Consider the following 72,089-nt stretch of genomic DNA (forward strand, 5'->3'; position numbering starts at 1 on the left):
AACTGTATAAAAGAGGTGCAAACCAGATTATTTGATTATGCGTACCAAATGCTGCTCAACAATGCATATTATCACAATGCCATGACTCACCATATGGTGGACACTTTGGAGGGCATCGCACTACAACCAAAGTTTTTCAAAGTGGATTCTTTTGGCCCACATTATTCAAGGATGCTGCTGACTACGCAATGAAATGTGATTAGTGTCAATGCACAGGCAACATTTCATGGAAAAATGCAATGCCAATGAACACTATCTCGGAGCTGGAATTATTTGACGTATGGGGGATTGATTTCATAAGACCATTTCCTCCTTCGCATGGCAAACATTACATTTTATTGGCCATCGATTATGTCTCCAAGTGGATAGCAATAGCATGCGTCGCAAGTGATGCGGCGGTAGTCTCCCAGTTCCTGAAGAAAAATATTTTCACTCGTTTTGGCACTCCTCGTGCCATCATAAGTGATGAAGGATCACACTTTGTCAATCATAATATCAAGGAGCTGCTGCGCAAGTACAACATCCTCCATAAAGTGGCCACCGCATATCATCCACAAACGAATGGTCAGGCTGAAGTGTCCAATCGTGAAATTAAGTTAATACTTGAGAAGGTAGTAAAGCCTTCACGGAAATATTGGGCAACGAAACTTGACGATGCGTTGTGGGCATACCGGACCGCACTTAAAAACCAATAGGTATGTCCCCTTATGCGTTGGTGGCAAGGCGTGTCATTTGCCTTTGGAGTTGGAGTATAAAGCACTGTGGGCGGTCAAGAAGCTGAATTTTGATTTGAAGAAAGCAGGAGACGCGCGGAAAATGCAGCTGTCAAGCTAGAAGAATAGAGGATCAACGCATATGAGAATGCGAAAATTTATAAGGAGCGGCACCGTTGGCATGACAAACGCATATACGGTAAAAACCTCCAAGTCGGGCAAAAGGTTTTACTCTTCAATTCAAGATTGCGGCTCTTCCCAAGAAAATTAAAATCACGTTGGTCCGATCCCTTCATCATTAAAGAAATATTTCCACATGGTGCAGTAGAGCTGGTCACTGAGGATGGCAGCTGGACATTTAAGGTTAATGGACAACAAGTTAAAGCATATTGCGAAGATGATTTTCAGCCAGAAAAAGTCTCCGTGAAGCTTAAAGACCCAGACTACCCCCCTACATGATTCTTGAACTCTTATTTCTTCATCTCTTTTATTAGTACTTAGCTATCTAAATCTTATTGAATTTTACTTCTTTTTCTAAAAAAAAAAAAAAAAAAACTTGTTGTTTTGTTTTAAATCATTTGACCCTCTCTTTGTCTGTTTACAATGATTAAGGCACAGGATTGCAGAGATGTTACAAGAAGAAGCAAATGATCTCAATCCATCACTGCAATCCACATAAGATAGATCTTCGCAAGGAAGGATGCGTCAATACACAATGCGAGCACATCGCAAAATTTAGGGGTGTACTCTTCCCTATCTTTATTTCAAATTTTGCGCTAACACATCACATGTTAATTTTAAAAGTCTTATCACCACATACTCTTTAATTACCGCAATCATTTGACATAGATAAATTTAGTAGTTTACCGCATTCTGTTCTTTGCCAAGTATGATTTCAATGATGACAAATGTGCTTCTATTTCTTTCGTATATACTCGAGTCAACTTAGTCTTAAGATAGTCACCTTATGAAATATTTCTCGAAGTTAGGGGTTTGCTAGCTTTCTTTTCAAACTCTCTTTACAACGCATTATTTGACCATCGCATGACTTATTTTAATCTTTTGGCAATAAGAACATTGCCGCATTTTAAATTTAGGGGTGAGGTATTTATTTTCGACCTTGCTATTTTCTCTAAATATATATATATATATATACTTTGAGAATAACAACTCCACTGTTAACGCAATGGGAAACCCATGTTGATAAGAGTTAAGTTGTGAACGGCACTTACCCATAGTTGGATGTCCACATGACACATGTGGGGGCAAGCCAAAACGAAAGTAAGTCACCAGGATCAACGCATAAATCAATGACCGCAACTTCACTGCCAAATCGGTATGAGTTTAGTCTGAGAAAGAGTGCATTGATCGTAGTTGGATGTCCATATGACACACATGGGGGCAAGCCAAACGAAGACAAGGCACTTAGATCAGCACAAGGTCAGATAAAAATAGCAATGAAGAATTTTTTTTGTGCAAGGATAAAATAATTTGACACCCCGAAAGAAAATTTTCTTTTTGAAATAAATCATGCGATGTTCTGGAATTTAGTAAAGTTCTTTTGAAAGGTAAGCTTGCAATCCCTAGGTCTTAGAAATATTTTAAGAAAAGACTTGAATAAGACTTAAGGAAATTTAGGTATATAGGATTTAAATGAAGTATTCTTGAGAAATCTAGGAAAAGAACTTTGCGGTTGACTTGCTAAAGGAATCTTTAGCTTATACTTGAGGATGAACATTGTTTAAATTTGGGAGTGTGATAACGGGCAGAAATGCATGTTATCATAGTGCTAAGTCCTTGAACAATGTTGGATTGCATTGATGAAATATGTTAATTTGCATCCATTAAGCATCAGTTTCTTAGTATTGTGGTCGCATGCGTCCAACGCATTAGAACAATTGATCTTTGTATTTTTGTGTCACACCCCACTCCAGATTACCCTTTTAACCTGGATGGAATGGTGACTGCAGTAGTTACCAACCCTTTTGCTGGCACTTACTACCTAACTAACCTGTTAACTTTTACTCAAACCCTGAATAGATACACATCATCAATATACCAACATATTAACTCAGAACTTAACACATTTACATTACAGGGTTTCGCAACATTGTTTATATATGAATATTACAACTTAGTGAGCCCATCTAGTATACTAGTCACTAGACAGACACATGTGTACTAACTAATACAGGTTTTCAATTACACTTCCTTCAACTTGTTTCTTTGAGTGGCAGAGCAGCAGCGGAAAAGTCTTTTGGGAACTAAATGCTACCTGAAAAGGAAAACATTTGAAAACGTGAGCTAGAAGCCCAGTGAGTGACTTAATAAAGACATAAATCCCATGCTTAAACTGAAAGCTCGAAAACATAATATTGGAACTAAAATGTACCAAGCAAACGTGTACACAAAACCATTAAACATCATTATTCCTTAGTTGACAACGAGCATACATCACTCTAGCTCCCAACGTCTGTTACCGGCCAAGAGACCCATACTTCGGCCTCCCTTTGCTGGTATATAACCTAGGAGACCCATACTAGATCTAACCCTCAACATCAACCTTAGTCGGGGAGAACCCTTTTGCTTAATCCCTCACACTTTCAACCTCGGGGAGAACCCTTTTGTTCAATCCCTCACCATCAACCTTAATCGGAGAGAACCCTTTTGCTCAATCCCTCGACGTCGTATTACCAACGTGCACTTGGTGTTTTCTATGTACCGTCAACACCTTCGATACATTTATTCAGATACCGTCCTTACCTTCAGTATCTAGCTCACTTAAGCTATCAAGTTCTCGAAGAGCATTAAAAGAATAGTTTTCAAATATAGCATAGAAAACTTCTTAGGATACCTTCCTTACCTTCAGTATCCCTTTTCATTTTGTTTAGGAATACCAACGCATGTACTTTGACAACCTTAGGTATTTAAAACATAGTACATCAAGCTTCATTCAACCTTAGCTTTAACCCTAACGCATGCTTCATACTTTGTAAAATAAGTTGGCTTAAAACATATTGAACCAACTTGTAAAAACCACTAGCATGCGTTAGTCATGGAAAACATACTTGGAAAACCCATACACTAGTAAATATCATGAAAATGGAGTTACTAAAACATGCTGAAAGATTTGGACAAGATAACATATTTAAATCGTGTCAATTTTCGTGGAAAACATGCTTTACTTAACATGAGAAATAGCTTCACACATATGTTGCTTGGCACTTCATTTGAACACTTAGCATGAGAAATATCTTCTAAGAAATCATAGTTTCTAAATCATTAAAACATTAAATCATCACATAGTCACTCACAGCTCGTGGCCTCTTAACGGATTATATGCCTCTCCTAGCTCTTCTTGGCCTGAAAGGACATAATTCCCGGTTAACTACTTAGAATTCTTAACAAAATACCTCAAATAGTTCATTTACTAATGGAACTTCCATCATCAAAGACAGCTTTACTAGCGAGATACTCATCATGAGTGCATTCTTCTCATGAGCGAGATCCTCCTCATGAGCGAGATCCTCCATCCTAACGATACTCACCTTTTCGGCGAGATTCAATCCAATTTCTAGTGAGATTTCCTTCTAGAACGAGATCCTCATCACAAAATTAGCGGGATTTCCTTCATTAGCGAGTTCCTCAACACAAAATTAGCAAGATTTCCTTCATAAGTGAGATCTTCATTCTCCATATGAGTTGTTTGCTTGTTCTTCCCAAGCAGTTGTGTGCTTATGCACAACTTCTCTGTTTCAACTTCAAAAATTCATAACTCAAAATCCAGACCTCTTTTGAAGGAACTTCCTTCTACAAACTTGTTTAGAATTGATTATTTTCTTACTTTAAAATTTCAGCCAAAAATTCCTTATAGTTTGGCTTGGAGCTTCCAATCTTCACCTCGAGCCCTGATTAATTCGAAATTCTACCTCTTCTGCAAATTCTCCACTTTTGTTCTTCTTCTCTTACAATCTTTCTCCGACAAGACAACCTCGAAAACTAGATTCTCCCAGCTTTCAAATGGCACCACTTTCACTAAATTTGCTTTTATCAATTTCCGAAACCATGCTTTTGAATTTCCTTTTCCCTTTTAATCTTCCTGCCGCCTCCCAAATTCAAGGATTAACCGCCACATGCCAAACCAATAAGTGAGTTTTCTTATTTAATATTTTTTCCCTTTCCTTTCTCAACAACTCCTATAAATAACATGGATTTTCACTTATTAGATATTTAATATATCATTCCTTTGGCTAAACATGCTTGTTTAGGAAACTTAGAATTCGGGGTTTGCACTTAGCTACACAAGAACTTATTTCTTCTTGCTTCCATCCTCTATCCCTCCTAAACCATGGCTTCATTTAACTCACTAGAAGACATCACATTACTTACTCTTACTTAAAGTAATTAGGGTTCGGGTTTTACATTTTTGTGCAAAATATACGTTAACGCAATGCAAAGATTGCGATCATAGGAATTTGTTGGTCGAGCGCAACTTCACCGCAAGGCTTTGCGTTGATCGTGCTCGCAAACATTCGCCCGAGAAGGATCGCCACAACTTGGTCAGTGCAACATGGTGGGCGCATCTGGATGAAAGGATAATTAAGAGCGATGGGACAAAAAGCTAATGACAGTCGAATCCAAATTAAGTTGACAGCCGATAACGGTCACAAAGTACATTCAGCTTTATCGGTAACAATTATCCGGTGCATCAGTCAGGAATTAAAGCTGTCCCATCTGTACAACTAGGAGAGAGAAGCCGCCTTTCACCATGGATGCTCTATAAATACCAAGGGCATTCTTCAGAAGAAGGGGTTGACGAGTTAACCAGTTGATTAGTTCGCACGTCTTTATTCTTAGTTTTCTTTCATTTAAGGCGGAGCGCGAGGGAGAAAGTTGTGTCGGTAGATCGTTCGGTAAGCTTGGGAGAGCGCCAGAATTTTCAAGGACAAGAGAGGGCTGACGGCTTTGCAGAAAGCGAAATACTTTAGATCAGAATAGAGATTTCAGTGTAAAAAGCCTCAGTCAGCAAGGAATTGCTACCAGGCTCTCTACCTTTACTTTCCATTGTGATTTTGTACTCAACTCATTTATGAAAATGGAATTTCCTTCTCTATATTTGTTCACTCTCTTTATTCACGCATGAGTAGCTAAATCAGTTGAATGGGCTGAGAATTATTTAGCTAGCACAACTAGGGAATCTTCATTCTTTGCGATTATCTTGTTTATGTATGCTTCATTCGTCCATTAGAGATACTCGGGAGGGTAGTCTAAGGACAGGATCTAGACTTGGGAAGGTCAGGTTAGATTCTAGACTCAGAAGAGCCAGATTAGAACGCATAAACAAGAGATAGGCGCTTAGGAATGAGCACTATTTGTTATCAACGCATCGCAGGCATCCTAGAGATAGGATATGATTGTATGCGGTCACTTTGCTTTCATGCATTTTGCATCATCGCATAGGACAAGAGTAGAGACTTAGGGATGAGCTCTATGGACATTTTGCATTCAACACATGCGTCCTAGATTTAGGAGCATCGCATTTACATTGGAAAATGACTTGTTGTGCATGGTTGTAACATGATCGCATAGTCTGACGCATTCCCTAGTAACGCTAGCTAAAGATCTTCTCAACCCGTTCATCGCATACTCATTGCATCTATCAACACAACTGTCTTTTCTCAACTCCGCCACATTTGTTTATTTCTTTTTCATCAACGCAAACAACAAACCCAACACTTATTTATTTACTTGGTTACCGAAAAGTTGTCATAAAAATTACCAACGCAATCTGTTTTTACAAGTCCATGTGTTCGACCCTAGACTTACCAGGAAACTAAGAGGAATTTACACTTGAATTCCGCTGGGGAAACTTGAGTGCACAACGCAATTCCATCAACGCATATCATCTATATTTCCACATCATAAATATGAGCATCAACTATGGATAAGAGTATTCTAATAGACTTTATCATGGCAATCGGAGAGAAAGTTTTTTCATAGTCCACTCCTTCTCTTTGGGTAAATCTTTTTGCCACAAGCCTAGCATTTTAGGTCTGTACCTTTCCAGCTTGGTCTCGTTTTCTCTTATAGATCTACTTACAACTGATGGGTTTTACCCCTTCTGGGTTATCTACAAGATCCCATACTGAATTGAAGTACATTGACTTAATTTCATGATGGATGACTTTAACCCACTGTTGTTTATCCACATCTTCCATTGCTTGTTTGAAAGTTAATGGATCCTCTAAGCCATCATCAGGTATGATGACTTAAGTTTTAATTAAACCCATTTATTGGTCAGGCTATTGCACAACCCTCCCACTACGTCAAGGCACTCTTAACTTTTGAGAAGCATGTGGAGTACCAGTTTCATCAATAACTCTTGTTAATGGACCTGCGCGATCTACGACTCTTGTTGATGCATTTGTCGTTTTTCTAGTCATTTCATCTATTACTAGCCTATTGGGAGGTAGGTGATTCTTGATATGGTCTTCCTCTAGGAAAGTTGCATTTGTCGATACAAATACTTTATCTTCCTAAGGATCATAAAAATAACCACCTTTTGTCTTTTTAGGGTAGCCTATAAATAGGCATACTTTTGAATGGCGTTCCAGTTTCTTAAGATTTTGCAGCAACATGTGTGCTGGGTATCCCCAGATCCTGAAGTGATGTAAACTACTTTTACGTTCTCTTTAGAGCTTGCAAGGTGTTTCAGAAACACTTTTCGAGAGAACCATGTTCAATATATATATTGCACTTTCAACTATATGTCCCCAAAAAGAATGTGGCAACTGGCCATAACTCATCATAGAACGAACCATGTCTAACAAGGTTCTATTTCTCATTTCTACCACACCATTTTGTTGTGGTGTGCCAGGTGCTGTGAGTTGTGACTAGATTCGATATTCTATCAAATAGTCTTGGAATTTCAAGTCCATATACTCACTACCTCGGTTTGATCGAAGTGTTTTAAGCTTTTTACCTAATTGGTTCTCAACCTCTGCCTTATATTCCTTGAACTTTTCAAGTGTATCAGACTTATGATGTATTAAGTAAATGTAGCCATACCTTGAATAATCATTGACGAAGTTGATGAAATATTCATAGCCCCCTATAGCTTTAACATTCATCGAACCACAAAGGTCCAAATATACTAGCTTCAAGGGTTCTTTGGCTCTAAGACCTTTTCTAGAAAAAGATCTTTTAGTCATTTTACCCTCAAGACAAGATTCACATGGAAGTAGTGAACTATCTTCTAACTAATTTAACTGAAGTCTCAAGTGCCAAAGATATGCATTTGGAGAAACTTTCCTTTTCTTTTTTGAGTTTCAGTTGTTTTAAACACCTCTATGTTGAAAACGGCTTTTACCTCAGTTGGTTTTAACATGTACAAGTTATTTCTAATTTTGCAGAAGCTTGTTTTATCCATAAATGGATCTATTAAGCTTGCAAATCTTTTGCTCTTAACCCTGCTGTATAAACCCTTCTGGTTGAGACATATAGATACTTTCTTCAAGATAGCCATTCAGAAAAGCTATCTTCACATCCATTTTCCATATTTCATAATCATAAAATTTGGCTATGGACAAGAATATTCTAACAGACTTTATCATGGCAACTAGAGAGAAGGTTTCTTCAAAATCTACCCCTCTCTTTAGGTAAACCCTTTTGCCACAAGTCTAGCTTTGTAGGTCTATACCTTACCAGCTTGGTCTCGTTTTCTCTTGTAGTCCCATTTGCAACCGATGGGTTTTACCCCTTCAGGTTGATCTACAAGATCCCAGACAGAATTGAAATACATAGATTTCGTTTCAAGGTCCATGGCTTTAATCCATTGGTCTTTGTCCACATCGTTCATTGCTTGGTTAAAAGACAATGGATCCTCTAAACCATCATCTAGTATGATGAATTGAGTTTCAGTTAAACCCATGTACCGGTCAGGCTGTTGCACAACCCTCCCACTACGACGAGGTATTCTCAACTCTTGAGAAGGATGTGAAGTCTCAGTTTCATCACAAACTCTTGTTGACGAACTTGCTCTATCAACAACTCTTGTTGATACATTTTTCGTTTCCTTGGACATTTCTTCTATTACTAGCTTACTGCAAGGTTGATGATTCTTTATATAGTCTTCCTCTAGGAAAATTTCATTTATCAACAAAAATATCTTATCTTCTTGACGATCATAAAAGAAACCACCTTTTGTTTCTTTTGGGTAGCCTACAAATAGGCATAATTTTGAACTGTGTTCCAACTTTTTAGGATTTTGCACCAACACATGTGTTGGACAACCTCAAATCCTAAAGTGATATGTATTTCCTTTACGTCCTCTCCAGAGCTCGTAAGGTGTTTTAGAAACACTTTTCGAGGGAACCATGTTTAAAATATACAATGCAGTCCTAACTACGTGTCCCCAAAAAGAATTTGGTGACTGAATGTAACTCATCATGGAATGAACCATGTCCAACAAGGTTCTATTTCTCCTTTCTGCCACACCGTTCTATTGAGGTGTGCCAGGGGCGGTGAGTTGAGACTGAATTCCATGTTCTATCAAATAGTTCTGGAATTCCGTGTCCATATACTCACCACCTCGATCTGATCGAAGGATTTTACCTAATTGGTTCTCAACTTCAGCCTTATACTCTTTGAACTTTTCAAAAGTTTCAGACTTTTGGTGCATTAGGTAAACATGCTCATACCTAGAATAATCATCTATAAAACTGATGAAATATTCATACCCTTCTCTTGCTCTAACATTTAGAGGCCTACAAAGGTTTGCGTGAATCAGTTCTAGGGGTTCTTTGGCTCCACGACCTTTTCCAGAAAAAGATTTTTTTTTATCATTTTACCCTTAAGACAAGACTCACATGGTGGTAATGAACTGTCTTCCAACTTATTTAGAAGATCACTTTTAACCAAGTCTCAACTGCTAAAGATAGGCATTTGGAGAAATCTTCCTTTTCTTATGAGTCCCAACAGTTTTAAACATCTCTATGTTCAAAACAGCTTTGGCCTTAGTTGGTTTTAACATGTACAAGTTATTTTCTAATTTTGCAGAGCAAATATGTTTATTTGCCTTATTGATGAACACTTCATCATTTTCAAAATAAACTTTATAATTTGTTCTAGCAAAAAGAGACAGATATTAGATTCCTTTTCATAGAAGGAATATAATATACATTTTTCAAATAAATGTACTTATCTCCTATAAATAACTTCATATCTCCCACTGCTTTGGCTGAAACAATCTCCCCGACCCCTACCTTAAAGATTGTTTCCCTTCTGTCAACTGTCTCCAAGAACATGTTTCCTGTGAGATAGTACATATATGATTTGTGGTACCTAAATCAATTATCCAGATTTTATCGTTTTCCACTAAACATGCTTTGTTAACAAGTAAATCATATTTATCTTGTTGTTCGAATTATGCACTCTCATCTACATAATTCATAATTTCAGATGAGTTGGGAGATAGAGGATAATCCTTTGTTAAAATTCTTTTTGGTATATTCAACTGCTAGTAATTTGTTTGTTGATTTGATTTTACTGTTATCGAGTATTCTAGAGGAATTCGACATGCTCATAAAATTCAAACAAATTCTAATTAGCAAATTGTAACTAAATCCAAAATCAAGTTTTAGCAAAAAGTAATAATGTACCCATAACCATTATTTATTTGCAACGATACTTTAGTGAGTCAGAATATGTGCTACCGAGGGGCAGTCATATACTTTTTCACTAAAACAAACAGTTTTGACCAAACACTATCCCTGGAATAACTTTTATTCCTATTGTCTTCGGAATAACTCTTATTCCTATAGTCGTTTAGTTATCGTTTTCGGTCAAGATCTTTACTAACATCTTAGTAATTCTTGTAAGTGTGACCCGCCATTTTCAGATCTTATAGAACGATATGAACTTGCCTCTGAAGTAGAAGACAAAATCCAAGACGGAACTATAAAACCCTATTCATTTTACTGAAGCGTGGGTTGTTTCGAATCCTATGTTACAACCCTTCACTAAACGACAAGCAAAGGGCCGCCTAAAGCAAACCAGCAAGCGCAACATAGGAATCTTACGGTTCAAACTAATGGAAGAGACCGTAGGATATATTGACACATATTCTTCACCCACTTACTATGAACTACTTCCTCCGTTTATCTTGATATTGACTCATACAAAACACTTTCCGAATGGAGGCCACTTCCAGGTTGAACGAAGCGTCATATGAATCTCATGGTGTAAACTATGTGGAGACATGATAGTTAAAATCTCTATTTTAAATAATAGACTTATGTTTGAACAACTTCCTCTCATTAACCGAAATCTAGATTTAAGCTAAAAAATACTTTCCGAATGGAGGCCACTTCCAGGGTGACACGAAGTACTACTTAAATCTGGATTGTGAACTCTTAGAGACGTGAGAGCTAAAAATAACATATCGTATATGTTATTAATCTCCCACTGAAGTTTTCTAAAAACACTATCATATAGAAGTTATTAACATGCCACTGAAGTGTTCTATTTGGGTAGATTTATACTTAGAATCTTTTTGGCTAATAAAACAACCCCAAGTCTATGTGGTTTATCTAAGTATAACTCTTATAATTGGATTTTAACCTATGATGTCTAGGTGATAAACCATTTTATTACCTCATATCATTCACATATGCTCATAAAACCAGTTACCAACACTCAATAATTCAGCCATAATCCCCAGGTAGGAGGTGTTCCATAAACCGTCAACTTAAATACCCCCAGCCTTAGATAGGATTATATACTGGTTGAGTTTGTAATCTAGGTTTTATAAGTTTTAACAATTAACACGGGTGGTCAACCTACGTGAGCATGCAGCTGTTGTTTATGAATTTTAAATGTCTAACCTAATTTTATAACAACTTATAAAACTTTAGACATGCTAAACATCCATAACATACATAAGACATAAAATATTTAATATCACGCTTATATTAAATACAAGAAACCCTAACATGCATACTATATATTATAATAATTATAACATACTTTCAATGCATGTAACATGCTTTCTATGGTAGGATTTTAAATCTAAATGGCATATTGTATGCACATATAAGATTTATTTAATTATAACATACATCAAATGCATAAATAATTAAACACAGACTGATATGGTTTTAGTTTTGGCATAAATAAGCAAACAGAAGCCTACCTATTACAATCAGCTTCAAAATCGTCTTTGAACCGCTCGAATCGCTCCAAACCGAACCCAAGCATCTTGAACCGAACTGGTTGAGTCTGAACTGGACCAGCCAAAAACACTTTGAGGCTAAACTGGATTGAACCTTGAGAAAACCGGTCGAGCTGGCTGCTCTCGATCTAACCTCAAAGTCTTGCTAAGGTTGATCGTGTAGCGCTGAAGGCAATCGTCTAGCTCCATCACCTTGTATTGTGAAGGGGTACATGATCGATTAGTGTTTACCTCAAATAAACAATCGCTTAGCTTTATCGCATAGAACTACACGATCGCTTAGTGTCTACCGAAGTTAAACGATCACTTAGCTCTATCGTATAGAACTAAATGATCGTTTAATACCATCGCCTAGCGCTTCATCTCATCATTTAGTATTCGTTGTAGCTAAATGATCGCTTAGCTCTATTGTATAGAACAACATCCCGTCGCTTAGCTTTTCGTCTACACGATCGCTTAGCACTAGCACGTAGCATTTCATTGCATAGTTTAGTGCTCAGCTAACGAGTGTGTAGTACCATCGTATAGTAAATTCAACGTATCGTTTAGTTCCTATGCCAAAGCTAAATGACCGATTAGTGCTATCATATAGCAAATTGAACGCATCGTTTATCTTCTGTAGGTACACGATCGCTTAGTGTTCAACATCACAAGGACCAGCGCCTATTGCTATACGGTCGTCTAGCTTTTCTTCATATCGTGTAGCATTTGGAGCTAGATGATCACTTAGCAACTGAATCTCGACAACGATTTTGAGCAGAAGCTGAAAAACTAGAACAGCAGCTCGACCTTCTTCACTTGTTTCATCAATTACATCTTAATTTCAACTCTAATGACTATAAATAAATTACAGACTCTTGCTAACACATAAAAGCTCATCAAACAAGAGCCAATTACAAATTTAAATGAGAAATTAAAGAGAACTAAAATGCCAAAACTTAGAAAAATCATATTAGTGCATCAGTTTCATATATCTCATATAAAACACCCACCAAACCAAAATTAAACCAAATTGAATACTTATTTGATGCTCTGATACCAATTGTAGGATTGTATCGGCAACAACGGAAGCATAAGGATCATCTAAGCACTCTAATTCACTAATTTTGGCAAAATATAAAGCATGCTCTTGCAAAAACAAGTGAGTTTCAAGACATACCTCTAGTAAAACTTCTTTAGAGCTCCTTCTCTAGCTGCTATTTTCTCCAAATATTGTTGCAGACCACCACAAGATCTTCCCCACTATTCTCTTGGTACTCTAGATTGAGTTGTGGGACTCAAAACAAGCTTGAATCAAGGGATGAAGGAGAGATGCTCACTACAGTAATCTTGTTGAAGAATTCTTTCTTCAACTCAAATTTTCTCTAAAATTCTCTATAGATTGCATGCCCGAATTTCACTCCAATCTCTTCATTATATTGTAAATCAACATACAAAGGAGAGAGTTGCATGAGTTGCAGCTCATGCTTGGAGAAGACAAGGCAAAGATAAAAGCTTTTGTGTGAGTAAGTTGAATGATGGATAATGGAAAATCAACTTTTTCCATTTTGTGTTTTATTTTTCACTTTTTCAATTTTATCTTAAAAATCAAAAGTTGATTTCTTAAAATCTATTTTGATTTAAAAAACTGAATTTTTTTTAATTAATTCATAAATTAATTTTTTTAAAAATAAAACTTAATTAATTTAATATTAAATATTAAATTAATTTTAACACACATCCATCTTAATATATTTAAATCATATTTAAATATAAATTCTCCTATTCCGTTTAATTCTCAAATTAAACACGTAATTTTATCTTATATAATTACTAATTCCTTTAATTATCCATGGCATCACCGGCAGCCTTGACACACATCTGATGGAAGCAAGAGATTGCCTACATCTAGCACCCAACCTCTCTTCTCACCTCTGTATTGTATTACATTTTGGTTTAAGACATTAATACATTTTGTAATCAATACATCTCTTTAGTTCCTTCACCACCTTTTCCATCATCTTCTTCTACTTTATCATCTTCTGTTTTTATCGCAATGAGTTAAGTGTAGATTGCAAGAGTTATCACATATTCAATCATGTGGCATAGAGATATGACGCTTGTAGCACACCACCAAGAGGTGTGCTTTGTGTGAGTATAGTGAGCCAATCCTCTTTGCTTAGTGCAAGGCTATTGCAATGCTTGTCTATGAGCTGAGTAGCTATAACCAACTGCCCAAGAAGGTAAGAAGTGGAACTTGCTAAGCAAAGTGAACGGTGTCCCTAGAGATAGGAATAATCTTATGCTCAATGCAACCATGCATTATAGAGATATAAGCATGTGGCTGACCAGTGAGAGGTGTGCGATGTGTTAGTGTGGCAAGTTGGAATTACCCTTGTGACCAAACTTAATGACTTAGTGAAATTTCCCCTCAACTCTACTTCTCCATGCATCTCATTACGCATTAACAATTGTCGCATCTCTAATTGTCAAACTCCAATTGCTTAGTCTGTTTAGCCAGGAGTAGGAGTAGCACATAGCTAGTTAACTTTTTTTTCTTTTTATTTTTATTCACCGCCTCAAACGCATTACTTTACAAGCATCTATTAGTTTCAAGTCCTTGTGTTCGACCTCGGATCATCCCGAGAAACTTGTGTTCATGTTATACTTGGCAAGAGAGTAAGAAAACTTGTGGCATGAACGCATGGTCATTGCATAAATGATTAACACAAGTAAGAAAACTTGTTCCAGGGTCTTTATGAACGCATGGTCATCGCATATCGTGTGACAACTTCTTTATGATGCCTCAACAGTAGGGGTTTTATGGACAAAACTTACACTGAAGCAAAAGTGATATTAGATCGCATTTCACGAAACACAAACGATTGGGTTGATGATGGTTATAGGGGTAGAAACACTGAAAAGAGAAAGATGGAGAGAGCGATTATTTTAGTCGACACAGTGACCTCATTGGCTGCACAAATGGTCGCAATCACCTCTCTCCTTCAGACTATGGCAATAAAATAAGGAGCACTGAATCAAAATGTCGCGCAGGCCAATACACTAACGTAAGTCGTTGCAATCAGTTGTGTCCAATGTGGCGATGCCCATTCAGTTGATGTATGCCCAGCTACCCAACAATCCGTATTCTCCATTCACAACAACCCATTCAGTAATACATAAAACCCTGGCTGGAAAACCACCCCAACTTTGGATGGGGAGGTAACACAGATCAGGTAAGACAAAAGAATATGCATTAGAACCACTAGGGACATAAAGGGAACCCTTTTGGATTCATCAAGTGTCGTAGGGCCACCAACACCATCAAAATAGACAATTGTACAATCATAGCCAACCATCTAACTCAAACACTTCAACTTTTCTAGAATCTCTAGTGAAAGAGTATATTAAAAAAAATGACGCATTAATACAATAGCAAGCTTCATCAATTAGAAGTCTGGAAGTGCAAGTAGGATAGCTAGCGAGCGAATTAAAAAAGCAGACTACCAGGAACCCTATCGAGTAATTCAGAGGTTCCGCGAGGAAACAGGAAGGAGCAATGTCAACCTGTGACATTGTGTAGCAGAAAAATGGCTACTCATGTGTCAACAACCCATAAAGAAGACAAAAGAACAGACGAAGCAACTACCACTGAACACATACCAACTATTGCTAATGCTCCCATCAACATTGCAAAAGAAAACACCATTACGACCAACACACCCACATTATCTCTCCAACGTCAGAACCACGTATCGAAAAAGTATCAACGCAACACGTCTCCCAAAACATCGTTCCAACACCAACATCGCAAGCAGCCAAGAATGTTGAAGAGTAGACACCTACTCAAGAAATGAGGCAGGATCCTTCGTCGTTTCCTAGCAGGTTGAGGAAAAAAGATGACAGAAAATAGTTCAAACGATTCTTGGACGTCTTAAAGTAGATTCACATCAATATACTTCTTGTAGAGGCACTTGAACAAATGCCTAGTTATGTGAAGTTTCTTAAGGATATTCTTGCAAACAAAAGGAAACTTGGGGAGTACGAAATAGTTGCATTAATGCATGAATGCAGTGCGTTATTTCAAAATAATCTCCCCAAGAAACTGAAGGACCCTGGAAGCTTCACACTGCCTTGCTCTATTGGGAGAAAAGAAGTTGGCGCGTTATGTGACCTGGGAGCTAGTATTAACCTAATGCCACTTTCCATTTTTAGAAAGTTGGGTATTGGTGAGGCAAGACCCACCATTGTAACCCTGCAGCTAGTGCATAGGCCAATAACGCATTCTGAAAGGAAGATTGAAGATGTGCTCGTACAAGTTGATAAGTTCATATTACCCACCGACTTCATTATCCTGGACTATGAAGCAGACACAGAGGTCCCCATCATCCTAGGTCGCCCATTTTTTGCTATAGGGGGTGCATTAATCGATGTACAGAAAGGGGAGTTGACAATTCGAGTCGACAATTAGATAGTTAAATTCAACATATTCAATGCGTTGAAGTACCGCGACGATATGGAGACCTATCAGCACATGGATGATCTGAGAATTGAGCATTGGGATGCAATACAGAAGAAGCTTGAAGAGGAGGAAGTTGAAAACAATGCATTCATGGAAGAAGTCCGTGTGTTTTTAAAAATAGATCTTAGTTTTGAGTCAAATTTATCTAAACGTACTTTGCAAAAGATTAAGCCATCCTTAGAGGAGCCGCCTACATTGGAGCTCAAAGCGGTGCCAGCTCATCTCAAATACGCTTATCTAGGAGACAATAACACTTTGCCCATCATTATTTCTGTTGCATTAAACGAAGAAGATGAGAAAACGCTATTGAGCGTGCTAAAAATATATACCAAAGCAATTGGATGGACATTGGTAGATATTAGAGGAATGTGTTCTAAAGAAGGGAGGGACGACTGTCATAACTAACAACAAGAACGAGTTAATTCCTACAAGAACTGTAACTGGATGGCGTATCTGCATAGATTATCGCAAGTTGAATCAAGCTACAAAGAAGGATACTTTTCGCTACCTTTCATTGGTCAAATGCTTGACAAACTTGCTGGTAGCAATTTTTTTGCTTTTTAGATGGATATTCAGGCTACAATCAAATGGCCATAGCACCAGAAGATCAAGAAAAGACTACATTTACATGCATGTTTGGCACTTTTGCCTTCCGTCACATGTCGTTTGGCCTTTGCAATGCACTAGGCACCTTTCAGAGGTGCATGATGGCGATCTTTTCTGAATTTTTGGAAGACTCGGTTGAGGTGTTCATGGATGATTTTTTCCTTCTTTGGAAATACATACGGAGTATGTCTCAGAGAATGTGTTGAAAAAGTACGAAGAGACTAATCTTGTTCTGAATTGGGAGAAGTGCCCTTTTATGGTATCTGAAGGTATTATGTTGGGACACAAAGTGTCCAAGGCAGGAATCAAAGTGGATCATGCAAAAGTTGATGCGATAGCCAAGCTGCAGTGAACGTCAAAAAATTCAAAAGATTCTTGGGTCATGCAGACTTCTACCAAAGATTTATTTGAAGCTTTTCCTAGATTGTCAGACCACTTAGTGCACTCCTAGAGGCTGACCGAGTGTTTGAATTCGATGACGCATGCATGAAGGCATTCTACACTCTGAGGGATGCACTCATATCAGCACCTATTCTGGTTGCTTCTGATTAGTCGCAACCCTTTGTTGTAATTGTGCGACACTAGTAACTATGTAGTGGGAGTTGTATTGGGCCAAAGACAAAATAAAATTATTCATCCTGTCTATTATGCCAATAAGACTCTAAATGATTTGCAGGAAAATTATACCACCATAGAAAAGGAAATGCTTACAGTGGTGTTTGCACTTGACAAATTCTGCCAATACCTGATTTGGTCGAACGTGTTGGTATACACTAATCACTCTATGATCAAACATTTGATGGGAAAGAAGGATGCTAAGGCCCAGGCTGATCCGGTGGGTCTTGCTTCTACAGGAATTTGATTTGGAAATCCGGGATTGAAAGGCATTGAGAACCAAGTAGCAGATCCCTTGTCAAGGTTAGAGAATCTGGAAACACAAAGGAAGGAAAAAGATATTGAGGACTGCTTCTTAGACGAGAAGCTTATGGAAATACGCGACAACAAACCTTGGTATGTGAATATCGTAAACTTCTTAGTTTGTGGCCAAACACAAGAAGAATACTCTTCCCAGCAAAAGAATAAGTTAAGGCATGACGCAAAATTCTACTTTGGGATGACCTCTTCTTGTACAAACAAGGGCCAGACCACATCATGTTAAGATGCATCCCTGAACACGAAATTCATTGCGTCCTAGAGCAATGTCATGAGTCCCCCCTATGAAGGACATTTTGGGGGGCAGAAGACTACTGCTAAATTCCTTCAAAGTGGTATTTCTGGCCAACATTATTCAAAGATGCCTGGGCCCATGTGATACAATGTGATAGGTGCCAGAGATTGGGAAACATGACTAGAAAAGATGAAATGCCGCTAACTTCTTGTTGGGGTTTGTGCCCTAAAGTCTCGTGTCCTGTAGTTTGTAAACAATTTTGTACGAACGCTTGTGATGTATAATATATATGACATTTATTTCACTTATTGACTTTGCACATTTGATGTTTTTTATTTTACCACGAACCAATAAACTTAATATCCCTGGTTTTCTTTATGTAACTTAAGCATGTATGTAGTGACATACAAGTGGATCATATCTCAAGTGACAACCAAAAATGGTCTGTAGTATATGGATATAGGAGGGAAACCTTATCCTGGTAACACTATGGACGCAGCCCGCTTTGTGGAATAGTTACAAGTGTTGTGACTTGTCACAGATGGTCTGATCCTGATCATTCGTGTAGGGGACATCAGAGCGGGGGCGTCCTATACAAAGAGTTTGTAAAAGACATGCCCTCAAAGTGTTAACGTCTCGTCATATAACTCCGTTCATGACAAAGACTTCACTTCACTAGGATGACCATAGGTAACATGACTTCAATCCTGAGTGAGTTGGGAACTCCTACCATTGAGGGCGGTTCTTTGATTTGCATGGGTGTGAGTGGCCAGTACACCGACTCAAACCTACCACTTTGGGGATTCGTCTGATTTAGGAGCTGGGAACTCAGCTTCACAAGATGGAGTTCACTCCTTCCTCGAAGTAGAGGTAAGTAGATAGATAGCTCCTTTAAGGGCTGATCCTGGGGCTTGAACGATGTGGTGCCACACACTTTCTCATGGCCCGAGAGGTGTTCACACTAGTAGGACTATGTTGTATTGTTCATTAGAGGGATCAGTGGTACTTAAGGAGTAAGTTCTAACTATAGGGACAAAAAGGGTAAATTGGCCCAACTATACTTACGAGTATCTATGAAGGGTCATCGTAGTGATAATTGGCTATATCCAATGGACATAGAAATATATCTGTGGTAATAAGAGTTCATTTGTCGGCCTTTAGTAGAATGCCTGGCAGTTAACGGATGGTGGATATAGTGGCTAAAGAGTTTAGTCAGTTATTCATGTAACGTTCGAGCTTCGAGCCATAAGTCCATAAGGTCTTCTTAGTAGCTTGGATAAAAGTTGAGAATCAGTTTTTGGGTCAGTTTGAAATGTTCTAATTGACGAGAGGGAGTTCGATTATATATGATATAATTGAATTAGTTAATTATATATAATATAATTAATTTTATAAGATACATTAATTTGGTGGAATTTGGATATAAATATGATTTATATCTAGTGGAGGAAAAATACTATGGTTAGTATATGATATTAATCCATAGGTTATGAATATAATGTGATTATATTTATTGTCTATTAATTAGACGGTTAAGGGATAATTGGTCGGCGTCTCTTCTGTTTTCATAACAGATGAGTAAGATGAAGAATCGCTTTGAGACACTTAAATAGCTCACGGTGTGTTAAGCATTGGATGTGTGACATAGTGTTGAAGTGTGTCATCACTTAGTAAAAGTCACAGCCTATACGATAGTGCTGAACGATCGCTTACCTATATGATAGTGTTGCGCCACCGCTTAACGATTACACTAGCGCGCTATTTACTTAACGATCGCTTACCTTTTTCTAAGTGATTGTTTAGCGCTTGATATTTACTAAACGATCGTATAGATGATCACTTAGCTTTTCCTACACGATCGTTTAGACGATTGCTTACCTTTTCCTACACAATCGTATACTTCACCTAAACAATCAAGCATTTTGTCTATACGATAGATGAGCCTTTCTCCCACTTGCTTGATCGTTGTATGCAATCTCCCTTCCTCCTCCCCTCTACCAAATTCGAACAAAGCTTACCCTTTGGATTCTCACTCTGAGAATACTGAGGGCTCTGAGTGGTGGTGTTCCTCGTTTCCTTCTATTCATGGAGAGACTGTTTCAAGGTAGCCGATTGGGATTTTCTGAACGAAAGCTTATCGTTCCAGCGAAAGCGAGATTTGCTGTGAAGAAAAAGTTTTCAACTGGTATGATCTCTCGGTCTCTTTTTTGTTGTTCCTTTGAGCACCAGTAATTTAGCATTATGAATGCATATGTGGAAATTCTGTCACGATGAATTAGAAAAATCTGCTTCCGCTCGTAGGTACTTTTGAATAAGAGTTCCTTCACTTTTATTTTGGAAGTGGAGCTTTTTTATGTCTGGGGCATAGACTTCATGGGGCCTTTTTCCAGCATCCAAAGGCCATCAGTATATTCTAGTTGCTGTTAATCATGTCTCCAAATGGGTGGAGGATATTTCTTGTGCCAAAATCGATGCGATCACGGTGACAAAGTTCTAAAAAAGAACATGTTTACGAGATTTGGCACGCCCCCTACATTGATAAGCGACGAAGGTACGCAATTTATTAATTGCATCATTACTAACTTGCTAATAAAGTTTAATGTCAGCCACAGGGTCACAACAACCTATCACTCATAAACAAATGGCCAAGCAGAGGTCTCTAACAGAGAGATCGAGTCCATCTTAGAGAAGGTTGTGAGCACCTCAAGAAAGGAATGGGCACAGTGGCTGGATGAAGCTTTATGTGCATACCAGACAACTTATAAACACCTATCAGGATGGGTATGAGCTAGTTTTTGGAAAAGCCTGCCATCTGCCGCTGGAATTGGAACATAAAGTGCAATGGGTTCTCAAAAAGTTAAACTTTGAATTAACCAGCACAGGGGAGGCTAGGAAGCTACAGCTGAATGAATTGGCCGAATGGCACATAACCATTTATGAAAATGCAAAAATTTATAAAGAACAAATAAAAAATGGCATGATGAAAGAATCAGTGATCAGAAATGGAGGTCACTCCCAGGGTGACATGAAGCGTTACATGAATCTCGATTGTGAACCCTCAGGGACATGAGAGCTAAAAATAACATATTGCATATGTTATTAATCTCCCACTGAAGCATTCTTAAATTCCCACTGAAGTGTTCTAATAACATCTCATATATGCTATTAAACTCCCACTGAAGTATCCTAACATTTCTTTTGGGCATGTATTTACTTAGGAATGCCTCGGCTAATTAAACAACCTAAGTCTTGGTGTTTATCCAAGTATAACGTTTATATTTGGATTTTAACCTACGATGTCTAGGAGATAAACTAGTTTTAAAACCTCATATCTCTCATGAATTGCTCATAAAATTGGTTAACAACGCTAAATTATTCGGTCATAATCCCCAGGTAGGAGGTGTTTTGTAGACTGTCAACTTAAATACCTCCAACCTTAGACAGGATTATATATCGGTTGAGTTTGTAACTGTATTTTACTAGATGTCGATCTATTTTAACTATTAAAAAGTGTTTAACCTACGTGAGTATGCAGCTTATCTTTGTTATGAATTTTAAATGTCTTACCCAATTTTATAACAACTTACAAAATTTTAGACATGCTAACCAACCATAACATATATAAAAGGCATTCAACATTTAATATAACATTTATATCAAAACATTTGAAACCCCATACATGCATACTATATATTATAACATTTTATAACATACTTTCAATGCATGTAATATGCTTCCTATGGTGGGATTTTAAATCTATATGGCATGCTTTTATGCACATACAAGATTTATTAATTATAACATACATCACATGCATAAATAATTAAACACAAACTGATATGGTTTTAGTTTTGGCATTTTCAAGAAAATTACAAAATTCAGCAAAAATCGGCTCTAAAACACTTATGGATTGCTCAAACCGCCTTGAATCGAACTCGAACCTCCCGAATCGAACCTCCAATGCTCAGAATTGGGCTAAACCAGGCAAAAACCATCGAGTACCATCGAGTATGGCTTCATGCATCGAGTAATTCACAAAATACCATCAAGTATGGCATCATGCATCGAGTATTTCACAAAATACCACGAGTTGAGGCATCAAGCATCGAGTATTGGGCAGTGGCTAAAAATCCAGTTCCTGCTACTCGACCTTCTTCACTTCTTTCTTCAATTAAATCCTAATTGCAACTCTAATGACTCCAATCGAATTACAGACACTTAATCACACATTAAGACCCATCAATCAAGAGCCAATTACAAAAATTACAACACAATTGAAGAGAAAACAATGCCCAAAACTCATTAAAAAAAAATCATATAAGTTCATCATTTTCATACAACTTATGAACAACACCCACCAAATAAAAATTAAACCGAATTGAATGTTTAAGTGATGCTCTAGTACCAGTTGTTGGAATACATAAACAAGTAGTGGAAGAAACCAGGATCATTAAGCATTCCAATTCATTTATTTTGGCTTCAAATTCAACATGCTCATAAACTAAAAAGAAGGCTTCAACACTAACCTTTTAAGATACTTTTGAATCATGAATTCTAGCTGCACATCTCCCTTCCTTCGGATGTAAACCACCACAAGGTCTTCCCTACTATTCTCTTGATGCCTTAAATTGAGTTGTGAGACTCAAAATAAGCTTGAATTAGGGAATGGAGGAGAAAGGTTTTCTGGTTATCAGCATAATGAAGACTTTCTTCAAACAGGCTTTTCAACAAAAAATCTCTTCAATGCATGCATATACCACTCAGAATTTGAGCTATATACTGCATGACTGTCATGCAATCAAGAAAGCATGTATGAATTACAGTTCCACCTTGAGAATTTGGGCTAGAAATGCAATGGAATTGTGATTAACCTGCTAGGTGAAGAAGTGGGAAATTTCCACTTTTCCACTTTCTAATTTTTCTAATTTTTATTTCAATTTTGAAACTTTTACAAAAATTTAAAAAATTAAATTTTCAATTTTAATTCCTTAATTAAAGTTGAATTTTTATTAATTTTGCAAAAATTAATTCAGTAATTAGTTTTTCTAATAAAATTAATAATTAATAATTAATTAAACAATTTAACTAATTCTATTAATTTAATATCAAATATCAAATTAATTAATCACCAATTCCACTATCATAAATTCCTTGAATTTAATATTTAAATCATATTTAAATATTAATCGATTCTCTCATTTTTTTAATTCCAAAATTAAACGTGTAATTATATCACATATAATTACTCATTCTCTTAATTCTAATTTGAACGTTTCAAATCAACTTATCATGCTACTCTAAAGCTTAATCCATTTGTGAGCTAGTAGGGGACCTAGTGGACCTATAGATCATGTTCTCCAACGATCCAAAATTAATTGGCTAAACTCTTTACACGAAAATAATCCCCATTCGTTAACTACTGGGTCACTCCACTAAAGCCCAAAGTTGCACTCCCCTCACTGTAGATATATTTGTGTCCACTTGATTTAACCATAATCAGTAAGTCGACCCTTCATTGGTTGTTTGTAATAACGATTGGGTCAAATGTTGTTTTAACCCCAAAATTACGTCTTGCTTCTTAAGTTCCACTGATCCTCTAATGAACAATTGGTTTATGATCCAATCATTAAAGCGGATTCCTCTCGGGCCAATGAGAGGGTGGGACCCTTTTTCAAGACCTAGATTCAGTACTCAAGAGAATAACCTTCCTCCTATCCCTAAATCGGGCAAGCGTGTGTTGAGTTTTATGTCCTAAAAACTCGCAGTTTGTAAAATGATAAACATTTTCTATTATCAATATACTTGTTATTGATCTCATAAATTGTATGAAAGTCTAAATCCAATAAACTAAGACCCATGACTATTGTATGAGTACTTGAACTTTATGTTGAGACATAAGAGTGGATCAGGTTCAAGTAAATAGTCAAAATGATTTATGGAACATGAATGAGGTTGGGTACCTTATTCTGGTAACACCATTGGATGCGGCTTACTCTGTAGTTGTTACAAAGAGTTGTAAAGTGCTACATATGATGTGATCCTAATTCGTACATGTTATGACATGAGGAGTGGGGGCGTTCTATGCAATGAGTTTGCATAAGATTAGGACCAAGAAATAAGTCACTCTTACTTTATAATGTTGTTTACTGTTTAAGACTGACCATTTTACCTAGATAACCTAGGTAACTCGATCTTATTCCTGAGCTAACTATGAACTCTTGTTTATTTGGGATTGCCCTTAGATTTGCATAGTTGAGGGTTGACTCAATAGCGCTGGCTTAATAAGACTCCCATTTCAAGGGTAAGACCGGATAGATAGCTGGGGACATAGGGTGCAAGACGGAGTTCACACCTACCCAATTTAGAGAAAGAAGAAAGGTCGTTCTCTCAAGTACTGAATCCAGGTCTTGAACAAGGGGCCTCACCCTTTCACTGGGCTGAGAGAGTTTGGTTTAGTGATTGGATCACAAACCAGTTGTTCATTAGAGAATCAGTAGAGACTTGAGGAATAAGACGTAATCTCGGGGGTAAAATAGATATTTGACCCAGTCATTATTACGAACAACCTATGAAGGGTTGACTTGCTGATTATGGTTAAATCATGTGGACATAATATATCTACAGTGAGGGGAGTGTAACTATGGGCTTTAGTGGAATGACCCATTAATTAACAAATGGGGATTAATTTGGTCTAATGAGTTTAGCCAATTAATCTCGGATCATTGGAGCCCATGATCTGTAAGCCTGCGAGGTCCTCCTACTAGCTCGTAACGGACTAGCTCTAGAATAGCGTGATAAGTTAATTTGAAATGTTCAAATTAGAATTAAGGGAATTAATAATTATATGAAATATAATTATGTTTAATTTTAGAATTAAACGAAATAGGAGAATTTATATAGTTAAATATGATTTAACTATATAAAGATGGATATGTGTTAAAATTAATTTAATATTTCATATTAAATTAATTAAGTTTTATTTTATAATTAATTTATGAAATTAATTAAATTTTCATTTTTAAAATCAAAATGATTTACAAAATCAAATATTGATTTTGAGATAAAATTGAAAAAGGAAAAACAAACAAAACACAAAATGGAAAAAAAAGATTTTTCCATTATCCATCTTTTGAAGTAGCTCACACATATTGCATCTTCTTGCCTTTGTCTTCTCCAAGCATGAGCTGCAACTCTTGCATCTCTTCTCTTTGCATGTTGATCTGCAATATAATGAAGAGATTGGAGTGAGAATCGAGCATGTAATCTATAGAGTTTTAAGAGAAAAACTGGTTTGAAGAAAGGTTCTTCAACAAGGTTGCAACAGTGAGCTTTTCTCCTTCATCCCTTGATTCAAGCTTGTTTTGAGTCCCACAACTCAATCTAGAGTACCAAGAGAATAGTGTGGAAGATCTTGAGGTGATCTACAACAAGATATGGAGAAGATAACAGCTGGAGATGGAACTTTGAAGAAGTTCTACAAGAGGTATGTCTTGAAACTCATTTTTTTAACAAAAGAATGCTTTATATTTTGCCAAAATTAGTGAATTTGAATGCTTAGATGATCCTTGTGCTTCCGCTGCTGTTGATACAATCCTATAGCGTGAACTCCGTCTTGTACCCTATGTCCCTAACTATTTACCCGGTCTTACCCCTGAAATGGGAGGCTTATTGAGTCGATATTGTTGAGCCAACCCTCACTTATGAAAATCTAAGGATACTTCTGAATAAATAGGAGTTCATAGTTAGCTCAGGATTAAGATCAAGTTACCTAGGACATCTAAGCGAAACAATCAATCTTAAATAGTAAACAATGTTATGAAGTAAGAGTCACTTATTTCTTGGTCCGATCTTACGCAAACTAATTGTATAGGACGCCCTCACTTCTCATGTCAATACATGAACAAATCAGGATCACTTCGTATGTAGCACCTTACAAAAAATTGTAACAACTACAGAGTGGGCCGCATCCGATAGTTTTACCAGAATAAGGCACCTGACCTTATTCGTATACTATAGATCATTTTAACTATTTACTCAAACCTGATCCACTTTTACATCTCCACATAAAGTTCAAGTATTCATATAATAGCCATGGATCTTAGTTTATTAGATTTAGTCTTTACAAGTGCATTTTACAAATTCAGTAACAACTTTATTGAAGAAATATTGAATAACATCTTTATTGATAATAGAGAATGTTTAACTTTACAAACTGCGAGTTTTAGGACATACAACCTAACAGTTTTAACTGAAGGAAGACTGCCTTGAGTAACCTATGTAAAAAGAGACACAAGATTAAAGACTTGAGTTCTAAGCTCAATTACCTCTTTAGATTGAGAAATGTTGTGGTCGAGAGTCCTTGATTCAAAATTCTGAGAATTTTCTGCCATAGTGGATATGAGTTGACTAGCGTTAGTGGGCGTCTTGTCAACTAGAGCCCTTCCGACAGCAGCATCAATATTGCTCCTCTCTGATGGAAGCAAACATGAATAGAAATATTGGATAAGATATTGTTCAAAATTTTGATGATGAGGAAATGAAGCACAAAGTTGTTTATATCTTTCCCAATATTCATAAAGTGACTCTCCTACAACTTGCTTAATGCCACAATTTCATTTCTAATATTATTTGCCTCAGATGCAGGGAAAAATTTTTCTAAGAACTTATCTTTCAAACCATTCCATGTAGTGATAGGTCCCACTGGTAAGTAGTACAACTAATATTTGGCCACATCCTTCAAAGAGAAAGGAAAGACCCTAAGATTAAGTTGTTCTTGGGTTATCCCATGCAAGCACATTCCATCACATACTAGATGAAACTCTTTCACGTGTTTGTGCAGATCCTCATCTGGTTGTCGTCTAAATGTAGGCAAGAGATGCACAAGTCCCGATTTAAGTTCGAAAGGAACGGTAGTCTCTGGGTACACTATGCAATGGTTGCTAGTTGTAATCCGGCTCCACAAGCTCATGCAAGGTTTGTTCCCTTTCTTCTCCCATAATGCTTGATTGTGTTGGTTCCTCTTCTCAATCCTCAAAAGCTTGTTCTTCAAATTCTTTTTATTCTCCTCTTGTTCTTTCCCTTCGAAGTCGCCTTTCCTCGCGGTCAATGTCTACAATCAAATTACAAAGTACACTCTGAGAAGAGTAGGTCATGCACAAAAGGAAATTTAATCACACTAACTATTTTTGGGTTTATTATTTCTCTTATTTATTTATTTATTTAAAAAAAGAATTCAAAATTCAAGTAATTTCACAATTCTCCGGCAATGCCGCCAATTTGTTCGAGCTAAAAATGATCTCATTAGTTCAACTTAACCCAAAACAAATAGAATTTGTAAAACACGCACAACTATTATTACTAACATGTAGTAATAGTGGAAGCATGAGATCGAGTCACAAAGAACCTCTATTAATTGGCATAGTTGAGTTTTGAAATCCAAATTGGGGGGAGGGGGTTTTTTGGTTTTAAGAAATCAAGTAAAAGTAAAACAAGAATTGATATGAAATTTTGGTAATGAAATTAATGAGAGAGAGTATGAAAGAAATTATGCGAGAATTTCAAGGGAAAAAGGATCTTGGGGATTTTATATAGATTAACCTAATTCTATCATAGATTTAATTGATTTTAAGTAATTCAATTGTTCCATAATTCTTAAGGCTAAGCCCTAATGCCCTAATTAGTCAATTAACCTAAATTGGTCAATTAATCCTAATTTAATTCATAATTGCTTCCTAAAGACATTCCACATTTAGTTTCTAAATTGCATGAATTCTTGGGTTTTCTTAACTATGACATTTTTTAGATTAAGAAGACTAAAATCAAGATTGATTAATTTGAATGTTTTAAATTAGCAAATATTTTCAAGAAAATAGGAAAAAGTCCAAATTCTAATTCAAGATTACTAGTTCTTGCAACTTAAGTACAAATTTGCTATAGAGCTGTGTAATTTTACATACAAAAACCTATAAAAATTAAGTTGTCAATTCAATCTTTAAAAGATTTTACTCAAATTTCAGCAAGAACATTCAAGAATAATAAACTGTAAGAATAAATTAAAAGAAAATCCTCAAAAATTGATTAATCAAACATAATCCCTAAGATAAAAGAACTTACCTACTCATGAAGTGGTAAAATCTTCAAGAAATCCATTGAGTCTTACAAGAATGTGTACAGAGATTGAAGAAAATTACGAAAATCTCTCTAAAAAATATAGAGAAAAGCTCTCAAAATTGTAAAAAAAAGGGTCTCTTTCCTGTAAAAATGGCTGAAAAAACTGCTTTTACACAGATGTCGCAGTGTTGTAGCATTGGCAAGAAGCATTGCAACGCTCCATTACGTAGGCGTGCACATTTTTTTATCTTTCTGTCAAAACTCGTAGCATTACAACGCTGCTCTGTATATCAGCATTCTGCCTTGACCTTTTAATGACAGACAAACAATGACAAACAACAAAAATCTACTTTTAATGATGCACAAATGTCGTTGGCAAAAAATCTACACATCCTCATATTTTCTTCCTTCTTTTCTTCTCTTCCTTTGATCCATTGATCGATTTTGGCTTCTTTGGCTATATATTTTTTCTTTTTTGCTCCAATTTCATCCAATTTTTTTGTAATGACTCTAAAATGCTCTCAGGACTATTTTACCTATAAAATGACATATTAAGCAAATTAATAGTATAAAATTGAAGGAGTTAACATGTAAAATATAGTTCTTTTCAAGACCTATCACAGTGTTAGGACCATTTTCATCAAGTTTGTTAAAGACAAACTACTCAAATACTGAGCTATAAAGATTTCATCATTATCCATTAAATCCATATCAGGACCACCCAAAGAAAGGGTTATGGATCATTAAAAAGTTTAAGTATTATCCGTCAAGTCCATCTTAGGACCACTCATATAACGGACTATGGACCATCAAGTTTATTGCAATAGACCACCCAAATAAAGAGCTATGGACCATTGAGTCTATCACAATAGACCACCCAGACAAAGGACTATAGATTCTTATAAGGGTTTAAGCCCCATGTTTATTGATGATTCTAATATTATTTTCCTTGTTAGGCCTTTGGTCAAAAGATTGGCCAAATTTTCTCAGACTTCATAAATTCCAAGGAAATAATTCCTCCCTTTAGCAATTGTTTCATGACTCTATATCTAAGACGTATATGTCTCCTTTTGCCATTATATACACTATTTATGGCAATACCCATGGCAGCCTGTGAATCACAGTGCACAGAGACTGGTACTTATGCCCCCCACAATTGTACATCCCTTAGTAGGCTTCTAAGCCATTCAGCCTCCTATCCTGCTAAATCTAGAGCAATAAATTTAGATTCCATAATGGACCTAGCTATGCAAGTCTATTTTGCAGACTTCCATGATATTGCTCCTCCTCCGAGTAAGAATACATATCCACTTGTAGAACTGACCTCGTCATTATTATCTACTCAATTTGTATCACAATAACCTTTTACTACAATGGATCTAGCTATGCAAGTCCATTTCTTAAGACTTATTGATAGCTGGTAGAAATACAAGTTATTGCAACCTTTATATAGAATTATGAGGGCTAACAAGTAGAATATGCGATGATTATACTAAGAATTCATGTGAAAAGTGAGCTTGCGTCGATCAGCATGGGAAATCTCTACTAACCCGATATTATGCATTATTCTACGTCAAAATGTCTATTCTTATAGCTATCACAGGAATCAATCGCATGCGATGAATCCTATACCATCGCAAGGGTGATCACATACGTTCATCGCATGGAGGTTGCAGCTACAGAGTAATAACCATGATAGAAGGGTGATCGCAAGGTTAGTGGAATGCGATGGTACTTCGGAAACAAAGCATGAATGCATACCTTGGGAGTATAAAAAAGATGATGTTGACATTTCACCTACTACACCGTTAGTGGTAGAGATTCAGAGTAAGACCATCGGGTCGTTAGGGGTAGAGATTCAGAGTAGGACCATCAATGCTATCGGCGATTGAGCTCTATAAATAGAGCCTTAGAGCCCAAATTCAAGGGATCCGAGCTTCTGCCTTAAGAAAGATCCTTGTGATCACAGATGAGAGCTCATTCTTTGTGAGTTCTTCATTCTTTCAACCCATTCCGAGTGACGACCGGAGCTTTGCAGGAGATAGATCTCGAAAGAGACTACTCCACCGCCTATCCATGGCACCACCGGTAGCCTTGACATACATTTGATGGAAGCAAGAGATTGCCTACATCTAGCCCTCCACCTCTCTTCTTATCTCTGTATTGTATTATATTTTGGCTTAAGACATTAATACATTTTGTAATAAATGCATCTTTTTAGTTTCTTCAACTCCATCTTTATTAACTTCTTCTTTATCATTCCTTACTTTCGTTGCAACGAACTAAGTAAGATTGCAAGAGTTATTGCATACTCAATCATGCGGCATAGACATATGAAGCATGTAGCAAACCACCGAGAGGTGTGCATTGCGTGAGTATAGTGAGTTAATCCTCTTTGCTTAGTGTGAGGTTGTAGTAACGCTTGTTTATGAGCTGATCAGCGGTAATTAACTGCCCGAGAGGGTAAGTAGTGGAACTCACTAAGCAAAGTAAGCAGTGTTCCTAGAGATAGGAATAATCTTATGTTCAATACAACCATGTTTTATGTGATCATCTTGTCTTATGTATGCATCATTCACCCTTTGGATGTACTCGAGAGAGTAGTCTAAAGATAGAATCTAGGCTTGAGAAATTCGGATTAGAATCTAGGCTTATGAGAGTCGGATTAGATCACATAAGCAATAATAGAAACTTAGACATAAGTTCTATATGCTATTTACACATCGCATGCACCCTAGAAATAGGAATGGTGGCATGTGGTCATCTTTTCTTATGTACGCATAAGCAAGAATAGAAACTTAGAAATAATTTCTATCGATGGTTTTCGCATATGCATCGCATGCGTATATTTGTGTATAACATGATCGCATAACTTGTCCTAGCTAGGGTTACCCTTGCGATCAAGCTTAATAATGCAGTGAATTTATCCCCTCCACCATTTTATCTATTTTTCCATGCATCTCATTACGTGCCAATAGTTGCCGCGACTCTACCAATTCTCATAGTCATACTTCCATTGCTCAATCTGTTTAGTTAGGAGTAGGAGTAGCACATAGTTTTTTTAACTCCCTTATTCTTTTATTTATCCCCGCAAACGCATTGCTTCGCAACATTTAGTTACAAGTCCCTAAGTTCGACCTCGGATCACCCCGAGAAATTTGTGGTCTCATTATACTTGGCGAGAGAGCAAGAAAACTTGTGGCAGGAACACATGATCATCACATATATTCTTAAACGCATGTTGCATATTTCTTAGTCCAACGCATGATCATCAATGCATGGAGACCAACACATATCATAAGATGCATGCATATTTACTCTCCATTTTTCACGCAACACTTATACTAGCATCATATGGAGTTCTTGTAGGAGGATCATCAAAACAGTCAAAATTCTTTAGTAATTTTTCAATGTAGTGTGATTGACAAAGAGAAAAACCATTTTCAGTTTTTCTTATCTTAACATCAAGTATTACATCAGTTTCACCTAAATCTTTCATTTCGAAATGTGACGATAATAACAATTTGGTATTATGTGTCATCTTTATGTTTGTTCCAAACACGAGCATATCATCTATATACAAACATATAATTACACATTCAGCTCCAAACAACTTTGAATAAACACATGTATTTGAGGAGTTTACCTTAAACCCATTGTTTATCAAAGTATTATTGAATTTTTCATACCATTATTTGGGAGCTTGTTTAAGACCATAAAGAGATTTTTTTCAGTTTACATACTTTGTTTTCCTGACCAATAGCTGTAAAGCGTTCATGTTGTACTATATAGATTTATTCTTCTAAATCACCATTAGGGAATGTTATTTTTACATCCATTTGGTGAATTAGAAGTCTGTAGATAGCAGCTAGTGCAATCAAAGATCTAATCATAGCTATTTTTGTTATAGGGGAATACGTGTCAAAGTAGTCAATACCTTGTTTTTGTGTATACCCTACTACTACCAATCTAGCCTTGTACCTTTCAACTAAACCATCAGGCCTCATTTTCCTTTTGAAGATCCACTTACACTTAATAGGTTTACTTTTGTTTGGAAGATCTACTAAGTTCCAAGTTTGATTCATGATTAGAGAATCCAGTCCACTCTTAATGGCTTCCTTCTATAAACTAGAGTCTAGAACTTAAGGCTTCTTGGTAAGTTTTAGGATCCTCATCTATTAAAAACATATGCAAACTGATAATCAAAATATCATTTGGCCTCTCAACTAAAAAAGTAGTTAAAAAACCAGGACCAAAATTTTTCTCAGTTCTCCATCTCTTACTTCTTCTAGATTCTATTTATGTATTCTATCAGTACTGCCAACATCTACAGCTTGAGTCATATTACCAAAATTTATATTATTTATTGTTTCATGCATACTATTAGACGAAGAAGGCGTGGAAACAGAAGCATTCTCACAATTAGTCGTTCTAACAGAATTAGTGTGTCCCTTTTTCAATGGAAAAACACGCTAAAAAAATTTTGCATCCCCATATTCACATACAAATCTATCATTCAAGCACATAAATTTGTATGTAGCACTATCTTATGCATAACCAATAAACACACAATCAAAAGTTTTAGATCCTACCGTAGGTTTCTTGAATACAAGATATGGTACCTTAGCCAAACATCCTCACACCCTCAAGTAAGAGATTAGGTGCATATCCTTTCCAAAGTTCGTAAGGTGTCTTATCCAGTTTCTTGTGAGGTACTCTGTTAAGAATAAAACAGGCAGAAAACACAACTGCCTTCACATGTTATCAGACAATTTAGAACTTAACAACATAGCATTCATCATCTCCTTACAAGTTCTATTTTTACGTTATATTGTACCACTTTGTTATGGTGAATAAGGTGTAGTAAATTCATGAATAATGTCATTTGATTCACAAAATTTTTTAAGTGTATTATCACTGTATTCACCACCTCTATCTGATCTTACCCTTTTAATCTTCTTATCTAATTGATTCTCCACTTCTGCTTTAAATTTCAAAAACATACGAGCTTCATCTTTTGTCTTTAAAAGATAGATTTTAGTATATCTAGAAAAATCATCAACAAAAGAAATATAGTAGTTTTTCCCACCTATACTTGCGTGTTTTTGAAATAAACTAAAGTAGAGTGAATCAATTCTAGTAATTTTGTACTTCTAAATGTAATAGGTTTAAAAGGTTTCTTGATAAACTTCGTTTCAACACAAACAAGACATTTACTAGTTCCATGTGTTTCAGATGCATTTATCAATTTTAAATCTTTAAGTTTCTTAACCGATGCAATATTCACATGACGTAGTCTAACATGCCACATATCAAGAGACTCAACTATGTAAGCAAAATTAGAAGCACTTGCATTAATCATATTTGTAACAAGGACAATATTTAGTACAAAAAGACCATCAACAATATATCCTTTACCAACAAAGTCCTCCATTTTTTGTGAGGACAACCTTGTCGACTTTTAGGATAACCTTAAGCCCAACTTGATTTAACAGACTCCCAGATACCAAGTTCCTACGTAAGGAAGGCACATACAATACATTACTTAAGGATAAAGTTTTTCCAGAGGTTAATTTTAAAAAAACCTTCCCTTTTCCAAGCACTTTTGTTGTGGAAGAGTTACCCATGAACACACATTCTTCGTCAGTAGTGTCCTCATAGTCATGGAAGAGCTCTCGGTTTGAACATAAATGTCTCGAAGCTCTGGTGTCAAATATCTAGTCAATTTTCTTTTCCACTAGATTTTCTTCTACAACAACAATGATTACGTCATTTTTTCAGCAAGATTAGCTTGTGGTGTGGGCTGTTGATTTGGCCTTCCTTTCTTTTGACTGTATTGGTAGGATTTATGCTCAGGTTTCCAACAGACACAACAAATCAATTTTTTCTTTCCAACCTTCCCACTAGCAGTTTCGTGACGTCCATTCTTCTAAGAAGAGTTATTCTTTCCATATTGCTTCTTATGATTTTTAGACCTGTCTTTGTTAACAGCAAAAGAATAAACCAAGTTAGCATTAACTGAATTTAGATTTTCAGAAATTAGTTTATCTTTTAGCCTGTTGAGTTCTTCCGTGCACATGTAATTGATCAGCTCCTAGAGTGTGAAATCATTCTTTTTATGTTTCAGATGATTCTGTAGTCGCTCCAGGATGGGGAAATTTCTCAAGCAGTACATTTGCTTGGAGAACATCACACATTTTCATGCCCTCAGCTAGAACATTGGCCACCAAATTTTCATATTCATGTATATGCTCCACAACCGATTTCTCGTTGATAGCTCTAAAAAAGAGCTATTATTCCTAGCTTAATTCGAATTGTTAATGGATTTAATGTGTTTATTTCTCTATTTTGTAGGTAACGAGCAACCAAGAGGTAGAATTAGGGATTTGAAGTTGATTGGGGCTAATTTGAAGCGATTTGGAGTAGATTTGAAGTATAAAGCTTCAAGGGACGTGAAATGTCCAAAATACCACCAGCATCAGCGTCACAACGCCATGCAACACTCAAGCCTAATATTGCAAGGCAGTAGCTTAGCATTACAACACCTCTTTAGATCGTCGCGACGCTACGACATTTGACGACGGAGGAGAAGTGTGCGCGCGAGTGAGGGTCGAGCGTTGCAACACTGCTCTGAACTTTTCTATAAATGTCTCCTTTTGCTAGGTCAACTAGAATGCTGAATTGTATTGAGAAAGGCCAAAAAAAGGCCGAAACTCTTCATGGAGACCGAGGAGAGGCCTTGATTTTCTCTTTTTCCTCTATGTATTCGGTATCATATGTTAGATTTATTTTTTTGGATTATGGTTTCGTATCAGATTGTTCCCTTCGCTTTGTCTATGAATCAATAAGGTAATTTTCAATTAGTTCTTGGACTAAGTATTCTTTGTAATTTAATGAGTTATATGTTCAATTTTGTGTTTCAATTAAGAATTATGTTTTTCTTTAATCCCGCATGATTTAGACTCACTTTTGTGTGTTGGACTGACGACCCTATCACGATTGCATGTCTTTGCTAGTTAAATTCAAGCTCGCACGTATCCTTATAATCGTCCATGCTTTGAATTTACCTCTGTAGCACAAATTAGATGAGCATGCTTAGATGTATAGGCTGACCTTGAATCTTTGCATCGTACATTTAATTTAGAATTAAAAAAATACTTTGATTATTTGAACATGACTTTCTTGACACTTAATCGACATAGTTGAATCCTTGGTTTGGATTAATTTATTTTCGGCCTTTGTAGAGATTGATTAGTTCTTATCAAATTAAGTAGCTATGCATGCATAATTCAAATATTAGTTATTTGGCATATAACAATGACTTAATTTAAGTCGAATGAACACTTGATTTGAGAACTAAATGAGTCCTTTACTATTCCATATATCCCTTGCAATTTACCATCACTTTTAGATTATTAGAATAGATGTCAAAATAGGTTAACGCAACTTCCAAATTCAGATGTATACTCACCGAAAAATGGACTAGAATCGATAAGAAAGTTGCTATAAAAGGAATAGACCCTTTGTGCACAAACACAATTATCCAAACCCAACCATTGAACTAGACAAATGGTGGTGGTGACATGTGCATGTGGTGTAAGGGTTATACTTCCACCACCAACACACTTTGAATTTCCATCTAGAATGCCTTGGTATTTATACTCTCTAGGCAATTCTAAATCTATCTATGTGGGACAAAACTTCCTATTCCCTTAACCTTTCCTATGGGTCTGAGCCTAAAAAGTCATCTCCAATGGTTTTAAGGGTTGAGTTGGAGAACATGTTTGAGTCATTTGAGTTGTCAACTTGACCAACTCGAATTTTTGGATTGGTAAAAAAATATGCTACAATCCAACCCAACCTTGATACACCCCTAACAACAATAATATTGTAATATGTAACTACTTCAGAAACAATAATAATTTTTCTTTTGAAAATGAAACAATAAATAACTTGGTATACATTGTCTCGTTTTGAACAAATGATGATATATGTTTGATACACTAATAATATAGTTGCAATGCAATTTGAATTAATACTAGCATACTATTAATAATATCATCAATATATATTTTTTAAATCTTTCTAATTTTGGTATATCATAGTTAAATTTGGTATATCAGTAACTTGATTTACAAAATATAAGTATATCCATTTTAAAATTGATATAACATAGAGAACTAAATTAACATACCATCAATATCATATAAAAAAATTTGAAAATAAAATTAATTAACTAATACATTTGATATTTAGTTTATCCGTTGACATAATTAAAGCAACGAAAATATACCATTAAAATTAGATAAACAATTTAAAAAACATAATACGACTAACAATAAAACCCATATGAGACCATTGAAATCTCAATTTAGTTGAAAGAAAATAATTTTATATCAAATTATAAAATAATAATAATAATAGTAGTAGTCACAATAATCGAATAAACAACATCTACCATAATATAATTAAAGGCATGGTATATCAATTACATAATTGATATACTTAAATATAGGATATATATACTTTTTGGTACACAAATGAAGATAAAATTGATATAATTATAAAATGGGAAATCATATTTAAAATTTTGGCAATATTGACAAATGTCGAAAACCATTTTTAGATTTTGCATTTATGCTTGTGTTTCTTTGCTTGCTATTCATTACAATCTTTTATTTGTATGAAAAGATTCATAACTTTTTTATTTGTTGTGCTTCCACCTCAAGCTGGAAGGTTAATATATCACATTTGGAGTAAAATAAAAATAAAAATAATAATAATATATTTTTGGTCCAAATGTTATGGCTTTAGTTTTTATTGCTTCATAGATTTTAAAATATTACACATTTAATCCTTAAATTTTGAATTTTGTTTCAATCATTTAGTTAAGTTTTGAGTTTTGTTTTAGTTTAGTTCTTAAATTTCAAAATGTTACAAATTCAAAACTTAAGATTTGAGTTTTGTTTCAAGTTGATCCCGACTTTAAGATTTTACATTTTTAACTTCAGTTTTTCATTAAATACTAAATTTCAATCATTGTCATCAGTTTCTATTCATTAATTAAAAATAAGTATAAAGTAAAATTTTAAATTTACTTTAAAGTGATAAAAAATAATGAAGCTTAATTAATTATATGATTGTTAATGTATTAATATAAATTAACTCTAAAAACCAAAAATCAAAGTATCTTAAACTTAAATGTCAATAATAAAATTGTAGCATTTTGAAACGACGGAATTGAAATCAAATTCAAACTTGACTAAATGTGTGACATTTTAAAATAAAAAGAAATTAGATTCAAAATCTAACCAATATTTTTTTCCTTTTTAAAAACCTGCAAGATACTCAAAAATTTTATTTGATCACCTAGTTATATACGATATTCCAAATTGCCAACCGAATAACTTTCTTTAATAATAATTAATGACTTTCCTTAATTTTTTTTAATACTTACCTAAATCAATCCATAACATGCATGAAAAAAAATTCAAAATATGAATAGCCTGCGAAAATTACGAAAGTCAAATTCGCGTGAAGCACGGGCCGGGCCGTTATGTTTTGGGCCATGGCCCAAGTGAACATTGGAGACACTCCGCTAGCTAGGGTTTTACAGTCTATATAAAGCATGGCGAGGTTTTACTATCTCCAACCAAGCTTGCGTTCAAGACGAGGATGATTTAGGGTTTTTCGTCGGAGCAGCCGACATAAACCAATTCAAGGTTTTCGTCTTCGTTTTCGTTAATTTCAATTCAATTATTCCATGCACGATGCACCCCGGGCTACTCTGATTATCTCCGTGACGGTGATAGCCCCATTGCTCGTGCTAGAGTGTAGCCGTTTAGTGTTGCAGGTTAGCCTTGCACTTTTCCACGGCTGATCTGTGTCAAAATAACGGCTAGATCTCTTTATTATTGTATCGAACAATATTGCATCTTCGATTTTGTCTCTGGTTAGTTATTAGCATTTTTGGAGGCCTCACTACACCTTTAGCTTGTTTTCTGCAGATTAAGCATATGAAAATGGAGCTAGTCATAGAGGCCGATATTTAGTCTTCGGCGGTGTTCACGTGGGGGCCTATCCGTTCAATGTTTGTGCCTCTAAAAACTTCCGCTATATATATTATAATTCCCAATTAAGTTAGTTTTTATTTGAATTTGGGTTTTTAGGAGCGATATGAAGAATTATTGGCTATGATTATATGTTTATCCGCGCTTCCGAGGTTAAACGATGAAGCAAACTTAAATAAATGGTTGAATTTCTTAATATGAGCCTTATTTCTTCTATCCTGTTTTTTTAAAAATGTTCTGTTTGTACCCTAATGTTTTCAAGTTTGGCAGTGAGGATTAAATTTCAGCTTTTAGCCAGTTCTGCTTCAGAATTTGATGATTGATAAAGCTGTTACGATGATCTGAGCCTTGAGTATCTTCATACTTTTCCTAAAATCACCTCATGATTTCTTGCTCAAGATAGATGTTCTGTGCATTTTCATTTGCAGTTTGCTGTTTTTGTAATTTGGCTATGTGCTGTAGGTCATATCATGATTGTAATGCTTTGATTCTGCCAATGATGATTCAATCCATCCGTTTAAGACTTTGTGGAGCCAAGTCCCTGTTTCAGGGAGAACCTACTTGGTGAAGCGATGTTCATATGATATAAATGGATTTAACTGAGGTCACACTTATTCCAACTTTTTCTTAGTAAATATACTATTTGCGTTTATATCAATGTTTTTCATGACTACTTTTTACACATTAGTATTACGATGTTCTGCATGTAGTATGTAAAAATATATCCTTTTTAGTCTGGTTGAGACCTGTGATGACTCTATCCAACTTATCTGAGATGTTGTGAAGCCAAGACCCTGCTTCAGGGAGAACCTACTTGGTAGAACGACATTTATATGAGTTCATGGATTTGGCTGAGGTTTAAATTTTAGGCGTTTTAAAATGTTATATTCAATTTTTTTGAGTTTAACTATACTCATCCCTTGTCCAATATGGGTATGGAGTCTGAAAAACTCAGAAATTTTGTGTTGTCATCAGCTTCTTCTCGCCAACTTTAGGGGACTGGAGTTAAATAACAGCACGAAATTTTCTAATATATTGAAGGTTTTAATGTGTATTATCGACTGTCAATGTAACTGCTTATATGATTTCTGCTGTTAGTTTGTTGTTTTTAATTTCTGTTCACAGATTGATTGGGATTGCTCAGCCGCCTCCCTTTCTTTCAGAGTGGAACTGTTTTGATCAATCAGTGTGGCTGACCATGAAATATCTAGCAAAACTGAAGTAATGCAGCTTGAGAATTCCTTCATGTAGCAGCATGAAGTAGTAAATATGCTATAAAAATATGTAGCTCGTGGCAGATGTACTAAATAGAAGTTGTTATATATAGTTTCTAGTCATTTGCTGAATGTTCGCGCCTCATTTTTGCTTTGTCTCTCCCTATCTTTCTCTCTATCACGTTGAATGATCAACATCTTATGTTATTTTTCAACTTTTGATTGGGGTTTAAGAATCTCTATTGAATAATGGTTCTAATCATATTTTTGTTTTTAGTTGTATTTTAAACTAGAATTAAAAGGCGAATGTCCTTGATCGTAGGTTATTGTATTCTTTTGTAGAACTTGAACAAAAAGCCTATTATTGTCATTAGCGCGCACACCCTTCTTTGATATGACGTTATGTGGGCTATTTAAAGAAGAAAACCCGAGATTGTGACTGAGCATCTTTAATGTTGATCGAAGTTTTTCCAGTAGCTTTTGTTTGAGCATATTAATTTGTTCACCATTCACACCCCACGTAGCGGAAAAAAAAGAGAAAAAGATGCTTCTGGCGATTGGTTGATCTATTGGTTGCTGACTTCTGAATTAGGCTTTTTTATGGGCATCACTTTCCTTTGTGGCTTTGCAAGGATTGACATGGACAAGCCAACTCTTCAAACAAAAAAGAAAAAAAGGTGCAGTTGAAATTAGATGAAGGGGTACATACTTCCAGTAGGCGATTAAGACCACTCCTGGAGGCATAGCTCTAAATTAAAATCAAATAATGTTGGTGTTGTATTATGTTAAACCTCAAATTTACATATAAATGGAGTGAGGAAAGCAGAGAATATTTTAATCTATAATTTGACGATCATGTTGACTCCATGATTAGAAGTTCATTCCATATTGAGCTAGATGAATAGGGCTACGTTTTTATACATTAAAATTATGAGAAGGGTTCATTAAATAGATATTATGTTGACATAGGGATGCCCACATCCAACCATTCCATTTAGGAATAGGCATAATTGGACTTGTTCTTTACATATCTCTTGTTATCAACTTTCTTAAATATGTTGGTTTATTTTCCTTATTTGCTTCTTTAGGGATGAATTTCTGTTAGTTTTGGGAGTATTATCTTGCCATTTTGTTTGTATTGTTGAAGGACCTTGTGGATGCGTTTATTAATTACGTGTTGCTGCCATATTACTCCTTTGTTTTTCATCTTAATTGAACCCTAACAAAATGGTATTAGAGTTTGCTTCATCTTGGGACGAACGAGAGCTTTGGCTCAGAAGTAGATGGAAGAAAGAAAGGAGAAGAATGAGAAGGAGATTTCTAAAATGAAGGAGATGCTGATAGTGAGATGAGGGAGAGCAACTCCATTCGAAAGGTTGAAGAATCATGGACTTCAGATGCCTCTCGTTTGAGAAGAGTCAAATTGAACACCACAAATCGAAATGGGAGGACTTGGTGCAAATATAAGAAAGAGGTTGGAAATCCCTATTATCGCAAGTGAAAACCCAAAGTCATGAGTGTATAAGGTGGAACATTACTTCGAGATTCGAGATTCATGAGTTATTTGATTTTGTTGGAGTCACAATCGAAAGGCAATCATTATGTTTCAGACCTACCGAAGAAGGTAGCTTGGGCGTGGAGCATACACTGACTACTCCTCTCCCTGACTTAGCAGAGGACGTTCTCAAAGATGCATTCATCAATGGGTTGGAGTTGGCTTTGAGGGTAGAGGTGATTAGCAAACAACCAATGACATTGGAGGGTGAGTGATCGGAACATGACCCTAAGGTTACAGACTTGGGAGTAGTTGGGCTGAGAAAATAGGAAGCCCAAATGAAGGAGGGCTCGACTTCGGAAAGAAAAAGCGGTAAGCTACAAGATGTCCAAGCTACAAAACACATCATTATACTAGTGAAAGGCAACTACGTGAAAAGAGATGCCCTAATGAAGTGTTTATCAGATAGTGAGTTTCGTGATCGACTTGACAAGGGCCTATGCTTTAGATGTAACGAGAAATACGTGTCGGGACATAGATGTCTAATAAAAGAAAATCGTGAACTCATGTTTTTCATTACCGATTTTGGAGGAAAACGGAAAAGAGAAGCATCCAGAAATGAAGGCCATCGAGGTTGAGGAGAAGGCAAAAACTGCCCTGAGGGCCATGTTTGGATTGTCTACTATAGGGACGATGAAGTTAAAGTCATAATCTTGATAGATTGTGGAGCGATCCACAACTTCATTCACCAAAAAATAGTGCGAGATCTAGAACTTCCAGTAGTCAAGAAAAAAAAAATCTTTACTGTGGTGATCGACAATGGCACGACAATACAAGGGGAAGGAGTATGTAGGGCGCTGAAGTTGAAGTTTCCCAAGCTTACCATGAAGGCTGACTTCCTTGCCATTGGGCAAATGGATTTGGTTTTAGAAATGTCGTGGTTATGCACGACAGGTTTTATGGGAGTACACTAGCCTTCACTAACCATGTCCTTCTTGGCAGGTAACTCACAGGTCATAACGTGGGGATCCCTCACTTAAGTCAGAAGTGTCATTCAGGGCATTGGCTAAAATGTGGAAGGAAGAGGACCAAGGATTCTTAATTGAATTTCAGAATTTTGAGTTTGAAGAAGAGGCGCTAGAGGATGATGATATAGTCAGGGCAGTGGAGACAAACTTCCAATCATGATCCAAGCCTTATTAGAATAAAATGAAGATGTGTTTGAATCCCCTTGAACCCTACATCCAAGAAGAGCGGTGAACCATCTATGACCTGTGCAAATAAAAAACCCATCAACATTAGACCATACAAGTATGGCCATAGCTAGAAGGAAGAGATTGAAAAGCTGGTTGAAGAGATGCTGCAAGCAGGGATTATTCAACCAAGCCATAGTCCGTACTTGAGTCTGGTCTTGTTAGTGAAGAAAAAAGATGGAGGGTGGAGATTTTGTGTTGATTATCGAAAGCTGAACCAGGCCACAGTGTTAGACAAGTTCCCCATTCTAGTAATAGAGGAGCTCTTGGAAAAATTACATGGAACATTGGTATATTCCAAGCTGGATTTAAGATTGGGCTACCATCAGATTCAAATGTATCAGGGAGACATCAAGAAACTCACAAGGGGCATTATGAGTTCTTGGTGATGCCTTTTGGGTTGACAAATGCCCCTGCCACCCTTCAATCTTTAATGAATCGGGTATTTTGGCCATTCCTTCGTCGATCCATTTTAGTATTTTTTGACCATATTTTGGTCTACAACCCCGACATCTCAATGCATGAAACACATTTAGGAGTGGTTTTTAACATCCTACGAGATAATAAGTTGTATGCCAACAAAAGGAAGTGTACATTTTGCCAAACCAGAATACAATATCTAGGCCACTGGATTTTGGCATAGGGAGTGGAAATGGATGATGACAAAGTTAAGATCATGAGAGCATGGCCCCAATCGAAGAATGCGACGGAGCTTCGAGGTTTCTTGGGACTCATCGGCTATTATAGAAGATTTGTGAGGGGTTAAAGAAGTATTGCAGCACTTCTAACATGACTCTTCCAAAAGAACGCCTTCATTTGGGATGAGAAGGCCTCACAAGCATTTGAACAATTGAAACAAGCCATGGTGACAACCCCTATTTTGGCTCTTCCAAATTTCTCAAAGCCTTTTATTATAGAAATAGATGCTTCAAGGTTTGGGTTAGGTGCTGTTTTATCTCAAGAATCCAAACCTATCACGTACTTCAGTCAAAAGCTATCATCGAGAGCCCAAGCCAAGTCCATATATGAGAAAGAGTTGATGGCTAGTGTCAAGCAGTGCAAAAGTGGAGGCATTACTTGCTGGGGAATAAGTTTACAGTGATATCTGATCAAAAGGCTTTTAAATTCCTAATCGAACAACGTAAAGTCCAGCCATAATTCCAAAAGTGGTTAACAAAACTACTAGGATACGACTTTGAGATACTATATCAACCGGGATTACAAAAAAAAGCAGCTGATCCCTTGTCTCAAGTCCCCAATTCAGTTGAATTTTGTGTATTGACAGCTCCCACACTGGTAGATATCGAGGTTGTGCTGAATGAGGTGAAAGAAGATGAAGAGCTCCAAAAGATAATAACTGTCCTGAAGGAGGATCCTTATGGGAAGCCTAAATATAAGTGGCACGACAGATTACTCTATAAAGACAGGTTAGTTCTCTCTCGAAAATCCACTTTGATCTCATCTTTGTTGCATACGTTCCAATGATTTTGTGTTGGGAGGCCATTCAGGGTTCCTAGGGACGTATAAAAGGATGAATGGAGAATTATTTTGGCAAGGAATGAAGATGGATGTAAAAAAATATGTTGAAGGATGCGAAATTTGTCAGAGAAACAAGACCGAGTCCTTGTCCCTAGTAGAACTATTGCAACCCTTTCCCATTCCAAGCTTGATTGTGGAGGAATGGACTATGGACTTTGTGGAAGGCTTACCTAAGATAGGAGGATATGATTCCATCATGGTGATGATTAATCGATTAAGTCAGTATGCCCATTGATAACCTGGAAAATGGAGTAAATAAATATGCGTTATCATGCGTTCTCCATGCTTTGCTGGTCATGTGCCAGATATGCAATATGCGTCTAAGAATGTATGCAATGACCATGCGTTCCTGCCACAAATTTTCTTGCGCTCTCGCCAAGTATAATAAGATCGAAAGTTTTTCAGGTGATCCGAGGTCGAACTTAGGGACTTGTAGCTAAATGTTATGAAGTTAAGTGTTTGCAGCGAAGAATAAAAGAATATTGAAGATTATGAGTTATTCACTACTCCTACTCCTAATTAACAGATTAAGCAGTAGAAGTATGACTGTAAGAGGCAGAGACACGGAAACTGTTAACGTGTAATAAAATGCATGGGAAAATAGATAAAATGGCGGGGATGATTTCACTACAACACTAAGCTTGATTGCAAGGGGTAACCCCAACCAATGCAAGCTATGTGATCATGCTATACACACTTGACGAAGACGCATGCGATGTATATGCGATAGTGTCGAGAGGCCTTATTTCTAAGTCTCTATTCCCGCCCACGTGCTCTCACACATAAACAAGATGACCGCATACCACCATATCCTACTTAAAGGGTGCATATGCTCTGTAATAGCAAACGGAGCTTATTCCTAAGTTCCCATTTTTGCTTATGCGATCCAATCTGCTCTTCCGAGTCTAGATTTGGTTTTTAGACTACTCTCCCAAGTACGCCTGAATGATGCGCTCATAAGACAAGGTAATCACATAAAACATGGTTGACGTAAGATTATTCCTATCTCTAGGAACACTTGTTTACTTTGCTTAATGCGTTCAACTACTTACCCTCTCGGGCAGTTGGTCGCTGCTGATTCTACTTATAGACAAGCATTGCGTCCGCTTATAGAAAAGCGTTGCAACAGCTTCACACTAGGCAAATAGGGCTTTCTCACAACACTTGCGCAACGCACACCTCTCGGTGGTTTACTACATGCTTTATATCTATGCTGCATTATTAAGTATGCGATACTCTAGAAGTCTTACTTCGTAGTGCAATGAAAATAAAGGATGCTAAATAAATGAAGATGGAGATGGAATCGAAGGAAAATATAGAAATGTATTGATCACAAAATGTATTAATCTCTTAAGCCACAATGTAATACAATATAAAGATAGAAGAGAAATGGAGGGCCAGATGGAAGCAATATCTTGCTTCCATCAGATGTGTGTCAAGGCCGCCGGTGGTGTCATGGATGAGCGGTGGAGTAGTCTCTCTCTTGATTTAGCTCTGGCGGAGGCTCTAATCGTCACTCGGAATCGTTGAATGGATGAAGAACTCTCAAGACTATCTTCTCACGCTTTGGTCTGGATCACAAGGATCTGCCCTAAGGCAGAAACCTGGACGATTTGAAATTGTGCTCTAAGGCTTCTATTTATAGAGCTTCATCGCCGACAACATTTATGGACCTGCTCTGAATCTGACACTCCCGACGCGATGGTCTTTTTCTGAATCTCTGCCACTTGCGGCGTGGTAAGTGAAATGTCAACATCATCTTGTTGATAATCCCAATGTATGCGTTCATGCCTGCATTCCACCAACCTTGCGATCGCCCTTCTATTATGGTTATTATTCTGTAGCCACAATCTCCCTGTGATGACCGCATTCGCTCGATAGCCGCAACACTCATACGACGGATGTATGCGATCGCCGCATGCGATTGTCTTCGCGATAGCCTGGCTTCCATGCATGCGATCGATTCCTGCGTTAGCTATAAAATAACGCATTGTGTCCGCTTATAGACAAGCGTTGCTACAACTTCACACTAGGCAAATAGGATTTTCTTACAACACTTGCGCAACTTATACCTCTCGGTGGTTTACTATATGCTTTATGTCTATGCCACATGATTAAGTATGCGATACTCTAGCAGTCTTACTTAGTAGTGCAATGAAAGTAAAGGATGCTAAGTAAATGAAGATGGAGATGGAATCGAAGGAAAATATAGAAATGCATTGATCACATAATGTATTAATCTCTCAAGCCACAATGTAATACAATACAAAGATAGAAGAGAAATGGAGGGCCAGATGGAAGCAATATCTTGCTTCCATCAGATGTGTGTCAAGGCTGCCGATGGTGCCATGTATGAGCTATGGAGTAGTCTCTCTCGAGATCTAGCTCTGGCAGAGGCTCCGGTTGTCACTCAGAATGGTTGAGGGGATGAAAAACTCTCAAGACTATCTTCTCACGCTTTGGTCTGGATCACCAGGATCTGCCCTAAGGCAGAAACCTGGATGATTTGAAATTGTGCTCTAAGACTTCTATTTATAGAGCTTGATCGCCGACAACATTTATGGACCTGCTCTAGATTTGACACTCGCAGCGCGATGGTCCTTTTCTGAATCTCTGCCACTCGCAACGTAGTAAGTGAAATGTCAACATCATTTTGTTGATAATCCTAATGTATGCGTTCATGCCTGCATTCCACCAACCTTGCGATCGCCCCTTCTATTATAGTTATTATTCTATAGCCACAATCTTCCTGCGATGACCGCATTTGCTCGATAGTCGCAACACTCATACGATGGATGTATGCGATCACCGTATGCGATTGTCTTCGCGATAGCCTGGCTTCTGCGTATGCGATCGATTCCTGCGTTAGCTACAAAATAACGCATTGCGTTCGCTTATAGACAAGCGTTGCTACAGCTTCACACTAGGCAAATAGGATTTTCTTACAACACTCGCGCAACGTATACCTCTCGGTGGTTTGCTACATGCTTTATGTCTATGCCGCATGATTAAGTATGCGATACTCTAGCAGTCTTACTTAGTAGTGCAATGAAAGTAAAGGATGCTAAGTAAATGTAGATGGAAATGGAATCGAAGGAAAATATAGAAATGCATTGATCACAAAATGTATTAATCTCTTAAGCCACAATGTAATACAATACAAAGATAGAAGAGAAATGGAGGGCCAGATGGAAGCAATATCTTGCTTCCATTAGATGTATGTCAAGGCTGCCGGTGGTGCCATGGATGAGCGGTGGAGTAGTCTTTCTCGAGATCTAGCTCTGGCAGAGGCTCCGGTCGTCACTCGAAATGGTTGAGGGGATGAAGAACTCTCAAGACTATCTTCTCACGCTTTAGTCTGGATCACAAGGATCTGCCCTAAGGCAGAAACCTAGACGACTTGAAATTGTGCTCTAAGGCTTCTATTTATAGAGTTTAATCGCCGACAGCATTTATAGACCTACTCTGAATCTGATACTCGCGGTGCGATGGTCCTTTTCTGAATCTCTGCCACTCGCGGCGTGGTAGATGAAATGTCAACATCATCTTGTTTATAATCCCAATGTATGCGTTCATGCCTGCATTCCACCAACCTTGCGATCGCCCTTTTATTATGGTTATTATTTTGTAGCCACAATCTCCCTNGCAGAGGCTCCGGTCGTCACTCGAAATGGTTGAGGGGATGAAGAACTCTCAAGACTATCTTCTCACGCTTTAGTCTGGATCACAAGGATCTGCCCCAATGTATGCGTTCATGCCTGCATTCCACCAACCTTGCGATCGCCCTTTTATTATGGTTATTATTTTGTAGCCACAATCTCCCTGCGCTCGATAGTGCAACACCCATACGAGGGACGTATGCGATCATCTTCGCGATAGCCTAGCTTCTGCGCATGCGATCGATTCCTGCGTTAGCTACAAAAATAGACAATTGGATGCAAAATAACGCATAATAGTGGGTTAGCCGAGATTCTTAATGCCGATCGGCGCAAGCTCGTTTTCTCATGAATTCTTAGTATAATCGGCGCATATTCTACTTAACAGCCCTCATAATTTTAAATAAAAGGCTTATAATAACGTACATTTCTGCCCGTCATCACCCATTTCATCACCCTCAAACATCCATTTACAGCAAAACAGATAGTAAAAGTGTTTATCTAAGAGGTGGTCCGACACCACGGAGTCCCAATATCTATCCTAACAGACTGGGATAAGATTTTCTTAAGTAATTTTTGGAGGGAGATGTTCTTATCCATGGGCACTCAGTTGAAGAGAAGCACAACCTTTCACCCTTAGACAAACGATCAAATGGAGAGGGTCAACCGTTGTTTAGAATCTTACCTTAGGTGCTTCTGCAATGAATAACCTACTAAATGGAACAAATGGATCGCATGGGCTGAATTATGGTATAACACCACATTGCACAAATCAATTAAGACCACCCCTTATTAGGCTGTTTATGGAAGACCACCCCCAACTCTGATTTCATATGGAGACAGGAAAACCACCAACAATACGGTCGAGCAGCAGCTGAAAGAAAGAGACTTGGCTCTTAATGCCTTAAAAGAAAAATTGGTGTTGGCCTAAAATCATATGAAGAAGCAGACAGATAAACATAGAAGAGAGTTGGGCTTTGAAATCGGTGATGAAGTTTATTTAAAGTTGCGCCTCTATAGACAACGATCACTAGCGAGGAAGAGAAGTAAAAAAATTGTCACCTAGATTCTATGAACCTTATTGGATCATCGAAAGGGTTGGGGAAGTGCCATATAAACTGGCTCTACCTCTCGAAGCCGCGATCCACAATGTATTCCACATATCTCAACTAAAGAAGAAGTTGGGTCAAGCCAATCAGATTCAACGTCATCCTCTAACTTTAATAGTAGACTTTGAGCTGCAAATAACACCTGAAACAGTCCTAGGAGTGTGATGGAACGGGGAGCTAGCCACTAATGAATGGCTCGTGAAGTGGAAGGGCCTATTTGAGAATGAAGCTACATGGGAAGCAGTCCACCTAATGAATCAACAATTCCCCCAATTCCACCTTGAGGACAAGGTGCATTTCGAGAGAGGCAATATTGTTAAACCTCAAATTATCTACAAATATAAGAGGTGGGGAAAAAAGGAAATTCTCAGCAAACAAATGTGGTAGAAGGAGAGGAAATTAGTTAGGGACCACAAATCGTTATAAAAAGGACAGCATGGGGAGTGAGGAAAGCAGGGAATATTTTGGTAAAGGCTGAGAATGACTTTTGCAAGAGAGGATCACCAGCTCTCTCAAATATGCTGGTTTATTTTTCTTCTTTGGCTAATCATCTTTTCTTCTTTAGGAATGAATGTCTATTAGTTTTGGGAGTATTATCTTGCTATTTCGTTTGTATTGTCGAAGGACCTTTTGATTACGTTTATAAACAAATACATTGCTACCATATTACTCTGTTCTTCTTTGTTTTTCTGTGTTGGATTGTTTGACGTAGGGAAGAGGAACCTAACATATTAATGGGTAATGGTTTGCTGATATCGGAGAGAAGTTCGTAAAAGAATTGCTTAGATACCAATAAGTGAGGTTTATTTAGGTTGTGTTATAAGTACTCTGACTAAACCTATTGATGGCCGAGGTGAAATTTTACTTCTACATATTTCTAAGAAAAAATTGTTTTAATGCACTCTATATTAAATTCTTAGTCCCTTTTTTAGATTAAATTCTTAGTCCCTTTTTGGGGATGTCTTTCTCAATTTGAATTTACTGTCTATATCCATTTTCCCCACAGAAGGTTGTATAGAATCTTATGTTAATTTGTTTTCGTCTTTTTTGTATTTACCCTTTTCTTAAACAGAAAATTGAAACGAGTCAGTGGTTGAAATAATGAATTTGATCTTTTTGAGTTAAAATGTACGTATCAATGCAACGAATACTTTATAAGGACAAATCAAATTGTTCAGACATTCAGAGCTATGATTTGTTTCCCTATGAAAGCAGAAGATTTTGTCTTTGCGGAGCAGAAATAGATGGGCTCAAACTATCTGCGGTTGCTTTCTTACACTAAGCAATTGAGCTTTTATGCCAACCATGGCAACCACGAGCAGGCTCTTTCCCTTTTCCACCACATGCAAACCTCACTAGCCCTTGATTTAGACGCCCACGTCTTCTCTCTCGTTCTCAAGTCCTGTACCGCCATCCGACGATCCTATTTGGGCACCGCCATCCATGCCCACTCTGTTAAATCATCCCTGCTTTCAAGCCCATTTGTTGCCTGCGCCCTAGTTGACATGTATGGAAAATCCTTGTCCATTTCACTTGCACGTAAGCTGTTCGATGAAATTCCCCATAGATCTGTCGTCGTATGGAATGCCATGTTATCACTCTACGCGCACTCAAACATGTTATTTGATGCTTTGCGGTTGTTTGAAGCTATCGATGTGCCACCAAATACTTCATCCTTCAATCCTATAATTGCAGGGTTGTCGAAACTCGAAGATGGATTCAAGGCCATTGCTTTCTATCGGCAAATGCAACAATACGGGTTGAAGCCTAATTTAATTACCCTTCTTGCTTTGTTACCTACAAGTGTTGGAGTTGCGTCTTTGGACTTGATTAAACAAATTCATGGTTTTGCCATGAGAAGTGATATGGGTTGTAATCCCCAGTTAAGCTGTGGCCTTGTGGAGGCCTATGGACGATGTGGATGTCTCTCTTATGCACACAATGTGTTCGATAATATGACGGAAAGAGATGTAGTTGCATGGAGCAGTTTAATATCAGCACACGCTCTTCATGGGGAAGCCAGAACTGCTTTAAACATCTTTCAACAAATGGAATTGGGAAAAGTGCAGCCCGATGAGATTACATTTATAGGGGTGTTGAAGGCTTGTAGTCATGTGGGGTTAGCTGATGAAGCATTGGATTATTTTAGTCGTATGCAGAGAGATTATGGTCTACAAGCAAACAGTGACCATTATTCTTGTTTAGTAGATGTATTGAGCAGAGCAGGGAGATTATACGAGGCATATGGCATTATTCGTGAGATGCCAGTAAGGGCGACGGCTAAAGCTTGGGGGGCTCTTCTTGGGGCTTGTCGAATTTATGGAGACTTAGAGCTGGCGGAGATTGCAGGGAAGGCTTTGTTTGAAATAGAGCCTGAAAATGCTGCCAATTACGTGCTGTTGGCTAAAATGTATGCAAGTGTAGGGAGGCATGAGGAGGCTCAAAGAATGAGAAGGGAAATGAAAAAGAGGAGAGTTAAGGTAGTACCTGGAAGTAGCTGGGTTGTTTATCAGGATTGATTGAACTGAAGTGGATATTTGTTGATTGTTTTGAAATGGCCAAGACTGAATTGATCACGTCGAAACATTCTTTTTATCCGGTGGTTAAGCAAATCTTGGGTTTGTTCTGATCCCGCCACTTGAATGTTCAAAATTCAGTGTTTTTAAAGTTTTTTTTTTTGGGAATAAGCTGAATGGGTGTCATGGTCATCAAATTCATTCATATATATCATTCCAAAGAAGGCCATTTGCAGATCACAGCCTGCGTTGGGATGACAAGAACTTGGAACTCCACACTCTGGAAACTCCATTCATTCTTAATTTATTTTAATAATGATTTATTTAATTAAGCTGAGAATGGTAACTGTGACTCCCAGGAATGAAAAACAAATCCATTGGACATTAGATTTCAAAATGTTCTATTCTTTTAAGCTTAGTTTTCATTTATTTTATAATTTTCAAAATGTCACATTTTTACCTTTAAAGTTTTAAGTGGAGTTTCCATTTTTCATAGACTTTATAATTTTACATTTTTATATCTGAGTTTTCATCAATGTATTATTTTTAATAATCAGTATTTGTTTTAGGAAAATTATTTCAAATGGTGAAACTATTAAAAATATTTATAAAATATAACAAAAATTTAAAACTATCAATGATAGACGGTAATAGACACTGATATATACTATCAGTGATATTGATAGACATTAATGTCTATCAATGTCTATCATTGATAGTTCTAAAATTTTGCTATATCTTGTAAATATTTTGATTTATTTTTCTATATTTAAAAACAGTCATTTTTTTTGGATCAACTCGAATGACTCAAACAAGGTCTACAATCCAATCAAATCCTTGGTTCGATTGAGTTGGGTTGTCAGGTTATTTTCTTAAGAAATCTAAAATGGAGATCTGAAATTTGAAAAAAAATATTAGAGAAAGACAATTAGAAGGTTAAGAAGGATGCAATGATGGTGTGCAGTCTACAAAGGCCGATGCAGATGCTGGACGCATTATCAATGAGCTTTCGCAGCAGACGGATGAGTGTGTTGGAAAAACTGCAGAGAAAAAAAAGAAAAAAAAAAGAAAAACTAAAGAAATCAATTTGTATGCCATGCCGAACCTTGGTATGGTGCCAAAGTTCAAGAAGTTTTTGAACAAGTTAAAAGGAAGGGGAAAATAGCTCTTTCCCTAGTATAAGCATGCACAAGTAGTCCAGAGGGAAAACAAGATAAAAGGAAAGATCATGCACGACTCTTTTGATTTTTGTGCTGCCATATCAAAAAAAAAAAAAAAAAAAAAAAACCTAAAGAAATCCATTTGTTGTTTTGCCGAAGTAAGAGAAAGGAGATGAGTGATTGAAGGAGAAAGGAGATTATTGTGAGGTAGGCAAAGACGAAGGAGACAAAGCTGAAGGACTAAAGGAGAAGGTAGAGTGAGTGACACGGTGGGGAGAAAACAAAAACCTTAACAAGGTGTTTGGCTCATCAACATGAGTTGAGTTGGTATAATTTGTATATTTTACCAACTCATCCCAACTCACCCTAACTCTTCCTCCTTCCAATATTTTCAATGGCTCCACAACTCTTCCTTCTTCCAATGTTTTCAATGGCTCCATCCATTGGCTACCGTCATACTCTGTGAAGTAACTCAGGCCTCTGACAATCACCTCGATGATAATTCCAGCGATCAATTATGAGCTCTGACAAACACCTCTGATGATCTCCAACAACAAAATTCTGGCTCCGTCAACCACCTCCAATGACATCTTTGGCAATCAACTCTGGACTCCGACAACCTTTGCGACCAACTCCGACAACCAATTTCGGGCTTCGACAACTACCTCTAGTGATCCAACTCTGATGACCACCTTTGCACTACCAACTTCGATGACCAATCAGGCTCCGACAACAAACTTCGATGACCAACCTGGACAACTACCTTCATAGACTTTGACAACTACCTTTGATTACAAACTCCAATGAAAATCATCTTCATGTGACCACCTTTGAGCGAGCAACTCCAACGACCAACTTGGAGCTTTGACAACCACCTCTGATGATAAACTTCTACAACCAACTCTAATATCACTTTCATGCGACTAACTTCGGCTTCGACAGCACCTCTTGACTACAAACTTTGTGAAAATCATCTTTGATGATCAACTTCAACGACCACCGGTAAGATTGCCAACTCAACAAGCTACCTTTTTGAGATTTGCTGATTTGGGAGTCTGGTAACTCAGTTACACAAGATGGAATTCCACTTCTTCATCGAAGTAGGGTTAAGTAGATAGATTACTTTCTTAAGGGCTGATTTCGGTCTTGAACATAGTGGCTGCTTCTCTTTGGAAGAGAGGACTCAGTCATATGTAGGGAACAATGACTTATGTTCATTTTAGAGGGATCAGTGGTACTTAAGGAGTTAGATGTAACTACAAGGGTATAACGGTTATTGGCCTAGTTGTACTTACGAGCGATCTGTGAAGGGTCATCGCACTGTTGATTGGTTGATATGGACACAAAATATATCTATAGTAAGAAGAGTGCAGCTGTCGGTCTTTAGTAGAGTGCCCGACTATTAATGGATGGTGGATCCCGTGACTAAAGAGCTTAGTCAGTTATTCACGTATCGTTGGAGCTTCAAGCTATAGTCCATAAGGTCCCCTTGGTAGCTGAATAGATTCAAGTTGAGAATCAGTTCTTGGTATTGATTTGAAATATTCAAATTGATGATATAATCGGTATGATGTATAAGATACATCTAGTAGAGGATTGATGTAAATGAGATTTACATTAAGTACCATGGAATAGAAAAAGAACTATAGTTTATATGTTTCATGAGATGAAATATTAAAACTATAGGTTATAAATATAATATTGTAAGTTGGTTATCATATATATTTATAATAATATTATTTATTGGATAATTATCTATTTTTCTCTAATAACCAATTGAGTGAGAGGTTATTGGTGGTTTTATGGTAACCGTGAGATAAAAGAAAAAATGTTTTCCTAAATTTAGAAGAGTTGCTTTTCGGAAAGGAACCCATGGAAATTGCTATCAAGTGAAATCGTTTCACTAAACGATAGCTGATAGAGAGACTAAACGATCGTGGAGTGTTACTATACGATAGCTCACTTAGTTGGTCGTAGCTAAACGATCGTAGGGCATTGTCTATACGATAGGTTGCCTTTTTCTACATGGTTGAACATTCGTCTATACGATAGACACTTCTCATCTCCCACTTGCTCAATCATCTACACAATTTTTGTTCCTCCAGTTTCGTTCTCTAACCAAGTCCATACAAAGCCCATACTTTTGGATTCTCACACCGAGAATACCAAGGTAACCATTGTGGTGGTGTCCTCACTCAACTCGACTGAGTTTGAGGTTTTGGAGGTCGTTCGTTGTGTGCTTCCATTGTTCCTGTGGTGATTGCTATTGATCGTGTTGTGTTGTGGTCATTGTGTTCGAGCGTTCGTGTATTGCTATCTTGGAGACTGAACGAGCGTTCGTAATCAGGGAGTTTGAAGCATGAGTCTTCAAAGGTATGTATACTGTATCCCTTAATCTCATACGTAAGAATGCTATAATTTCGTATTGTGCATGACCTGTTAGTTTCCATTTCTTGGACTGTAATTGTGTATGTTCAAAATCGAATGAAATTTGGAACGATCATTCCGTAGCTCATGGAAATCCCCATGTATGATTTTCTTTAACCTCGATGTAGTGGGAGGAATGTATGACTCCCTAGCCATTATTGAGAAACAAGAGTAGTGAAAATAAGATGCATTCCTTATATAGTTTAATAAAAAGTCCATTGTATACTAACACGTTTACAACGATTCTCTCAACTAAAGTGTTTTGAGAATCTCCTAGTAAGACTAGGACTACAGAGTATATAACCTAAGGCAAATGGGAGAAAAACTCATGGGTATATAATACCTAAAGGCAAACCATGGGTATGTGATACCCTAGTTTATTGTATTTCCCCGTAAAACTCAGAAACTCAGTATTATATATTCATATATATGTTACCACTGGAGTTTTAGTCTAAGTGGGAGTTTGTTGGGTTTTATGTCCTAAAATTTGTGGTTTGTAAACATTAAACTTATTTTGAAAATTAATAAGTTGTTATTGAATATATGAATTGGTTATTTCCTTTTAGAAATAAATTCAATAAACTAAAAGATCCATAACTATTATATGAGTACTTGAACTTTATGTGGAGACATAAAAGTAGATCAAGTTCGAGTTAATAGTCAAAATGATCTATAGTATATGAATAAGGTTCGGTACCTTATTATAGTAACACTATCGGATGTGGCCCACTCTGTAGTTGTTACGAGGAGTTGTAAAGTACTGCAGATGAAGTGATCCTAATTCGTACATGTCATGACATGAGGAGTGGGGGCGTCTTGTTCAATGAGTTTACACTAGATCGGACCATGAAGTAAGTCACTCTTTCTTTAAAATATTGTTTACTGTTTAAAACTGACTATTTCACAATGATGACCTAGATAACTTAACTTGAATCCTAAGCTAACTAGAACTCATGTTTATTCGGGATTATCCTCATATTTGCATAGATGAGGGTTGACTCAACATCGCCGGCTCACTAAGCCTCCCATTTCAGGAGTAAGACCGGGTAGATAGCTGGGGACATAGGGTACAAGATGAAATTCTCTCCTACTTGCTATCAGGGATAGTAGAGAGTTTGTTCCCTTAAGTACTAACGCTGGGTCTTGAACAAGGGGCCTCATCCTCTCATTGACCTGAGAGGGACTCGATTTGATGATTGGATCACAAACTAATTATTCATTAGAGGATCAGTGGGACTTAAGGTACATGAGGTAATCTCGGGGTAAAACAGCCTTTGGACCCAATCGTTATTATGAACAACCTGTGAAGCGTTAACTTACTAATCATGATTATATCGTGTGGATACAATATATCTACAGCGAGGGAAGTGTAACTACGTGTTTTAGTGGAGTGACACAATAGTTAACGAATGTGGGTTAATTCGGTGTAAAGAGTTTAGCCAATTAATCTCGGATCGTTGGAGCCCATGATCTATAGGTCCACCAGGTCTCTCTACTAGCTCACAAACGGATCAGCCTTAGAGTAGCGTGATAAGTTAATTTGAAACGTTCAAATTATAATTAAGGGAATTAGCAATTATATGTGATATAATTACACGTTTAATATTGGAATTAAATGGAATTGGAGAATCGATTAATATTTAAGTTGATTTAAATATTAAATTAATGAGTATTCATGGTAATGGAATTGGTGACAAATTAATTTAATATTTGATATTAAATTAATAAGAATAATTAAATTATTTAATTAATTTTATAAGAAAATTAATTATTGAATTAGTTTTGTAAAATAATAAAATTTATGTTTTTAATGGAAATGTTATTTGATTTTGGGAAATCAAATCAAAATAAGAAAATTGGAAGTGGCAAAGTGGTTTTTTCCACTTTCATTTTTCAGCAGCGCATTCACAATTCCATTCTTCTCCAACTCAATTATTCAAGCATGAGTTGTGATTCATGCAAGGCTATTAGTTGCATGAAAGTCATGTAATATAAAACTGGAATTTTGAGTGGAAGAAGAGATGGATCAGTTGAAATTTTGCTGAGAAATAGTGTTTGAAGAACCATTCTTCAACCAGCCGATAAACTAATCATCCTCTCCTTATTCCCTTAATTCAAGCTTATTTTGAGTCTCACAACTCAATCTAAGGCACCAAGAGGATAGTAGAGAAGTCCTTGTGGTGGTTCACGAGCAGAAATCAAAGAGATTACAGTTGAAGATCTTGAATCAAAGGCACGTCAGAGGTTAGTGTTGAAACTCTGTTTTTCGTTTATGAGCATGCTTAGCTTAAAGCCAAAATTAATGAATTAGAATGCTTAATGATTCTGTTTTACTTCTGCTGCTTGCTTCCTCAATCTAACACTTTAGTAGAGTGACCTAGTAGTTAATGAATGTTGATTAATTCAGTTTAAAGAGTTTAGCCAATTAATCTCGGATTATTGGAGCCCATGATCTGTAGGTCCATTAGGTCCCATGACTAACTCACAAACGAATTAAATCTTAGAATAAAGTGATGAGTTAATTTGAAACATTCAAATTTGAATTAAGGGAATTAGTAATTATATACGATATAATTACATGTTTAATTATTGAATTAAACAAAATTGGAGAATTGAACAATATTTAAATATTGATTACATGAATAGAGATTCATGTCCGTGGAATTGATATTTAATTAATTAAATAGTTTAATTACTTTTTTTATTTAAAATTAATTTTATCAAAATTACTTATTAGAATTAATTTTTGTTCAAATTAATTTTACAAACTTCTCCAAAAATTGAAATTTGTTTTCATATTAATTTTTTGATTAAAAATAAATTGAAATTAAAATTAAAAATTCAATTTTAGAATTGATTTTTAATTAAATAAAAATTGAAAAACTGGAAATATGAGCTTTAGTGGGTTTTTACCACTTTTGGGTTTCAAATGACTCACTATTCCACTAATTCAGAAAAGGAGGTGCTGTTTTCAAATTATGCAATGTGATTGCAGGAAGAGACTGAGCAAAACTTTGTGGTGTTGGCTGAGAAATGGGACATGCAAAATAAATTTTTGTGGTTTTACTTTGAAGAAGGCTTCTTCGACTATTGAAGCTAAAAATGAGTCATTTTTTCTCTAAACTTTCCTTAAATTAGAACTTGTTTTATTCCCACAAATCAATATAAGTTCCAAGAGAATAGTAGAGAATATCAAGTGGTGGTCTACAAGGATTTATTGAGGAGATTTGTGTTGGATTTGCTGAATTGAAGAGTTCTACAAAGGTATGATAGAAACCCTCTTTATTATTCTATGAGCATACTATTTTAATTGCTAAATTTGATCAATTAGAATGCTTAATGATCTTGATTTCTTCTGCTAATTGCATGCTGACTCCATCAATGCGGACATCCAAATACGAGTAAGTGCCATTTCCAACTAAACTCATATCAGGTTGGGTTTCCTCTTGCGTTGACAGTGTAGTTTGTTATTATTTTCAAAATGATCTTTTTTTTAAATGGTTTAAATTGTGAAGATTTTGTTAAGAGAGAGACCACATAAAATCGAACCTCCCCCCCTCCCCCCCCTTTTGGAGGTCAGCAAGGTCTTCATTGCTGAAAAGAACTACAAGAATGCCTTAGAAAATCTCATAAGGAGGTTTAAGGTGAAGCTTGCACGCATAGGAAATCAAAGATATGTTTCATTCAGTGAAATTTCTAACTTAAATTTCTAACGCCTATCCTAAAAACTTTTGAGTTTATCAGACATTAGTGTCGTCGTCGAGGTACCAAAGCATTATGCAGGATAGATGAATAATAAAAAGGAAGAATAAAAGGAATATTTAAGACAAATGCAAAGAACAAAATCATGTATATTTCATTCATGATGAAGATAAATACATGAAATTTGAATTGGATAAACACATACAAAAGTTAACAATATAACAATCAAATCCCAGCACCCCCAAATTTGATCACGAGGCCAGTGCATCATCCCTGCATTTAGGAGAAAGGTCTTCATCCATGAATCTGAGGGGATCTCTCAAGTGATACAACAACGGAGGCGTTGCATCGTGAAGTCAAATTGGTCCTGATTCCTCTGCATTTGCTGATGTAGGTAATCTCTCAAGATAACATTTTGGCATTGTAGAGTTGCCTATTACAAATGAAAAGCTTCCATGGATGCAGCCATGGGTCGGAGATAGGCTTGGATGAACTGTTTGAGCTCATCCATGTTGACAGATGAGGCAGAAGGTATGTGTGTGTTGGATTGGGAGCCAGGCAAAAGCTACTGTGGTTCACGCATCTCACCAACTAGACTACGAGATGTATGAGCGTTGCTTGTTCTCAATCAAGTTGGTTCATAGATGAATGTTGGAGGGCCAAAGATAGGAGGTAAGGGAGAGTGGTGAGGAGAACACCTAGGCTTCACTGTTTCACCAATCGAGTCCCTATGCATTTCATCATGGTACTCTAGACCAATTGACTCATTAACAGAAAGCGTTTGGGTTGAGAGGCTTAAAGGGAAAAGAGGCAGGTTGAGGTCCACAAAACCATTGTCCTCTTGGTCTTATGCAAGCTTAGCCTTGAACTCGTGTTCATCAGGTTAGGCTTCATTGCCTAGCTCATCTTTGGAAGTGTCAACGCGTGCTCACTTCTTTCTGCATTGTGATGGTTGGGGCCTAGAAGTTCTTGGCTTGGGAGGTAGATTGGGCTGATTGGGCGATTCTCTTATTAAACACCTGATGAGATTTATATCCATTAGGCCAACATCTTTTTTGAAATCATCCTCCATTGGGATGCCAATGCTTTCACACAATGCACAGATAAGCCAAGAAAAATATAGCTGCCTGCATGACTTCCCTTTGATGCTCTTGATTTGATCAACAATAAGTTGAACCACATCAAGGGGTATGCATTGCATAATATAGTAGGTGGCCAAAACCCTTTCCCTCGATACAGTTTCATCATGCGTGGTAGGCATGATACGATTCTTGATTAGGTATAACCAGAAGTTTGCATCGGGGAGAAGATTTATGGGTGCCATGGTCATGACGGCTATACTTGAAATTTGCCATATTCTCTCAAGCTTGATCACACTCTTATCGCATTTTCCAATTGACTTGGTGTTAGCCACTTGATGATGTGTTTACCTTCAACTTCAGGGTTGTTTTGTGCGTCGAGTACTTCATTAATAATTTTAGGGAGAAATGTACAAGGCAGTCTTCCACCAATGCCAGATTCCTTACTTCATCAAATTCGCTATAGTAAAATGTGTGGAAGAGGTGGGACCAAATTCTTGATGGGCTGGCACACAACTGATGCCAACCCATTGCATCGATGATGTATGTGATATATTCTTACAAGGGATTGCGTTTTGAGAAGAATCCCTTCTCCATGAGGATGTCAGTAAATTGACGCTTCCTTCCCCTTGTGTGCTTGGGTGACACATGTGCCACCCTTTTTCTTTTATTTTCTTGCTTCTTTTCCTTCTTCTTTTTGTATCTTTCAGCCTCTGGGGCCAACGTTCACTCCTTCTTATCCAACTATCTCTGGAAGGCTCCCTTTTTCTATCTATGCCTCGCAGGCCTATATTTCTTAAGCCTATGTTCCAACTTGCTCAAATCAGTTGAGCTTTCTTTATGCATTGCAACCCCCACAGAACCAATTGCAACTTTATGTTGGGATTGGTGTCCTAATTCTCTCGGAGTCTCGTTGTTTGTAATGATACACATTGTTTGATGAATAAAATAAATGTTATTTCATCCTGGAATCTACTCATATAAACAAAGCTCCTTGGTTATCTTATGTGAACTTAAGCATGTATATGTGATATACAAGTGGCTTCTTCTCCAACTCTCTCTAGAGGGCTCTCCTTTTCTATCCATGCCTCGCAGGCCTATATTCCTTAAGCCTATGTTCCAATTCACTCACATAAGTTGAGCTTTCTTCATGCATTGTAACCCCACAAGACCGATTGCAACTTCATGTTGGGATTGGTGTCCTAATTCTCTCGGAGTCTCGTTGTTTGTAATGATACACATTGTTTGATGAATAAAGTAAATGTTATTTCATTCTAACATTTACTCATATCCAAAAAACAAAGCTTCTTGGTTATCTTATGTGAACTTAAGCATGCATATGTGATATACAAGTGAATCATGCCTTAAGTGATAACCTAAATAGGTCTGTAGTATAAGGATTAAGGTGAGATATCTGATCTTGGTGACACTACGGATACGGTTCGCTTTGTAGAGGTTTACAAGTGTTGTAAACTACTACAAATAGTAGATCCTGACCATTCATGTGGAGATGTGCGAGCGGGGGTGTCCTATACAAAGAGTTTGTATAAGACCGGACCATGAGATGACTAGACTCTGTATATAACATCGTTGATACTAGAGACTTACATCTTACCTAAATGACCATAGGTGACACGACCTTAATCTTGAGTGTTTTGGGAACTCTTGTCTTTGAGGGTAGTCCTTTGATTAGTATGGGTGAGCCATATGCTCAACCACATTTAGGGATTTGTCTGATACTGGAGCTGGGACTCAATCCACAAGATGAAATTCACTCCTTTCCCGAAGCAGGAATAAGTAGAGAGACTGCTCTCTTAAAAGCTGATTCCGGGGCTTGAACATAGTGGCCACAACTTCTCTTTAGAAGAGAGGACTCAGTCATAGTAGGACTATGACTTTTGTTCATTAGAGAGATCAGTGGTACTTAAGGAGTTAGATGTAACTACAGGGGCATAACAGTTAATTGGCCAAGCTGTACTTATGAGCGATTTTTGAAGGGTTATCACACTGTTGATTGGTTGATATGGACACAAAATATATCTGTAGTAAGGAAAGTGCAGTTGTTGGTCTTTAGTAAAGTGCCCGACAATTAACAGATGGTGGATCTCGTGACTAAAGAGTTTAGTCAGTTATTCACGTACCATTGGAGCTTCAAGCTATAGTCCATAAGGTCTCCTTGGTAGCTCAATGGATTCAAGTTGAGAATCAGCTCTTGGTGTTGATTTAAAATGTTCAAATTGACGAGAAGAAATTCGATTATATATGATATGATCCGTATGGTGTATTGGATACATCTAGTGGAGGATTAATGTAAATGAGATTTACATTAAGTACCATGGAATATAAAAAGAGCTATGGTTTATATGTTTCATGAGATGAAATATTAAAACTATAGGTTATAAATATAATATGATAAGTTGGTTATCATTTATATTTATAATAATATTAATTATTGGATAATTAATTTTTTTCCTCTAATAACCAATTGAGTATGAGGTTATTGGTGGTTCATGGTAACCGTGAGATAAAAAAGAAATTGTTTTCCTATTTTTAGTAATGTTGAATTTGTGAATTTTCTCCCAGAAAAAGAATCTCACGGAAGCTGTCAAGTAAATAAGATTTACTAAGCGACAGCTTGACTAAGGTAAACGATCGTGTAGTATTTTTTAAGCAACAAACACGAACTAAGCGATGAGCTAAACGATCGCTTAGCTTTCGCTAGACGATCACTTAGCTTTTGTTAAACGATTGGGCATTGACCTATATGATAGGTTCTATCTTCTCCCACTTGCTCAATCGTTTACACAATTATTGAATCCTATTTCTTCTTCCTCAAATCAATTCCACACAGAGCCCACCCTCTAGATTCTCACACCGAGAATATCAAGGTAGCCTTCTTGGTGGTGTTATACACAACTCGACACTATCGAGGTTTTGTGGAGGTCATTCGTGTTGTTGGGGTGTTCGTGACCGAGGCGATCGCTGAGTTTGAGTGCACGGTGTTTGTGAAGTGGAGCGGTCATGATGTTCGAGCGTTTGAGGTTGCTGTGTTCGAGCGTTCGTGATCAAAAAGCGTGGAGATGAGTCTACAAATATNAATAGAAAAAGAACTATGGTTTATATGTTTCATGAGATGAAATATTAAAACTATAGGTTATAAATATAGTATGATAAGTTGGTTATCATTTATATTTATAATAATATTAATTATTGGATAATTAAATCTTTTTCTCTAATAACCAATTGAGTGAGAGGTTATTGGTGGTTCATGATAACCGTGAGATAAAAGGAAAATTGTTTTCCTAATTTTAGTAAGTTTTTATCAAAAATTTATTTTGAGATTTTCTCTCGGAAAAAGAATCTCACGGAAGTTGTCAAGTAAATACGATTTACTAAGCGACAGCTTGAGCGATGTAAACGATCGTGTAGTGTTTTGTAAGCGACAGACACGGAACAAAGCGATGAGCTAAACGATCGCTTAACTTTTGCTAAACGATTGGGCATCGACCTATACAATAGGTTTAGTCTTCTCCCACTTGCTCAATCGTTTACACGATTGTTGTTTCCTTCATTTTCTGCCTCAAACCAAGTTCACAAGAGCCCACCCTCTGGATTCTCACACCGAGAATACCAAGGAAGCTTTCTTGGTGGTGTCATACACAACTCGACACCGTCGAGGTTCTGTGGAGGTCGTCCATGCTGTTGGGGTATTCGTGATCGAGGCGATTGCAGAGTTCGAGTGCGTGGTGTTCGTGTTGTGTAGTGGTCGTGTTGTTCGAGTGTTTGAGGTTGCTGCGTTCGAGCGTTCGTAAGTAAGGAGCATGGAGACGAGTCGATAAATATTCGTAGCATTTCTCCTTGTTCATTTGTATTTTCATGCTGTAATTTCTGTAATGAAATGACATCATGAAAATAAGCGATGAGCTAAATGATTGCTTAGCTTTTGCTAAACGATCGACATCTTGACTAAGGTAAATGATCGTGAAGTATTTTGTAAGCGACAGACAAAGAACTAAGCGAGGAGCTAAATGCTCACTTAGCTTTCGCTAGACGATCACTTAGCTTTTGCTAAACGATTGGGAATCGACCTATACGATAGGTTCTGTCTTCTCACACTTGCTCAATTGTTTACATGATTGTTGAATCCTATTTCTTCTTCCTCAAACCAAGTCCACATAGAGCCCACCTTCTGGATTCTCACACCGAGAATACCAAGGTAGCCTTCTTGGTGGTGTCATACTCAACTCGACATTGTCGAGGTACTGTGGAGGCCGTTCGTGTTGTTGGGGTATTCATGATTGAGGTGATCGCTGAGTTCGAGTACATGGTGTTCGTGTAGTGAAGCAGTCATGATGTTGAGCATTCGAGGTTGCTGTGTTCGAGCGTTCGTGATCAAGGAGTGTGGAGACGAGTCTACAAATGTTCGTAGCATTTCTCCTTGTTCATTTGTATTTTCATGCTGTAATTTATGTAATGAAATTACAACATGAAAATAAGCGATGAGCTAAACGATCGCTTATCTTTCGCTAGACGATCGACAGCTTGACTAAGGTAAACGATTGTGAAGTATTTTGTAAGCGACAGACAAAGAACTAAGCGATGAGCTAAACGATCACTTAGCTTTTGCTAAACAATTGGGCGTCGACTTATATGATAGGTTCTGTCTTTTGCACTTGCTCTATCCTTTACATGATTGTTGAATCCTATTTCTTCTTCCTCAAACCAAGTCCACATAGAGCCCACCCTCTGGATTCTCACATCGAGAATACCAAGGTAGCCTTCTTGGTGGTGTCATACTCAACTCAACACCATCGAGGTTCTGTGGAGCCCACCCTCTAGATTCTCACTTGGAGTCATTGTCGGGGTAAGCACAGAGAATAGAAATATCACTTGATCAGAGATATTGTGCATCGCGATGATGTAATAGTCACGAAGATCTCATCGGAGCACAACGTTGTTGGTCCCTTTACAAAGGCCCTCACGGCTAAAGTGTTCGAGGGTCACCTGGAGAGTCTGTGTTTGCGGGACATGTGGCATCTTGTTTAGGGCAAGTGGGAGATGATACAGGGATATGTCTTAGTTTATTGTATATTGTACATGTTTTTTATTGTATTGTAGATTAGTCTCCCAAGTCATTAGGACAAGTGTAAGGTTGTTGGGATTGGTGTCCTAATTCTGCTGGAGTCTCGTTGTTTGTAATGATACACATTGTTTGATGAATAAAATAAATGTTATTTCACTCTGGAATTTACTCATATCCAATAAACAAAGCTCCTTGGTTATCTTATGTGAACTTAAGCATGTATATGTGATATACAAGTGGATCATGCCTTAAGTGATAACCTAAATAGGTCTGTAGTATAAAGATTAAGGTGGGATACTGATAACGGGTAGAAATGCACGTTATTACAGTGCTAAGTTATAATACAATGCAGGTTTGCATTGATAAAAATATACATTCTTACGTCCAAAAGCATTAAGTTCACAATATTGTGGTTTCATGCGTCCATTGCATGAAAACAGTTAACTTATGTATTTTTGTGCAGAATATACGTTGACGCAAGGTGGAAAATGCAATCACAAGAAATCAACGGCCAAGCGCATCAAGAAATTGCGTTAATGCAAGGCTATGCGATCATTTGCGCTCGCAAATATCTACTCAAGAAGGTTGCCGCATAGAGCCGGCACAATTTTGGTGGGCGCATCTGGGTGAAAAGCGTAATAAATCACGATGGGACAAAAAGCTGATGACAATCGATTCCGAATTAAGTTGACAAGCCGTTAACGAACTACTGTAGCAAGTACACTCAACTTTTTGGTGACAAATATTCGGCGCATCAGATAGAGAATTAATGCCATCCCATCAGTGCAATCATACAAGAGAAGAAGCCTTTCACCCCAAAGCTTTATAAATACCAGAGGCCACCTTCAGTAAAGGAGTTCGTCTAGTTTGGCAGTAAAATAATTTCTCCATAGTTAGAAGTAGCCTTGTTCATAGTTTTCTTTTACTTAGAAGGCAGAGCGAGAGAAGGGAAGAGACGCCGGAAGATCGCTCTGGTCAGCTCGAGAGAGAACCCAGAAGGCATGGAAAAATAGAGAGAGGGTCGATTCTCGCGAGAGCGAGATTATCTTTTGAGCAGAGTAGATAAGAACAGTGAAAAAGCCTTGGGAAGCATGAATATGCTACCAGGCTCTTTATTCTTATTCCGCATTGTTATTCTATATTTCAATTACATATCTATAAAATGGAACTGCTTATCTACATCTATTCACTCTCTTAAAAGCACGCATGAGTAGCTAAATCTATCGAATGGGTTGAGAAGAACATAGTTAACATGACCTAGGATCTTCATTACATGTGATTATCTTGTCTTATGTTGCGCCAAACACCCTTTTAGAGTTACTCGAGAGAGAGTTTAAAGAAATAACCTAAGACTTGAGAGAGCTAGGTTAGAATCTAGACTTGAGAGAGCAAGATTAGATATGTATAAGCAAGAGATAGGGACTTAGAGATAAACTCTGTTTGCCAACATGCATCACATGCACCCTAGAGATAGGTTATGATATTATGTGGTCGCCTTGTATGTGTGTGTGCCATTCGTCATCCCATAGACAAGAATAGCTTATGTGTAGGTCCTATAGACTTATCGCATATATCGCATGCGTTCTAAAACTAGAAGCCGTAGCATTTGCGTTGAGAGATGATTTGCTATTGTATGTGTGTAGTATGATCGCATAACATGAACGCAATCCTAGGAAGTGTTAGCTGAACCCCTTCTCAACCTGTTCCTCGCATATTCATCGCATCTTCCGTAATATTAACTCTTTTCTTAACTCCGCCGCATACATTTTTTTTTACCGTAAATAATAACCCAACAACTCTTTGATTTATTGGTTACCGCAAAGTCATTAAAAATTATCACCGCATATTGTTTTTCTTAGTCCTCGAGTTCGACCCTGGACTTACCAGGAAACTCAGCAGGATTTATACTTGGGTTCCTCGATGGCCAAATAAATAAATTGTTGGTTTGTTGTTGATTGTGTTAATGAAAAAGAACAAATGTAGCAAATTTGAGAAAAGTCAATTGTGTGATAGATGCATTAAGTAGGCAATGAATGGGTTGAGAAGATCTTTAGCTAGCATTATTTGGGAATGCGTCAGACTATGCGATCATGCTACCACCATGCACAACAAGTCATTTTCCAATGAAAATACGATGCTCCTAAGTATATGACGCATGTGTTGAATGCAAAAGTGCCCATAGAGCTTATCCCTAAGTCTCTACTCTTGTCTTATGCGATGATGCAAAATGCATAAAAGCAAGGTGACCACATACAATCATATCCTAACTCTAGGATGCATGCGATGCGTTGATAACAAATAGTGCTTATTCCTAAGCTCCTATCTCTTGATTATGAGTTCTAATTTGACTCTCCCGAGCCTAGATTCTAACCTGACCTTCCCAAGCCTAGATCCTGTCCTTAGACTACCCTCCCGAGTATCTCTAATGGACGAATGAAGCATACATAATACAAGATAATCGCATAGAATGAAGATTCCCTAGTTGTGCTAGCTAAATGCTTCTCAACCCATTCAATTGATTTAGCTACTCATGCGTAAATAACAAAGAGTGAACTAATATAGAGAAGTAGATTCCATTTCAATACATGAGTGGAGTACAAAATAACAATGGAAGTTAAAGGTAGAGAGCCTAGTAGAAATTCCTTGCTGACTGAGGCTTTTACACTGTAATCTCTATTCGGTTCTAAAGATGTTCCTGCTTCGGTAGGCGTCGGCCCTCTCTCTATCCTTGAAGCTTCTGACACTCTCTTAAGCTTACCGGAACGATCTATCGGCACAACCTTCTCTCTCGCGTCCGCCTTAAAATGAAAGAAAACTATGAACAAGGGCATATGAAACTTCGAACTAATGAATGGTGAACCCCTTTTCTGAAGGATGCCTCTGGTATTTATAGAACATCCAAGGTGAACGGTGGCTTCTCTCTCATGATTGTACAGATGAGACGACTTTAATTCCTGACTGATGTGCCGAATATTTGTCACAAAAAATTTGAATGTACTTGTGATCGTTATCGTCTGTCAACTTAATTCGGATTCAACTGTCATCAACTTTCTCTCCCATCGCGATTAATTAGCCTTTCACCCAGATGCGCCCACCATGTTGCACTGACCAAGTTGCGACAATCCTTCTCGAGTAGATGTTTGCGAACACAATCATCACAAAGCCTTGCGGTGAAGTTGCGCTTGACCAATGATTTCCTATGATTGCAATTCTTGCATTGCGTCAACGCATATTCTACATAAAAACACAAAAATCAACTGTTCCTATGCGATGAACGCATACACCGAAATATTATGAAATTGATGCTTGATGGACGCAATTTAACATGTTTTATCAATGCAATCCAACATTGTTTAAGAACTTAACACTATGATAACGTGCATTTCTGCCCGTTATCAACAACACATTTTCCATCACCGCAATCTTACTTCACCGCAAATTCCTTCCATTATATCACCGCATATAATAACGCATGAGATACTTGATCCTGGTGACACTACGGATACGAACCACTTTGTAGAGGTTTTCAAGTGTTGTAAACTACTACAAATGGTAGATTCTGACCATTCACGTGGAGACGTGCGAGTGGGGGTGTCCTATACAAAGAGTTTGTATTAGACTGGACCACGAGATGACTAGACTCTGTATATAATGCCATTGATACTAGAGACTTACATCTCACCTAAACGACCATAGGTACACGACCTTAATCCTGAGTGTTTTGGGAACTTTTGTCTTTGAGGGCGGTCCTTTGATTAATATGGGTGAGAGTGGCCAGATTGCCAACTCAACATGTCTACCTTTTTGGGGACTTGTCTGATCTGGGAGCTGGGAACTCAATCCACAAGATGGAATTCACTTCTTTCCCGAAGTTGGGATAAGTAGAGAGATTGCTTCTTTAAGGGCCGATGATTCCGGGGCTTGAACATAGTGGCCACAACTTCTCTTTGGAAGAAAGGCCTCAGTCATAGTAGGACTATGACTTTTGTTCATTAGAGGGATTAGTGGTACTTAGGGAGTTAGATGTAACTATAGGGGTATGACGGTTATTGGCCTAGTTGTACTGACGAGCGATCTGTGAAAGGTTGTCACACTTCTGTTTGGTTAAGGTGGACACATAATACATCTGTGGTAAGGAAAGTTTAGCTGTCGGACTTTAGTGGAGTGCCTGGAAGTTAACGAATGGTGGATCTTATGACTAAAGAGTTTAGTCAGTTATTCACGTATCGTTGGAGCTTCGAGCTACAGGTCCATAAGGTCCCTTTGGTAGCTCAATGGATTTAGTTGAGGATCAATTCTTGGTGTTGATTTGAAATGTTCAAATTGACAAGAGGTAGTTTGATTATATATGATATGATCGATATAGTGTATGGGATACATCAAGTGGAGGATTAATGTAAATGCGATTTACATTAAGTACTATGGAATAGAAAAAGAGTTATGGTTTATATGTTTCATGAGATGAAATATTAAAACTATAAGTTATAAATATATTATGACAAGTTGGTTATCATTTATATTTATAATAATATTAATTATTGGATAATTAATTCTTTTTCTCTAATAACCAATTAAGTAGGAGGTTATTGGTGGTTCATGGTAACCGTGAGATAAAAGAAAAATTATTTTCCAATTTTTAGTAATGTTGAATTTGTGAATTTTCTCTCGAAAAAAGAATCTCATGGAAACTATCAAGTACATAAGATTTACGAAGTGAGAGCTTGGCTAAGGTAAACGATCATGTAGTGTTCTGTAAGCGACAGACATAGAACTAAGCAATGAGCTAAATGATCGCTTAGCTTTCGCTAGACGATCGCTTAGTTTTTGCTAAATAATTGGACGTCGACCTATACGATTGGTTCTATCTTCTTCCACTTGCTCAATTGTTTACACGATTGTTGAATCCTCTGACTTCTTCCTTAAACCAAGTTCACATAGAGCCCACCCTCTAGATTTTCACATTGAGAATACCAAGGTAACCTTCTTGGTGGTGTCATACTCAACTCGACACTATCGAGATTCTGTGTAGGTCATTCGTGACCGAGGTGATCGCTGAGTTCAATTGCGCGGTGTTCGTGTAGTGGAGTGGTTGTGATGTTCGAGCATTCGAGGTTGTTGTGTTTGAACGTTCGTGATCAAGGAGCGTGGAGACGAGTTTACAAATGTTCGTAGCATTTCTCCTTGTTCATTTATATTTTCATGCTATAATTTCTATGATGAATGCATAACGATTTGTTTCGTTTTATGACTGTAATTTGTAATGTTCATACATGATTGTAATTTGGAATGATCTTTCTGCTGCTCATGGAAATCCTCGTGATCGATTTCCTTCACTTCATCCATCTCTTTTTCTTCATCTTCTTCTATTATTAGTCTTCTTCTTTTTAAAGATTTCATTATAAACCCCTCATCTGCATCTGATTGTCGTGATAGGGATGCGTCAGGGTCATCTGTCGTAGGGTTAGACCACTGCGACACTTCTTCATTCTCTTCAACAATCATCTTCGTTTCCAAACAGCTATCGTAAGGTTTGAAACTCTTGTGTCTAGTCGAGGCTGGCTAAAATGTTTCCAAACACGGATTGTTCATCTCTTCGAGTAAATTCATTAGGACAAGGTTGAGACTCTTTAGGATGCACAGCAGGCACCAACATAGGACTATTGGGCCTTGGTGGATTAGCTGATTGTGGTGGTGGTGTAACTGGGAGAGGTTCAAAAGGTGTATGCAACGAACTTGAAGTGGATGTGGGAGAAAAAGGGGCTACCTCGATAGGAACTATGGTGGCTAGGGGCTCAATGGCTAGATGTGCTGTGAAACCTGGATCTCAATTTCCCTACTTAAGTAGGTAATTAAGGGAATTAACTAAGTGAAATTTAAATCCTATGTTGGAGAGAAGAAAATTTCTAAGTGTTGAATGGATTCTCCTTGAGTAGCTTGGAGATAAGCATTGACTAGTTAAAAATTTGGCTAAGTGTGAAGCCAAAAGGAACCATGCATTGGATGTTAGAAAATATTAACGCATGAGATGAGGTTGAGTAAGTAGAGGTTTAAAAGAGATTAAGCATTGAAGCAAAAGGGAACCATGTGTTTGTGTGGTAGGATGCATGTTGGCCGAAGAATTGGCAAGAGGCGTTGCCTAGAGTTGCTCATGCGTTGAGGCTGCATGAGCAAGAGGAGAAAGAGCGAGAGAAGCTTCAGCGTAAGGCTCTAGCAGGCGATTGTATAACTATCAGCAATGCGCCAGGCAATCGTGTAACTGCGCGCAGCGCTAAGCGATGTGAAGGGATGTGCTACATGATCGAGCTATACGAGAGGCATTAAGCACTACACCATCAGTGCAAGCTTTAGATGATAAGCGTGAAAGCTAAACGATGGTGCTATGCGATAGCACTATACGATAGCATTAAGCATCGAGTGGGTGCTAGACAATGAGCGTAGATGCTAGACGATGTACGGGCACTAAGCAATAAGACTACACGATGGTGCTACACGATAAGCGTGAGCGCTACACGTTAGGTGGAATACTAAAACGATGGGCATTGTGCGATAGACATAAGAGCTGGGCAATGACGCTATGCGATGAGTGGATGCGTTAGACGATAAGGCATCAACACTATACGATGGAGCTAAATGATGGGCGTGGCAGCTAAGCGATAGGTTATGAGCGAGATCATTGAGAGCGGGATGTTTACTAAACAATTGAGCTACACGATGGGGCATTGGTGCTATACGATGGATGCGGGCATTAAATGATTACAGCGAGAGACAGCGAGAGGGCTGAATGTCAAGCGACAACGAGAGATTCAATAGATGATGGAGCTAAGCGATGAAGTGCAAGAGCTGCATGATGGACTAAATGATGGAGCGGTGCTGAGGCTTGCGTTACGTAAGGCTGATGAGCTCATCTGGACAAATGGCTATATCGAGAGATGGTTAGACTTGAGTTAGTTGGAGCTAGATGAATTAAGTTTCATGCAAGGGAAGTCTTATGCATGAGGAATACAACTCAAGTAGGTGTGTGTCATGAGAGTAGGTGAATGGCATGAAAGTAGGTGGCAAAGCATGATGCAAATACTTCAAGAGTAGGAGGTGTCATGCATTGGAAGACTTAAGAGATGAGAAGGATCATTTCCTTTAGCCTATAAATACCACCACAAGAGGTATCTTCAGTACATAACTTGAAATCCTCTTGAATTATAATAAGAAGAGTGTTTAAGAGCAGTCTCAGAGATAACCATGCGTTGATCATGAAGTTCCAAAAGAAGGAGATGTTGTTGGACAGTGAAGTCTAGAAGTAGCATCAACTTAGGACGATGATTTCTCCCAGAATACTTGTGCGTTTGCAGTGATTCTAAAGCCAACTGAAAGCTTTGAGAGTCTAGTTTTCAAGGTAGGGCTGCTGGAGAATAAGATCCAATGAATCGGGCTAGAGAGTGAAGAAAAGACAGAGGGGTCGAG

At 37.3% G+C, this 72,089-nt stretch overlaps 2 protein-coding genes, 1 long non-coding RNA gene and 6 other non-coding genes across 12 annotated transcripts; all 9 read left to right on the forward strand.

Moving 5' to 3' along the window:
* Window positions 1–15,904: 15,904 nt before the first annotated feature.
* LOC120088991 lies at window positions 15,905–16,393 on the forward strand. Its single transcript, XM_039046430.1, has one exon. The coding sequence runs from the start codon at window positions 15,905–15,907 to the stop codon at window positions 16,391–16,393; it is 489 nt and encodes a 162-aa protein (XP_038902358.1).
* Window positions 16,394–37,983: 21,590 nt separating this feature from the next.
* Window positions 37,984–39,829, forward strand: LOC120089255. Of its 4 annotated transcripts, XR_005485117.1 has the most exons (4): window positions 37,984–38,181; window positions 38,336–38,418; window positions 38,861–39,002; window positions 39,524–39,829. It is a non-coding gene; the product is annotated as an uncharacterized LOC120089255 (long non-coding RNA). The 4 variants fall into 4 exon arrangements; XR_005485114.1 differs by having other exon boundaries at window positions 37,984–38,418; XR_005485116.1 differs by lacking the exon at window positions 38,861–39,002.
* On the forward strand, window positions 38,092–38,234 carry LOC120089587. Its single transcript, XR_005485262.1, has one exon. It is a non-coding gene; the product is annotated as a small nucleolar RNA snoR134 (small nucleolar RNA).
* LOC120089583 lies at window positions 38,517–38,603 on the forward strand. Its single transcript, XR_005485258.1, has one exon. It is a non-coding gene; the product is annotated as a small nucleolar RNA U36a (small nucleolar RNA).
* Window positions 38,660–38,750, forward strand: LOC120089565. Its single transcript, XR_005485240.1, has one exon. It is a non-coding gene; the product is annotated as a small nucleolar RNA Z223 (small nucleolar RNA).
* On the forward strand, window positions 38,891–39,004 carry LOC120089566. Its single transcript, XR_005485241.1, has one exon. It is a non-coding gene; the product is annotated as a small nucleolar RNA Z278 (small nucleolar RNA).
* Window positions 39,143–39,256, forward strand: LOC120089567. The gene has a single exon (XR_005485242.1). It is a non-coding gene; the product is annotated as a small nucleolar RNA Z278 (small nucleolar RNA).
* On the forward strand, window positions 39,320–39,424 carry LOC120089575. Its single transcript, XR_005485250.1, has one exon. It is a non-coding gene; the product is annotated as a small nucleolar RNA snoR97 (small nucleolar RNA).
* A 9,765-nt stretch (window positions 39,830–49,594) lies between the features above and the next one.
* On the forward strand, window positions 49,595–51,248 carry LOC120088667 (putative pentatricopeptide repeat-containing protein At1g03510). The gene has a single exon (XM_039046082.1). The coding sequence runs from the start codon at window positions 49,909–49,911 to the stop codon at window positions 51,181–51,183; it is 1,275 nt and encodes a 424-aa protein (XP_038902010.1). The 5' UTR covers window positions 49,595–49,908; the 3' UTR covers window positions 51,184–51,248.
* Window positions 51,249–72,089: the final 20,841 nt, after the last annotated feature.

Source organism: Benincasa hispida, chromosome 10 (assembly GCF_009727055.1).
Source record: "Benincasa hispida cultivar B227 chromosome 10, ASM972705v1, whole genome shotgun sequence".
Lineage (NCBI taxonomy): Eukaryota > Viridiplantae > Streptophyta > Magnoliopsida > Cucurbitales > Cucurbitaceae > Benincasa > Benincasa hispida.

What these genes read in the sequence shown, in the direction of transcription:
- LOC120088667 (XM_039046082.1), top strand. Translation starts at nt 49,909, where the DNA reads ATGGGCTCAAACTATCTGCGGTTGCTTTCTTACACTAAGCAATTGAGC.
- LOC120088991 (XM_039046430.1), top strand. Translation starts at nt 15,905, where the DNA reads ATGCCTAGTTATGTGAAGTTTCTTAAGGATATTCTTGCAAACAAAAGG.